Source organism: Pituophis catenifer, unplaced genomic scaffold, assembly GCF_029215685.1.
Source record: "Pituophis catenifer annectens isolate HBS135680 unplaced genomic scaffold, rPitCat1.0.hap2 SCAF_6, whole genome shotgun sequence".
Classification (NCBI taxonomy): domain Eukaryota; kingdom Metazoa; phylum Chordata; class Lepidosauria; order Squamata; family Colubridae; genus Pituophis; species Pituophis catenifer.
In genome coordinates, this window is record NW_027256886.1 from 94,943,420 (window position 1) to 95,014,411 (window position 70,992).

General features: G+C 45.5%; 2 protein-coding genes across 3 annotated transcripts; one reads left to right on the forward strand and one right to left on the reverse strand.

The window, feature by feature from the left end:
* The first annotated feature begins 8,399 nt into the window (after nt 1-8,399).
* CDK1 (cyclin dependent kinase 1) lies at nt 8,400-17,433 on the forward strand. Its single transcript, XM_070945285.1, has 8 exons — nt 8,400-8,476; nt 8,965-9,019; nt 9,731-9,887; nt 11,288-11,411; nt 12,693-12,863; nt 13,328-13,491; nt 14,975-15,116; nt 17,121-17,433. Exons 2-8 carry the CDS (start codon nt 8,983-8,985, stop codon nt 17,235-17,237), a joined length of 912 nt encoding a protein of 303 aa, XP_070801386.1. The 5' UTR covers nt 8,400-8,476; nt 8,965-8,982; the 3' UTR covers nt 17,238-17,433.
* Nucleotides 17,434-22,052: 4,619 nt separating this feature from the next.
* Nucleotides 22,053-51,447, reverse strand: RHOBTB1 (Rho related BTB domain containing 1). Of its 2 annotated transcripts, none has more exons than XM_070945514.1 (10): nt 51,324-51,447; nt 40,807-41,008; nt 39,453-39,556; nt 36,096-36,281; nt 34,743-35,686; nt 33,000-33,118; nt 27,285-27,435; nt 26,586-26,674; nt 25,539-25,644; nt 22,053-24,938 (listed from the first exon to the last, which is right to left on the reverse strand). In XM_070945514.1, exons 2-10 carry the CDS (start codon nt 40,996-40,998, stop codon nt 24,769-24,771), a joined length of 2,061 nt encoding a protein of 686 aa, XP_070801615.1. In that variant the 5' UTR covers nt 40,999-41,008; nt 51,324-51,447; the 3' UTR covers nt 22,053-24,768. The 2 variants fall into 2 exon arrangements, with proteins under 2 accessions (XP_070801615.1, XP_070801616.1); XM_070945515.1 differs by lacking the exon at nt 51,324-51,447 and adding an exon at nt 43,638-43,685.
* Nucleotides 51,448-70,992: the final 19,545 nt, after the last annotated feature.

A 70,992-nucleotide genomic window follows, 5' to 3' on the forward strand; every position in this document is an offset into this window, starting at 1 on the left:
AAGCCAAGCCACACACCCCAAGTCACACCCACAGAACCAGTAGTAAAAAAATTTGAATCCCACCACTGCCGCATACGTGCCTACGTGAAGCGAACCGATAGTAACATCATCTGAAATCCACCGCTGATCCAAGCCATGGACTTGTGACCAAAGGAAGAGCGGAGACAGCAAGTCTCTGACAGAACAATATGTTATAAGTGAAGCCTCTCAAGACACCAGCACCCCGAGGGCAATTGGGGGTCCAGGAGGAGGGAATCTGCACATTCTCTCCTCCATCTGTTGGGGGTTATGGCCTCCCACAACAGATGTCCATGCATATCCAGGTGAGAGCCCGCACCCTCAACTCCACATGCTGGATTTCACAGCCCTTCCAGTTTCCCCACCCAGCACAGGCCCTTCTTTTCTAAGAGAAAAGCCGGTTCTTTCGCTATGTGGGTGGGAGAAAAGATACCAGCAGATCTTTTAGCAAAACCTATCGCAAAGAAGTGCAAGGGTTGAATTTGGGGTGGCAGCCTGGCTCCTGCTCCTCCTTGCGCCCACATTCAGACAGAATGAATTCCCTGAATGGCGACAGGCAGCCTTGTCTCTCTCCCTCCTCCTTCACTAACATTTCCCCTCCATCCAACCCCTTCGCTTCCAACTTCTTCAGCCCCCATCAGCCCCAGCGAGGACAAGGAAAGCTTAGCCTGGAACTCCTCTGGGACATCCGCTGAGTCCATAACTTCCTTTCTCATCGCCCTCAAAGAGCTTTGAGAGCTGCCGGAAGCCTCTGTCTTCTGCTAAGCCAACATAGACACCAGGGAATAATGCCTTTGCTTTTGAACTGGTTTCTGTGTTACGGTTTTATTCTTGGGATGCCACCAAGAATGAGTTGGGCAGCTAAATAAACTTTCTAAATAAAAAATAAATAAAAATGCCTTCCCTTTTCTACAATTCCATTCCAGTATGGGTGTATTATTATGTTACAGGGTTAATCCAGTGGTGAAATCCAGCCGGATCTATCCAGCTCGCGCAAACTGGTAGCGCCAACGGCAGGAGGCTCCGCCCACCCGCCGGGACATCATTACGTCCCATTTTTTACCCTCTCGAAGGCTCTGCGCATGCACAGAAGAGGCACGCATGAGCGTAGCGAGCGAGCGCGCTCCCATTCCCGAACCGGTAGCAAAGGTAAGTGGATTTCACCACTGGGTAAATCCCTTGAGATCGTGATTTTCCATACAAAATGGATTCTCCGGCTGGTTATCCAGATATGGCAGTGAAAAGTAATGAGGAAATAGGTGGACAGGAGGGGTTTTATTTGCATAACCAATAGCAATAACAACAGACTTAAGACTTGTATAACTCTCCATAGTGTTTTGCAGCACTCTAGGTGATTCAGAGTTGGCACATTGCCCCCAACAATCTGGGTCCTCATTTTACCCACATCAGAAGGATGGAAGGCTGAATCAAACTTGAGCCTGTCGGTATCAAACTGCTAGTAGTGGGCAGAGTTAGCCTGCAATACTGAATTCCAACCACTGCTCCACCAGGGCTCTTAATCATAATCAATAATCAAGATACTGCTTCTTTTCTAAATGCAACCTATTGTGATTTTGATTATTGTTCATCTCCTTCAGGATTGGACCCTGCACAACATTTGCCACCCAACACTTTCCCCTTTCAGGGATTATGTTGCAAATGCCGCAATGCCAGTTAGGTCAATCTGTGAGCAACACAAATGGATTTTTTAAAAGTGGTTTCATTTAGTTACCTCACCAATCCTTTTATCTTTGTTCACTACCCTGTACAGGAAAACTTCCCAGATTTCTTGGCAAATCTATCCAAATGTAGCATGATACATTAAAAGATAGAGTTACACAACACCCACAACTGTTTACAATAACTCGGTTATGGGGACTGAGCCTCACAACTGTAAAGCAGAAGGACAGAAAGTCCGTGAATGTCTCAGTGAGGAATACCATATTTTTTTTGGACTATAAGACGTACTTTCCCCACCCACCCCTAAAAATGGGTGAAAATTACGGTGCGTCTTATAGACCGAATACGGGCGTTTTTGGCCTCCTGAACCCTCTGCACATCGCATTTTCACCTTCCCCGGCCCCCAGAAGCACTCTGCAGTGCTCCACATGTCCCTTTTTGCCAAAAACGAGCCTGTTTTTGGCCTCCTGAACCCTCCGTGCATCCCAATTTCTCCTGGCCCCCAGAAGCACTCTACAGGCGAATATCCAGTGCGTTTTTGGCAAAAATTGGACACACACAGCAGGGATGAAATGCTACCGGTTCGCACTGGTTTGGGCGAACCGGTAGTGATGGAGGCAGGTGGTTCGGAGAACCGGTAGCAGCGGCAGTACGAGGCTCCGCCCACCCACCCAGTCGTTGTTACTTCCTGGTTTTAACCAGGAAGTAACCTGCTTTTTACTCTCTGCGCATGCACAGAAGGGTTTGCGCATGCACAGAGTGTCAAAGTGCACACATGATGCTACCGAACTGGTAGGGAATGTAAGTAGATTTCACCCCTGACGCAGAGGGTTCGGTAGGCCAAAAACAGACCCGTTTTTGGCCTGCAAAGTGCTTCTGGGGGCTGTAGAGGGTGAAAAAGGGTTGCACGGAGACCAAAAACTATTTTTTTTCTTGTTTTTCTCCTCTAAATCTAGGTGCGTCTTATAGTCCGAAAAATATAGTATATTCTGTGATAATGTGGTACGTGGTGCTCACACTACACGGAATCAGTTTCAGCTCTGTAGTAATTTTGTAGCGGTAGTGAAATTCTGCTTATTTATTACAAAGATGCTCTGCCTTTCTGCCAGAATGAGCCAGCTACTAGTAATAAAGTAGAGATTACACTGAAGTTGTAAAAATCAAAACACATAACTAAAAAAGGAATATATAACACAACTTTTTTTGTACAGTATGTAGCTCATCAAGCCAATTAACTCAACCAGGGTATTTCCTTTGGGGGGGGGAAAGCCTGCACTGGCAGAGGCAGGGAGGGGCTGCGTTTCCCAGGGAGGGGGAATCCCTGGGCTTCCCTGCCAGAGGGACCTCTCCTACCTTCCCTCCAACATGACAGGATCCCAAGAAGCATCAGGCTCTGGTGTAGGTCTGTGCACGAGGTGAGGACTTTCCCAGAAACTAGATTCCAGTTGGGGCCTTGAAGCAGGCTGAAAATCAGCCTTCCACTCCAGTGAAATAACAAGGAAAGGCCCTGGTCACTGGCAACATCCCAGAATTTGGCTTTCAAAGAAGCCTCTTCCACTCTCCACCCCAGATTGTCCACTAAGGTGAAGACAGATGGAAATAAAGGGGAGGCAGTCCATGATATCCAGAAGCCTGGAGCCGCTCTAGACCTTTGCTGGCTGAGGAATTCTGGGAGCTGAAGTCCACAAGTCGCAAAGTTGCCAAGGTTGGAGACCCCCTGCTCTGGACCAGCAGTCACCAACTGGTGGTCCGTGGACCACTGGTGGTCTGTGAGTAAATTTTGTTGGTCCGCAAAAAAATCTTTGCATTTTTTATATTGCACTAAATCAGGGATCCTCAAACTATGGCCCCTGGGCCGGATACGGCCTGCCAAAGTAATTAATCCCACTTGCTGATGGGATGGGGTCCTTCAGGCATTTAGCTTGGCTGCCTGTTTAGTAGCTCCAGCCCCTCCCTTCCTCCTTGGGAGTCCAGGTGCTTCAGTCAGCGGTGCACGAAACTTCAGCCGGGCTCCTTGAGAGACAGAGTTTGCAGGGAGAGGCAATCTAGCACCCGGGCTGGCTACAAGACAAACGTTCATTCTTGGTCGTATTTGAGATTCCTAGCTGCAATGGACAGCAAAGCTAGGGTTGACCTCAGGCGCTTCTCTTTGCTAACAGGCGGCCACGCTAAATGCCTGAAGGCCCCCATCCCATCACTAATTCATATTAGTGGTCCACGGGATTTAAAGTTATGAATTTAGTGGTCCCTGAGATCTGAAAGGTTGGTGACCCCTGCTCTGGACAGTCATACAAGAATGGTGTTTTCGGAGATAGCCAAAAATTATCCTGTTCAGGATTTTTTTAAAAAAAACCAAAGTCCTCCCTACTGTCTTTCTAGTGAAGAGACTTCCCTGCTTCTTACCCATTTTCCTGACAATGGTCTTGAAAACAAAACCAATAATTCTCCCTCAGTTGAGCATCTCTTCGTAAATTGTCTCTGTGTTTTCTGTCACAGCTAAGTGCAATGGATCCATAATCTCTGTTTTTTTTTAAGCCAACCTGATTCAGATTCTTCAATAGGCCAGCTTTGCTTAGACATCAACATTGTGTAAAAAGCAGAATATACTTTCTGTTTCCTTTACAGAAGCATCATTACTGCAAGGGAACATAATATGTGCACTAGAGACAAAACTACATTGAATCCTGCAGCTGCTGTCAGTCAGAACAAAAGTCCCTTGTGATGGCGATCCTGGAGGATTCCTGGCCATCAGTAGAAGGACCATCCTATGATGGGCTGATGGCTGATAGGGGAACAAGGTCCACAGTGTTTAGGCCTCTGAAGAAGAGCCACCACATGGAACCAGAAGAATATACCACAAGCAGAAAGACCTGGGAAGGTTCGGCCTAGAAGACTCATCTATACTACAGATTTAAGTCTATGCTGCATACAAGACAATCTCTGCACAAAGTTTTTAAAAAATAACACAAAAGAGAAAAGGAAGCGGCTGAGAAGCAAGCAAGCAAGCAAACAAACCACTTCTCCAATGTTGCTGATCACATTAGTTATTTTGGAGAACAGTTGAGTTTGTTGTCCAGTAGAGGGCAGAGCATATATGTACTGCATATACTCTGCCCTCTACTGGACAAGCAGCTCAACTCTTCTGTTCTCCAAAATAACTAATCCAGTAATTAGGATGTTTCTAGAACTCCTTCTGTAACGTCAGCATTAAAATTAAAACTCGGACCACACGTTTTCTGAATAGTTTTTAACCCAGAGCAGTGGTGAAATCCAAATTTTTTTACTACCAGTTCTGTGGGCGTGTCTTAGTGGGCATGGTGTGGCTTGGTGGGCATGGCAGGGGGAAAATATTGCAAAATCCCCATTCCCACCCCACTCTGGGACCAACCAGAGGTGGTATTTGCCGATTCTCCGTACTGCTCAAAATTTCTGCTACCGTTTCTCCAGAACCTGCTGGATTTCACCCGTCACAGAGCTATAATTGCACCCAACAATGAACTAAAGGGCCACCATCAGTGAGCTGCTGGACAGCATTACTTGGTCTGTTGTGTGAATGTTTGGGTGGTTTAGGGGTGGAGAATTTATGGTGGGTCGGGGTATGTTTGGGGATTGTTATGTGTATTGGACCTGGTCTTTGGGTGTTAAGTGAATTTCGTTATATGGGTATACTGTGTATACACGTACAATGACAATAAAGTTGTTGTTATCGTTATTGTTATTATTATTATTTTTTAAATTTGGTTTATATGCCGCCCTTCTCCGGAGACTCAGGGCAGCTTACAATGCGTTAAGCAATAGCCTTCATACTTTTGTATATTTTTATACAAAGTCAGCTTATTGCCCCCACAATCTGGGTCCTCATTTTACCTACCTTTGAAAGGATGGAAAGCTGAGTCAGCCTTGAGCCTGGCGAGATTCGATCTTACTTTAATTGCAGACAGCTGGTGTTAAATTACAGAGCTCTGTCTGTTGAGCTATCCAGGCTCCTTGCCAATTATTGTTGTTGTTGTTATTATTGTTATTAAAATAAGAGTTACCTCCATTCAACTCCCCAATATTTAAACCTTGCCTCAACTGTATATAATACAGTGAACCAAGAGAGAAGGATAGTGGGTACATTTTTAAACTGATAAAAGTTAGTTGCCCTCCTTGTGAATGTATTTGATGGTCTCCAAAGCCATTTGCCTCTAAACAGAACAATCTTCCTCTATAGAAGCCTGTTCCTACCCATCTTGGGGATCAAAGGCATTTAAGCAAAAATAAATAAATAAATGAATGAATAAATAAATAAATAAATAAATAAATACACAACTTTTCACTCACTGTAAGCTATTTTGGTACTGAAAAATCTGCCCATGTGTGGTGTGATTGCCACTAAGGCAGGAGTAGAATTGGCTGCTCGTTCTCTTCTGCCCAACGCTCTGTGCAAAGAGGCTGATTTGGGGGTGGCCCTTGGCTCTGCCAGGCTTACCAGCTCCTAAGAGATGGGCCAGGGTTGGCAATGAACCACCAGAGGAGAGGCCTGGACTCTTAGAGAGGATTTGTCCCGATTCCTGTACATGCAGGGCCTTCTCTCTGCAGTGTTCACACTTCTCTAAATGAAGATTACCAGATTGGTTTCCAAAAATGTTTGGTGTGACAGATACGGGAGGCCATTGGAAGCAACTGCAAATCGTTCCCAAGATCTGATTTCACAAAGACAGAGGCTGCCATTTAGGCAAACCCAAACCAAATGTAGCTTCTAGAACAGAGGTCTTCAAACTTGGCAGCTTTAAGACGTGTGGACTTCAACTCCCAGAATTCTCCAGCCTGGCTAGGATCAAAGTCTAGTGCGAATTTCCTTGGCAAAAGTTCAGCCTCGCTTCTCCCTTTATTTATTATTTATTTATTTATTTATTTATTTATTTATTTATTTATTTATTTATTTATTTATTTATTATTTTTTATTTATTTATTTATTTATTTATTTATTTATTTATTTATTTATTTGTTCAACTTGTATGCCGCCTTTCTCCGAGGATTCAAGGCAGCTTACAATGCATTTAAAAACCACGTATGAAACATTAAAAGTTAAACCATTAAAAACAATTAAAACTCATTCACCCCGTTCATGGCCGGATCTTGCCAAATAGCAACAGCGAGATCAATGGCCCCAGGCCTGCCGGAAGAGCCAGGTCTTCACCGCTTTTCGGAAGGCCAATAGGGTGGGGATGGTCCGGATCTCAGGAGGTAACTGGTTCCAGAGAGCTGGGGCAGCCACAGAGAAGGCCCTCCCCCGCGGGCCCGTCAGCCAGCACTGCTTAGCTGACGGGACCCGGAAGAGACCAACTCTGGGATCTTACCGGTCGTTGGGAGCTATGTGGTAGAAGGTGGTCTCAAAGATAACCTGGCCCTGAGCCATGTAGGGCTTTAAAGTTAATAACCAACACCTTGAATTGTGACCGGAGACCAATAGGGAGCCAGTGCAGCTCACGGAGAATTGGTGTAATGTGGGTGTACCTACATGCACCCATGAAACCTTTGAAGGTTTCCCAGGAACAGCTGCCTGGGAAGCAGCTGAAAGCCCTGGGAGACCAAGACTGCCATCCTTCGGCAGGCCAGAGCGGAGGTTCCTATTAGAGCAGTGGTTCTCAACCTGTGGGTCGGGACCCCTTTGGGAGTCGAACAACCTTTTCACAAGGGTCACCTAAGACCATTGGAAAACACATATTTTCAATGGTTTTAGGAATAATTTTATGGTTGGGGGTCACCACAAGAGGAGGAACTGTATTAAAGGGTCGCGGCATTAGGAAGCTTGAGACCCTCTAATAATTAGAGAAAGGACCAATGTTCAGCTATTTCTTCGAAGCCTCTGGAGGCACCGGAACGACTGGCCACAACAACCACCGCGATGCACCTTTAACACAACTCTCAACTTTCTGGAGAAGTTGTTTAACTTTGCCAACTTCTGCTTGCCAGGCCGACTCCCGCTGAAGCTCTCGGGCTGGCTTCCAGGGCCCATCATCCCCAGCCTTGCTGCCTGGAGCGCAGCGAAGGGGCAGAGGCACGTGGGGCGGGCAGGGGGGGGGGAGAGAAGCGACCGCCGGAAGAGGCGGGAAGGAGCGCCCCAGCAGACGAGCCGCCTTAGGATCAGCGGCTGCGCGGCTCCTCTCTCGGCCCTTCAGGAAGCGCCCAGGTGAGCTCGGCCCGCCGGGCGGCTGAAGGCAGGCAGGTAGGGAGGGAGGGAGGCTGGGAGGGTCTCCAGCTGGGCGAGGCAGCCCCTCCATCCAGCCAAGACCCCGGGAGGGGAGAAAAAAGGTCTGGCTGCCCTCCCGGCGGACGGGGGGCTGCAGGGGCTGGCCGGAGTCGGGGGGGCGCGCGGGGAGGCAGCGGGGCACCTTGAGCCCATCGCCCGCGGGGCTCCTTCCAGGCGGCCCGGAGGAGAGGAGCGGCGGGGCAGGCAGCAGTGGGAGCGGGGCGGACAGCAGCGTCCGGGCTTTCCCGGACGGGGAGCTGCGCCGCCGCTTGCGCCCGCTCTGGGCGCCTCCGGGGGCGGAGAGCAGGAGCAGCGCCCGCTCGCCTTGGCCGGGCTCGCCCGCTCCGGGCCCCCGCTTTGGCGCCGCGCGCCCATTGGCCCGTTTGAAAGCGGCGGCGCGGCGTCATTGGCGGGCGGGCGGCTGCCGAGCGACGCGGTTAATTTGAATCCGCCGGCGTTGCTCGCAGAGCGGCGGCTGCGGCAGCGGCGGCGCTTTCGGTCCGGAAGGCTCTTGCGCCGCGGAGGCACCGGCCGAGAGGAGCGGTAAGGGGAGGCGCCCGCGGGCGCCCTGCTGCAAGGCCCGGGAGACAGGCGCCCCCCTCCCCCCAATATCCAGGCCAGCGGTGGAGCAGCGGCCGAGGCGACGGGCCCTCCGGCTGAGCGCTGGCCCCGGGGTGGGAGGCCCGGGGGCTTCCTCCCGCCCCACGTGCATGGCCAGTTTGTGCCCGGGACGCAGCTGCGAGAAGGCCCCGAGATTCGTTGAGGCGTCCCGGTGGAAGGGACTCGGGGCGGGCAGGCCTTTCCCAGGCGCTGCAGAACTGCGTCTATTGGAGGGCGCCAAATGGGGGGGGACGGGAAGGGGGCTTTGCTGGGCAGCTCTTGACTGAAAAAAGGAAAATCAGCTGAATTGGAATGGGCTGAGTTGGATTCAAGCGGGTGGAGGAGGGGCTGTGGCCTCCCTGGGTGGGGGAAGAGAAAGTATCCAAATGGGGGAAACTTGCTACAAATGTTACTCTCCTTGGTTCTTCCAGCTGAAATCCTTTGGAGTGATGGACGACTACACCAAGATAGAAAAGATTGGTGAAGGTAGGTGCCCCCTGATCTGCCCCTCGGATGCCTCCTCCTTGTCTCTCATGGAATTATGCTACAGAGAAGCATATGGGAAGAAACTTCTTTGAAATAAATGCATGGGACAGAACCGGAGGCTGTAGCAGCCAAAAGTTGCATCCCTTCCCCTTGGAGATGCCGTGGAGCTTTGCAGCTTTTGAGAAAGTAAAGATCCTCATCAGCCGTCAAACTAGCTCCCGGGATTCTCCCAGGAGCCCAACGTTTAATAACCAAACAACCAAAATTGTGGGAGATTAATACACCTCGCACGATTGTGCTGTACCCACCAAAAATCTTGCAAGAGAAAGCACAGGGTAGCTGCTTTGGGGGACAGAATGATGACCTTTGTGATTGATACCTTTAGTTCCTTAGAGACAATATTTTGGCCTTGGTCAATTTGTCTTGGGCTCTTGCTGCACGAACCAACTCACTGCAAAACTGTCCCTTAGCAATACATTTTAATTTGGTAAATAAGATGCCTTTTCTCTTCCTGTGAGCTTCTGAAAAGGATCAGGGGCCTTTGTGTGTTCTCCAAGCATCCAAGTTCATCCCGCTCGTTAGCCAAGTTGCTTTGTTTGATGTACTTTCTTGGCTTCCTTCTTCCAAGCCTTGGCAACCCCTTGTGACGCTTCATCCAGAATTACAAAGTCAGCCGACACACACACACGTTGCCTTTTCCCCTTGTGCTAGGAACGTATGGCGTCGTGTACAAAGGCAAGCACAAGGCCACGGGCCAAGTGGTGGCCATGAAGAAAATCCGCCTGGAAAGCGATGAAGAGGGTGTTCCCAGCACGGCCATCAGGGAGGTTTCCCTGCTGAAAGAGCTACACCATCCCAACATTGTGTGGTGAGTGCAACCCTGTGGCTCCATTGGGCAAAGAGGATGCTTTGTGTATGTGGAGAGCCGGGAAGGAAGTGACATCACTATTATTTTTCCACAGGGTTTACACAAACACACATCCCAAATAGGCCTATTTCACGAAATGCAGACAATATCAGTACATGCCTAGGTGTACAGCTAGCCTTCGACTTATGGCCACAATTGGGACCAGAATTTCTGGTGCTAAGAAAGGCAGTTTATTAAATGAGTGGTACCCAATTTTACTACTGTACCTTTTTTGCTATGGTTGTTAAGCAAATGACCACAGGACGTAAGTGAATCCAGCTTCCCCCATTGACTTCACTTGTCAGATGCTGGCTGGGAAGGTTGCAAATGGCGATCACAGGACCCTGGCACACCACATCAGGTGTGGCTGGATTCGGCCCACAGGGTGCTTTAATTGGGCCCGCCCTGGAAACAGCAAAGGACCGGGCCATGGTGCCTCTGCCAGCAAAAACAGAGCTTGGGAGGGTCACATGCGGGTCTCCCGGGCTCCGTTTTTACTGGCAGAGGGCTGCAGGAGGCCGTCACGGCTGAAAACGGAGCCTCGATGAGTGACATCGAGCTGGCCACGCCCACCCGACCCCCCCCCCCCCCCCCCAAGGTCCAACGCAACCCTGATGCGGCCCTCAATGAAATTGAGTTTGACACCACTGCACTACAGTCATCGTGAATACATGCTGATCCACCTGTTTCTGCCTTCAAGTGCACAAGATCTCCAAGTGCAGAAACAATGTGGTTTAACTCAGGACTTGAATTTCTAAGATTGCGAAGCTCTTCTTTGGAACTCCACTGCCGTGCACTTAAGCAAGGCCTCTTTCCAAGTGGAGGGGCTTGGGGTTATGCTGCAGGGGGTTGATTTTATGGATAAGGATGCATGATAATTGATCCCACCGTGTCTGTTTGCACCTGGTGGTTCTGCCTTATTGCTACAAATGTTTGTTTAGTGAAGAGGAACGTTAATTGGGGATACATCTAATGGGCTAGTAAAATTTCTTGCTTTTGAATGTTTATGTTAGCCTTTCCAGGGAAAATGCAGAGAATATTAAGTGGAACAGACGTTTGCATGATATGAAAAATAAATGAAAATGTCTACACTCTTGCTGTAACAGCTTTTAGACATCATGCTAAACCAGATTTGTCTTTAATCTCCTTCGGAGTCACCAATGCTTCTCCCTGGCCCTTTCCAGCAGTGGGAGCATCTGAACAAACTAGAGAAGAGTATTAACTAATGATGCAATTAGAGAATCATTAATTTGGCACTTTGTGGGGAAATGAGAGCTTGCGGAGTAGTTAGAGGGAACAGTTGTGCTAACTAGAATGAAGGAGTTTGAGTTCTCTTCATTTGTTCAAATAAATCTCTTTAGTCTTCAGGATGTGCTTATGCAAGACTCAAGGCTTTACCTTATCTTTGAATTTCTTTCCATGGATCTCAAGAAATACTTGGATTCTATCCCATCGGGCCAATATTTAGATCGCATGCTCGTTAAGGTAAGAAAGAGTAAAAAAAAACAAAAGAGGGTCTGGAAAAATGTTCTTTTCTAGCTCATTTCTGCCTCTTAAGGTTGAGATTGGTGGAAGCAGCATGAAAAGCATGTGAGTGCTTATAAAAAGTCATGGTCTGTTTTGGGGTTTTAGCCAGGAAATCCCTGCTTATGAACGGCAAAGTGCACCATCAGTTAAAGGCAGCTGTTGTGAAGTTCAACATGTGCCAAATAAGCTTAGATTTCCTTATTGCTTTTATTTATTTATTTATTTATTAATTATATTTCTATACCGCCTCTCTCCCGTAGGACTCAAGGCGGTGTACAGCCAAGAAAATATAGACACACAAACAACATAAAATTGCTAATTAAAATTATTACTTAGTTTGGCCAATTAAATAAAACCCAGAATTAGATAACATTTTAAAAATCATTCACATCTTCATATGTTTAGCCCCGCCTGTTGGAACATCAGGGTCTTGAGGGCACGGCGGAAAGCACGGAGATCAGGGATATTCCGTATCTCAGGGGGCAGTTCATTCCAAAGGGTTGGAGCCCTCACAGAGAAGGCCCTCCCTCTGGGAGTCGCCAGTCGGCATAATTTAACTGATGGTACCCTGAGTAGTCCCTCCCTGTGAGAACGAACTGGTCGGTGGGAGGCTATCGGTGGCAAAAGACGGTCTCGTAGGTACCCAGGTCCTAAGCCATGGAGCGCTGTAAAGGTGATGACTAACACCTTGAATTGCACCCAGAAGACCACCGGGAGCCAGTGCAGCTTGCGCAGGAGAGGTGTTACATGGGCACAATGAGCTGCACCCATAATCACCCGCGCGGCTACATTCTGGACCAGCTGGAGCCTCCGGGTGCTCTTCAAGGGGAGCCCCATGTAGAGAGCATTACAGTAGTCCATACGGGAGGTGACTAGGGCATGAGTGACTGTGTGCAAGGCGTCCCGATCCAGAAAGGGACGCAACTGGCGGATCAGGCGAACCTGATAAAAGGCCCCCCCTGGCCACGGCCGTCATCTTCTAAAGATAGCCGTGAATCCGTGAATACTTTTGCAAAGTATCTGTCATCCATAATGACTCCTTGCTGACAAAGTCCTCACACAATCCTAGGACTTACAGACCTGCATCAGAAATGCAAGTATGCAACCTTAGTGTTGCCTGATGCATGGCCGTGCCTCATTTAATGATGCTGATTGGCTATGGGTACTACAGATAGTTCTCCCGGGAGAAGATGTGAATGCTTTCTGAAGTGGAAGTCTTTGCTCTTGTGATTCTTTCAGAGTTACTTGTACCAAATCTTGCAAGGTATCGTGTTCTGCCATTCAAGAAGGGTCCTGCACAGAGACCTGAAACCCCAGAACTTGTTAATTGATGACAATGGTGTGATTAAACTAGCTGACTTTGGGCTGGCACGTGCTTTCGGCATCCCCGTGCGTGTCTATACACACGAGGTAAGGGGGCGTGTGTGGCTCTGACTTCAGGCAGGATCGGATCTCTGAAGAAGTTAAAGCACTTCCCGTGGGGAGGGTGGGAGGGGGCAAGGGCCCTGTGGGGAAGAGATAGGGATGACCTGCAGATGGGGCCACTGGGAGTGGATGGCCTTGTGTGAGCAGAGGTTTGGCAACAGCTAATCTCAGTTGTGTTCAACTTGAAACAGCTCAAAATCTAGCTTCCTTTTTTTCTTTTGGAGACAACGGTGCTAACATGAGCTCGTTGAAGGGAAAAAATGGGTCTTAATTCATCCTGAACAGTTCAGGTGGTAGCTGGCTCCAGTCTCTTAAATTTATGAGGTTCAAGCAAGAAGGATGCTAGCAATAATCCTTTTGTGAGTTGGATGATAATCCTACCTAGCACTTCCGAAGTGTGTGTGTTTAAATAGCAGGTAAAATCTTCCAATTGCTGGTTTCCTTTCTAGGTTGTAACCTTGTGGTACAGATCCCCCGAGGTCTTGCTTGGCTCTGCTCGCTACTCTACCCCTGTAGATATATGGAGCATCGGGACCATCTTTGCAGAAATGGCCACCAAGAAGCCGCTGTTCCACGGGGATTCAGAAATTGACCAGCTCTTCCGGATCTTCAGGTATCAAGGAAAACAATCAGCTGGGGCAAGAAGAATCTGGGGCTTGGGGGAGGGGTCACTTTTGCATGTTCCTCATAGACAACTGGTATTTCCTGATGAATTGGGATTGGTCTGCTCATGGTTCCTGGCCTTTCTTTCTTTCTTTCTTTCTTTCTTTCTTTCTTTCTTTTTTTTTTTGAAAATTTTTTTCAGTTTTATTTCTTATACACATAATATAAAATGTATATTTTCTTATACATAATTAATCATGCATATACATGTTTTCCTTAAAGAAAGAGTTAAAATAAGGCATTTTAATTACATTCGGAGTTGCTCTTCTACCCTTTCTTCCCTCATTTCGCAACAAACCTTCTTCTCCTTTCCTTTCCCTCCCTTCTCTCCTCTCCTACTTTCTCCTTCCTCCTCTCCTACCTCATCCTACTTCCCCTTCTTTTCCCCACTCCTCTCTTCTTTTCCCCCATCTCACCTTCTCTCCTACTCGTCCCCTTCCTTCCTCTCCTTTTCCCTTGCTTCCATTCCTCTCCATCCCTCTCCTCTTCCTACCCTCTACTCCTCTCTCCTTTCTATCTTCTTTGCTATGGAATATTCTCCTTGTTTGGTATCCAAGCAACTCCTGTAATCTAATCATGCATACTTTCTTTCAGTTTCTTTTCAGATTTATTCTATCAGTATTATCATCCTAATTGTGCATTTATTCTTATAATCATCTTTCTTTTCCCCCCTCCCAATCCCCCTTTTTCATTTACTCTGATGTCATCTGGGTTTCTATTTTTTGTCCTCTCCCTCATTTAACTTTCTATTATCTAAACCATTTATCTATCCTCTTATCTTCATATTTCTTTTCTAACCGTATATAAAATCTTCCCCATGTCTTGAAATATACTGATTCCTCTTTATCTCTTATTCTTAAAGTTAATCTATTCATTTCCGCACAGTCTAAAATCTTTTTTTATTACTTCACCTTCTGATGGAATTTTTTCTGTCTTCCAATTTTGGGTTCCTGGCTGTTCTCATGGCAGACGGCTCTACAGGTGGTTGCATCCTAGAACAGGTGTCTGCAAAGCTTTGGGAGTTGAAGTCCACCAGGCTTAAACTGGCCAAGGTTGCAGGCACCTGTCCTAGAACAGCTGTAACACCTGTTGTATTATTACATCGCTCGTGCTGGACCAATATAAGCAAAATTATATTTTGCAGCCTGCAGATGGTTGCCTGTTTCTTCCCACTTCTGGGGTGCCCAGATGATATGGAAAGACAGACCCACACAGGCACAGCCAAACAACCCCCTCCTTTTCTTTTCTTTTCTTTTTTTTGCTGATGTTGCCAAGGCCACAAAGTTTCTGTGTCCGTTTGTGCCTGGGTAGTGGGAGGGGAGTTTTAGCCAGCTGGTCTTCATCCTCCAAGGGTGGGGCTCCGAAAGCCTCCCTCCCTCCCGAGGTCTCTATGAGGGCAGATTCAACCCACCGTTTTCTCCTCTTCCTGGCAGAGCATTGGGGACCCCCAACAATGACGTCTGGCCGGAAGTAGAATCCTTGCAGGATTACAAGAATACCTTCCCCAAATGGAAACCGAGCAGCCTGGCATCCCACGTGAAGAATTTGGATGATGAAGGCCTCGATCTGCTCTCTGTAAGTGACAGCGTCACTCTTCTTCTGCGGGACCTGGAAGTTGAGTCGTGGCAAGTGGACTTCTTTTCCTTTTGGGTTTGAAGCCTTTCACTGCCTATCCAAGTACCTTCTTGAGTCTGACCTGCCGGGTCCTTCTAACCGGTATAAGCAGCAAAACGTTTCAAACTAAAAAGAAAAAGAAGTCCAGTGGTTATAACTCAACTTCCAGACAACTCTAGCTGGATGACTGAGAATCTTCATCAACATCTGCACACCCTTGAAAGGCCCCATCCTCAGAGTGGGCCTTTTGATTCTTCTGGAGGGGAAACAAGCTCTCTCTAGACTGGGTGGCCAAGGCATTGAGCAGAAAGCAGGTTGGTCAGGCTTGGCAAAATGGCTGCAGTCCGCAAATTGGTTTGGTGAATAGTTGCTTTGAGAAACCAGAATTTATAGTAGGTTATATTTACAAAAGGTAAATATAATATAAATGTAAAAGGGACGCGGTGGCCCAGTGGCTAAGATGCTGAGCCCCACCAAATACAACAGCTAACCACCACCTTTCCCATGGGGGCCACTGGCTTCCCTGCCCTACTTTATTTAGACCAGCGGTGTCAAACTCAAGGCCCGTGGGCCAGATCTGGTCCATGGGGCTGGCCTGGAAACAGCAAAGGGGTGGGGTGGGGCCAGCAGGGTGCTGCAGGAGGCATCCCATCTCCTCCCCCAGCCCTCAAAGAAATCCAATTTGACACTCCTGGTTTAGGCCCTTAGAATTACACACTGGCCTGCTGCAGGGCAACTGACATCGTACTTCCAAGAACCCTTTTGGACTCCAGAGGTAGATTTAAAAACTAGTTGCATCCAGTGCCTTGCTTGGGAGGGTCACACCCCCATGGACAGGGAGGGAAGAAGCCTCAGCAAACAGCTGGTGCCATCACTGGCTATTGGGAGCGAGACATTGGCCCCCACGGAGAGGGCGCGTAACTTGGGTGTCCTGGACGCACGGCTGTCTTTAGAAGAGCATATGACGGCCGTGGTCAGGGGGGCTTTCTATCAGGTTCGCCTGATACACCAGTTGCGCCCCTTTCTGGATTGGGACTCCTTATGCACGGTCACTCATGCCCTCGTCACTTCCCGCCTGGACTACTGCAATGCTCTCTACATGGGGCTCCCCTTGAGGAGCACCCGGAGGCTCCAACTGGTGCAGAATGCAGCCACGCGGGTACTTACGGGGGCGACATGGCGCTCCCACGTAACACCTCTCCTGCGCGAGCTGCATTGGCTTCCAGTGGTCTTCCGGGTGTGCTTCAAGGTACTGGTTCTCATCTTCAAAGCGCTCCATGGCTTAGGGCCTGGTTATTTATGAGACCACCTTCTGCCACCGATAACCTCCCACCGGCCAATATGCTCCCACAGAGAGGGTCTCCTCAGGGTGCTGTCGGTCAGGCAATGTCGACTGGTGACCCCCCGGGAAAGAGCCTTCTCTGTGGGGGCACCCGCCCTCTGGAATGAGCTACCCCCAGCGATACGACTAATCCCGGACCTCCGGACCTTTCGCCGGGCTCTGAAAACATTCCTATTTCAACAAGCCGGGCTGGCTTAAAATTTTTTATTGGTGAATTTTAGGGGTAAGGGGTTTTAAATTGGGGAAAGCCATTAGGGATTTAATTTTGTTTTAAATGTATTTTAATGTTTATATTGTATGTTTTTTAATCTTGGCTGTTCACTGCCCCGAGTCCTTCGGGAGAGGGGGCGGTATAAAAATTTAAAAAATAAAAATAAATAATAATAATCGGGGGAGATTTTCTTGTCATCTTCTTATGCTTTGTTTTACCTGGCCCTGCCCTATTTTGTAGCCATTTTATGCAACCTAAGAACCAAAAGTGGCTGCAGAGATTAGATATGTTCTGAAGTGGGACTGGAGAGTATGGGTCCAAAGTTTCCTGCTCTGACGTGGACGCCTATTGCTCCGCCCTTCTTGCCTGTGGATTGTGGGTGGGTGACGTTTCCCTTTGTTTTGACTTGCAGAAAATGTTGATCTACGATCCTGCAAAAAGGATTTCTGGCCGTGTGGCCCTGAATCACCCCTACTTTGATGACCTGGACAAATCAAAACTCCCAGCCAACCGGCTCAAGAAATGCTAACTGTTGGTTTGTGGAGAAGCTGCTGCGGATGTTTGCTGCGAGAGTATGCAGAAATTGTTGCTCTTGTTTTTTTATATATGTCTGTCTTGATCTGTTCTAAAATTATAGCCCTGTTTAGAGTCCCTGATGTAAAATCCTCCTCAAATGTAAATATTAAGTGACTCAGTCCTCAATAAATTTGTGCACTGTTAATTATTCCCACCGTTATATAAATAAATCCTTCAAAACTAGGGTGGAATGTTGGTTTCTTCCAGATGCTTGCAGATGCTTGGCTTGACTACCAGAAGGCTAAAGGCTTTTTAGCCTTTAGGGTCTTTGTAGAAAAAGCCCCCTCTCTCCAAGCTCCCAGTTGGACGAACCCAAAATCTCCCAACAGCTGCAAATCTGGCTTTGCCGAGGTCATCTTTGAGGACCTTCCCCCTTCTGTAGGTGTCCCAGAGAAGTCCACGCTGGGCTTGAGGCCAGTCCTTGCATGACTCCCTGCTCAAGGGAGCCTGCTCAGCTCAATTGTGTGTGGCTTTAGGGATGGTGACAGTCTCCCTTCCTCTCCTCTCTTCCTGGAGAACACCTGGGCAGCCCTCCGTGGCAGTGAGGTGAGGGTCAACCTCTAGAGCAGTGTTTCTCAACCTTGGTAGCTTGAAGATGGGTGGACTTCAACTCCCAGAATCCCCCAGCCAGCAGCGCTGGCTGGGGGATTCTGGGAGTTGAAGTCCACCCATCTTCAAGCTACCAAGGTTGAGAAACGCTGCTCTAGACCACCAGGAGACTGGGGAAGCAGTCATTACCTCATCTTGAAGGGCAGCAGTAGAAGTTGTAGCAGACCATTGTTGAACCTTCTGTTGAATATCTGTTTCTCCTGTGAAACTTGAGATTTCGGTTACCAGCTGCTTCCTGAGGCTCTCAAGCCACGGAAACTCAAGATTGTCACACCGTTGACAGGCAGACATTCAACCGAAGGAGCTCTGTTTATCGAGCCCGCTTTATCGTGTTCTGTAGCAGAGGAGGAAATGAGGTCATCGTAAATGTAACCCATTCAAGTGAGAAATGGTGGCTGCTGCATCCATGACTCAACAAACCGACTTGTCAGTGTGCCATTTCCTCTTGAGCCACAAGATGTCAGCACAATACACAATCTCTGCAATCATCTACATAATCAAGGCGTGGTAGGAGATCGGCTGCAGGATGGAGCTGAATCACCCTGGAATAGCTTGCAGCATGCACTTTTATGTGAGTTCAATGGAGCAGAATTACTACACTTAAAAATGATTGTTTAAAAGACGGCAAACTGTTTAAAACCCCTTTCCTGCCTTCTCTCATCCTGGGTTTTGCTTCCTGGGAGTAGCTGGTAGATTAGTAGATGATTGTCTTTGTGGAAGAAGGAGTGTTCATCAAAATTGCCAAATCTATCGATGTCATATTTATCTAATGTTTTGCACTGTTAGAGTGAAAAGTGCTGCATGTTTCAGGCAGCATCTTCTGCTTTCTTCTTCAACAACGCAAGCAGATTTCTGGGTTCACTTGACCTGTGAAGGAAACTGTGTTCCTTTTCTCAACTGCAGACCATCTTGAGCTCAAGAAACAAGAATAAGAAAAGGCTGTTTTTCCACTCCTGCTCACAGTTTCCCATCTTTGGCCAAGTGCGAAAACTGCGACACTTTTCAACATATGTGGATACAATTCATTTGCACTTAATGCAGGTGGGAAAATTCTGCAGGTGGTGCGTCTCTGCTTTTCCCCTTAATTAGAAGTGTGATACGGAAAATATTGTGCTTCCAGCTGGCCATCAATTACCACAAAATGTTCAGAATTTCTGAACAAAGTTAAATGGAGGAATTTTAATCCAATATAGGTAAGATATAGGTAAGCTTCTAGTGTCTGCTCAGAAGAAAATTCTATAGTTTTATTTGTCATCCACATCTTAACGTGTGGCAATAACCAACTGGTGACCTCTGGCTGTGACAATTAAAACTTGTCCAAAAGACAAGACCGCCTTCTAAATCTTTTACTTGCTACGTTAACCGCCTAGAGCTGGGATGGATTATCAGAGCTTCTTTGTCTCAAACCATCCTAAACATGTAGAGTCTCTCCTTTACATAGAACCGTCTTGTGATCTGTGGAGAAAAATATCTCTCACACATGAATGTATACAAACAAAACACTTTTTTAGGTTTGTTGTTCTTAGTTGCGAAGTCGTGTCCGACCCATCGCAACCTCATGGACAACATTCCTCCAGGCCTTCCTGCCTTCTACCATCCTCCGGAGTCCATTGAAGCTCACGCCAACTGCTTCCAGCCACCTCCAGCCAGCCACCTCGTTCTCTGCCGTCCCCTTCTTTTGCCCTCAATCGTTCCCAGCATTAGGCTCTTCTCCAGGGAGTCCTTCCTTCTCATTAGGTGGCCAAAAGCATTTGAGTTTCCTCTTCAGGATCTGGCCTTCTAAAGAGCCGTCAGGGTTGATCTCCCCTAGGACTGACCGGTTTGATCGCCTTGCAGTCCAAGGGACTCGCAGGAGTCTTCTCCAGCACCAGAGTTCAACGGCCTCCATTCTTTGATGCTCAGCCTTTCTTATGGTCCAACTTTCATAGCCATACATTGCAACTGGGAAAACCATAGCCTTGACTATATGCACTTTTGTTGGCAGGGTGATGTCTCTGCTTTTTAGTAGGCTGTCTAACTTTGCCATAGCTTTCCTCCCCAGGAGCAAGCGTCTTTTAATTTCTTGGCTTCAGTCCCCATCTGCAGTGATCTTGGAGCCCAGGAAAATAAAATCTGTCACTACCTCTATTTCTTCCCCATCTATTTGCCAGGAATTGAGAGGGCCGGATGCCATGGTCTTAGTTTTCTTAATTCCTTTTCTTTTTTGGGTTGGTCAATCAGAAAAAACGTCCACATGGCCACTTCAAACTCCTGCAAAATGTAGGGGTAAGAAACAGCAGCAGAACTTTTTAAACATCTCCCAGTTCAAATCTTCAAAGTTGATTCGTTCTTAAGGAGGACTTAAAGGATGCATTCCCCATCTAAGAGCACAACCACCAACATTGTGTTTTTAGATATTTTACACTGGGCCCCATCCTCAACCCCTTAGTAGACATTGCCTTCTTTTTGGACATGTTTTCCATGAACAAATTTAGGAAGACAAGTCGCAAGGGGATGTCATGGCCAGAGGAGGAAATGAAGGTGGATTCAGAGGGCTCCCTTATGGCCTGCACTGCGCTCCCAGAGCTGCATTGTAATTAGTGGAGGGGGAAGGAAGGGCTCTGAGCTGTCCAAAAGGGCACCAGGACCTCCTGCACCTGAAGTGCTCTGTGTGGCTTAGTGTTGTGGCAGCACATTCGGACAGTGAGGAGGTTGGGGAGGAACGTGGGCCAGTCCTGGAGTCTGGGGAAGGCTCCGACAATGGCTCTGAGTCGGAGGCAGAGAGGGGGCCAAGGCCATCTGGTAGTTCTTTGTTGCCTCCAGAGTGATCAGCGAGGCAGAAGAACAGCGGGAGCCTGTTCCCAATGTGCACATGCGCAGAGCTGCCAGGAGACAGGAACAATTAAGGAAACAGGGTCAACTTGGGAGTAAGGCTTGGAGATGATTGGCCCCTCCCATAAGACAAAAGAAGCGAACGAGATGTGAGCTTTTGCAGGAAGCAATTAGTTCATCTGGTCAGTAAAAGCTCTGGAAAAGCTCTGTTTGACTCTGTGCTAAGTTTGGCCTCGCCCTGCATTTGACAGTTCTCTGGCAGCATTCCAAGGAGATAAGGTGAGTGTTTGCAAACACTCCTCTGAAAGACTGTTTATCAAGCCTTGCGGACTGTAAATGAAAGTAATTTACAGCCATATGAATTAAAGAGGTTTGCTGGGACTAAGTTTGTGCTGTTTATTTTCTAAGGAAGGCTAGGTCAGAACACTTAGGACAGGGTCTAGGACTTTTAGGCTCCTACCTTTGGCCGTGCCTGCTTCTCCTCCAGGGTTCCGCCTCCGTGCATTATCCACCAGCTTTTCTCCTCAGCTGGCCCGCCCCCATTCTTTCACCCCGGCACATGGGCCACGGCCCCTCTGTCCCAGTCTCTTTGCTCATTCGTCGAAGTACAGTTCGTGTTGGGCATTTGGGCGCATGGGACAATTCGCCACCAGCCAATCAGCTGGCTGGCAATGCTGGCAATCAGAAGTCACAGCATGATCGATGCAGGAGCTGGGAGGCTTTGGAAGAGGTGATGCAGCTAAATGGTCTCAGGCACTTGTTAGGAGAAGGAAGGGGAGGGGTGGAAGCTCCTCTGTACCTGATCGTGCCTCCAAATGGGAAGAGAAGAGTGGGGGGTTGGGTAACCCTAACCTTAACCCAGTCCCTGCATTGATTGTGCTGCGACTTCTGGTTGCCAGCATTGGCAGCCAGCCAATTGGCTGGTGGTGAATTGTCCTGTGCTCCCAAACGCCCAAAACAAACTGTACTTCGACGAATGGGCCGCGGCAAAGGGACTGGGACAGAGGGGCCGTGGCCCATGTGCCAGGGAGAAAAACTGGTGGACAATGCGTGGAGGAAGAACCCTGGAAGTGAAGCAGACACGGCCAAAGGTAGGAGCCTAAAAGTCCCATTCCGCTTAGGATGGGTGCTTGTGCAACAAACACAAGGCAGCAAATGTGACCTTTCAGGTGTGCCTTACATCCCTGGGATGAAAACTATACTCCGGTTCCATGTCTTCGTAAGCCTTACAATCATACATGTCCATGTGACCCAGTTAGGTCGTGGGAAAACAGTTTGAGAAATATTCTGGAAAGAAGCATGAATTGCTTTTAACATTCATTCTTTAAAATGAGGAGAGGAAAGGTGGTATAGCTAAACCATTTTATTGAGATGCTTTTCCCAAAATAGAAACAAAAGTAAGTCTCCCACCAAGCTTAAAGGCCACAGGCAGAATTAAACCAAATGAACCAGCCATTTGGTTTCAGAAGCTCTTAAGTAGTTCAACCATCGGTTATTGCAAATAGCCCTGGTTCATTGACTCCTCTCCCTGTGTCAAGAGTACCGTTGATCTTGCCAAGCACAGCAGCGATGTTTATACAACACACAGGGTGCAAACATTTTGCTATAGGCTGCCTCAATTCAGGGGACAGGTAAGGAGCTGAGCCCACAGCTCCCCTATCCAGAGGTGGTTGCTAAACTCGACTCCAGAAGGATGCCGTAAGCAGCCTTAGGCTCTCCTCCACGTGCATAAATCTCCCTTTGCGTCCATCACTCTTGCTCTTGGGAGCCAAAGGGATGAAATCTGAGTCACAGATTTTCCCTTGGATTGCTCTGCTTTTCCTCTTGTGATCCTTGACCAAGCATCACAGGTACGTGCAAATACCCTTTGCCTTCCCAGCCCTTTGTAACAAACAGTACAGTGAGTTTTTGAAAATATGGATTATTTAATGTATACAGTGGAGATATTTCTAAGTCTCTCTTGGTGCCTGAAGCAGAGTCGGTTGTCTCCGCTTCTGGGCCCTGAAGGGAAGGTGGAGAAGGTTTCCTGATTCAGCAGCAGCTGAGAAGGAGTTTCCTTCCCAAGTTGGCTCAAAAGTTGAGAAATCTGCCTCCCTAATGGGGAATGACCTATGTGTTCACCTGCTTTACCTGTAAATATGGAGGTAAATGGAGCAGGCTTTGAAGAAGGAACTTTATTTATATCCCTCTAAGGAACTGAGAGAATACAGATAGGAGGGTCACACTGACTCCCCACAATCTCCTTGTCTGGTAGCGGGTGAGCAGCCCAGGTTCACCTCTGCCTGAAGGGGAGATAGGAAGCCTTTGATTTATGACCGTAATTGACCCTGATAATTACAGTCATAAATTGTGACAGTCATAAAGTGGATGACTATGTGACTGGACCAGCTTTTATTTCCTTTTTTGCAGTGATGGTTAAGTGAATGCCACGGTTGCAAAGTGAACATCGCAGTTGCTAAGCAAACACCATGGTCATTAAGCAAATTCATTGTTTACTCAGGATGCTTTTTGACGGAAACTGGAAGTAAACACTGCCTTCTGGCAAACATTGTAAATTGTGGCCATGTGGCAGCAGTTGTATGTGCGACTGTTTGCTGAGCATCCCAAAAGTCACCTGACTGAGGGGAGGGGGGGCATTGGAACTTTGGAACTGGCTCTAAGTGCCTTTTTTGGGGGGGGGTGTCCATCGTACTTTTGAATGGTCACTAAGCAACTGGTTGTAAGTCAAGGACTAGCCAAAACAACTTCAGGTCCTCCAATCTAGCCCCCACTGTTCTGTCCCAGGAGGTAGCACATTTGTTCCTAAAGTATTTTTAAAAACAGTGCTAATATAAGTTGCCTCAAAATTCTGGAAATCTGATGTCTACCTATATGGCTTTAGCAAAAGATACAGTATTTACCAAAATGTCAGGGATTTAGAGGAAAGATTTCCCAGCATTTTTAGAAGAAACAAGTTACTCAGACAGCTTAGTTAAGAAGCTGTCATTTCAAAAATGGGATTATTTGGGCCAGGGTGACGCTATTGAAACGCAGGTGGATGGTTGCTCTTTTGTAGAATAATAAAAATAGAAGAAGTCATTTCATTTAAGGAGCCCTTCACATGTGAATATGTATAGTGAACCAAAGAATATTATGCAGAACTTTCTCCAAAGAAAACACCCAGACAGTTCTGAAGAAACTCACCCAAATTAGCAAAGAGTTTCCTGCCATTGGATTTGAAAGAGAAAAAGATATTTTCCTTAATTTCACTCCTGAACTAGATAAAAAGGAGAGAATTACACGTGGCAGTTGCCTCCTGCCCTAGCAGGCCAAACATTCAACATACATATTTGATCAACTAGCTGAAAAAATTGTACACTTTGTGTTCTTTGGCTGATTGACAATTACAATCCTAATGACTTCTGTTGTTAATGGATCTCATTTTTTTCAGATAAACGAAACAAGGATTTAATTGTTACAAATGCAGTCCTTGGGGGAAGGAAAAACATCATTCACCTGGCAAAATTGGACGTGTTGCTAGGTTAGCAATTTCAGGGAGATTTTAAAGCCATGGCTTTGTTTTCAGCACTATGGTGACCGAAGGGTGGTGAAAAGAAACAGAGATGATTGGGTAATTTTGCAATCTTGGAGAGAGAAAATGTCACAGACATATTATTTAAAGACCTTCCCCTTCGGACCCCACACAGAAACACTCAGTATAAAAATAGGCTCACTTCAGAGATCAAAACACTGATGCTGAATTTCTTGTTATTGAGTATAAAAGGGTGCATGTGCCAGTTTTAGCTTATTAAAATGGCAGAGTGAGGGTCTAAGAAAGAGATTCACACTCCTGAGGTGAACTTGTGCTTCCTAACCTTTGGTGATCCCTGAATTCAGATGGAATACAAGGGGTGCCTTTGGGTCTCTTCGGCCCAGTCTGCTAAGCCCTTGGTCTGGGGAGAGACCCATGGAAATGAAGGGGAGAAAAGTCTTTGCGTGTCCCACTGAGTCCACCTGTGCTCAGAAGCAATGCTAGAAACTAACTTTTTTCCAGCTGAGCCAAGATGGGTTGGGCTTCTCTCGGCTCAGGCAACCACCGTTGAGGAACTCCAGAAGCACCACTTCCTCTTTGAATGATGTTTATTGAGGGCCAGTTCTTCCTTCTCTCGCTCCTTCTTAACCCGCTGGAAATGGTCTTCCTCTTTCAGGTACCAAATGGGAGGCCAACGGTGCTTTTCAAAATATTCCTGATTATCTGGTGAACAAACGATACCCCGTAAGTTTAACAATATCTTGAACCAGCAAAGTCTTAGAAACTTGTCTATTTTCTTGAAAAACTAGGGAATGTGTTATCCACCATGCAAAATCATGGAATGCAGAATCTGAAATCTTCTGCTGATTCCGGGGGGAGGGGGGGTCTCTTTTCAAAACTCCACCAAGTTTCAAGTTGTTATAGGATGGGGATGAGAACATCTGGGATTTCTTATTCGTGGTGGAGGACGTAGCTCTCTGTGTCTACTTTAGGATATTCTCAAATGGAAAACTCATCAGAGTCAGTTCATTTAGGAAAGACACAAAATGCTAGACAGCCATAACTCAAAATGGACCATCCTAATCTACAGAAAAGATCATCAAAATGTTTGCTATTGAAGCATCCCAAAGGCAGAATAGGAACTGGGGGGGAGGGGGTCATTTCTGCAGCTGAATATTATGTATTCTTAAATTTCAGTGATTCTGCAGCTATTAAAAAAAGGTCTTATAAGTTATGTTAAAATAAGCAGCAGACCATATAAATATCTACAGGTGGACTTCAAATGCAGATATAAATATTGTGAAAAGGCGATGAATCTCTTACCAGGAGATTTCATTTTAATTTCCTTTCGGAACTTCGAACAAACACTGTTATAGTTAGTGCAGATGTAATGCAAGCACCAAGCTGCCAGCTGCTTAGCATTGTGGAACTGGAAAAGAAACAGAGGGGAGTCAAGGCAAGAGAACATCTCCAGGGGCTGAGCCATCTGGGGGGCCTCTTGGGAAGCAGTCAGTCAGGCTGGACATGTCACTGGAGCAGGGACTGGTCCTCAAACCATCCTGATAGCCCAGTGGGTGGTCCTAAGGGACACTTTCTGGGAAGACAGAGGTTACTCTCAGGGGAAGCAGGGAGATATTGGCAGTAGAAAACTGATAGGCCAAAAGGGGGGGGGTTCACCGTGCATGTCTCTAGGACAGAGGTCTTCAAATTTGGCGGCTTTAAGACTTGTGGGAGAATTCTGGGAGTTGAAGTCCCCAAGTCTTAAAGCTGCCAAGTTTGGGGACCCCTGCTCTAGGAAAACATCCCCCAGCCACTTGTTATTTGGTCCTGAAACCTCCATTGCTCATAGTCATCCCAACCAGGCTGATCTCGAAGGCTGTTTCTTGTAGACCAGGCTCCCTTCTTTTTTCCCATCTCCCACTGTGGGAAAGCTGGAATCTGCTCTCATTCTGCCTGCTGATCTTCCTCTCCCTCAAAGACACATGTCATCTCCTTAAGGGCAGATTTAAAAAGGGGGGTTTTCAGGTGGTGAGAAGTTGTATTCTCAGCTTTTCAAGAGGAACAGCAGGATGAGAAGCACAAAAACTACTGGGGCCATCTCTTATACATCCCCAGCCCATTTGCGATTGTTATCCCAAACGTAATGTTGAAGAAAAAGGAATCTCCTTTTTCATCCATGGGGAAGAATACAGTAACTCTCCATCCACAAATGCTTCACCAAAAGAAAGTCCAGATAGTCCTCGACTTACCACTCATAAATCACTTTTTTGAATCTTGTTGTAAACGAATGGTTTTAAGTCGAGGACTACCTGTACACATTTTTTACAATGTTGCAAGCATGAAAAGCATTTTCAATAGAGTGACACCAACCTGGGCTATTTCCAAAACACACAACACTTCTCCATCTATGCATACACCGCTCATGGCTGTTCTGGTGAGTGCCTGTACCGTGTGTTGCTCTGTTGAGGAAGAGAAGCTGACATGAGCTGCACTTGTGAAATCACTCCTGTATAGGTCACAGGTGGCCCTCCTTCCCCTGCCTTTCCCCACCCAGCCTTTGCCGTGTCTGCTGCTGCGGCCGCTCTCTCTCACTCAGCCCTTTCTCTTTGAGGCTAGGGGAGTGGAGGGGTAGCTATTAGGATAGTTAATTCCAAGAACACTAACACAATAATTAACAAAGTCAGGCTGGAGTAATAAATGGGTCTTGGGCTCCTTCTTTCTGCAAGATTTGCTTAAACTCAATTGCTTAAGATGTTATTAGGCTCTCAAAGTAGAGATTTACAATGGAAACTTTAATATTCACACTCTTTCAATTAAGAATAATCAGGCTGCCTAAAGGGCATTATGAACTGCAGCCTGTTATTTGCTTTTTGGTCTCTTAAGCAGGCACACACGTTTCTGGGGGGTGGGGGCTCAATTAATTCAGCACAGAGAGATCGGATGGAGGGAACATGACGTTTCCCTCATTGGAAATGTAGATTGCATTTCAGAAAACAAAGCGGCCAAAAGCTGATCCCTCCCGGATGTCTGGCAGGGAGGAGGGAGGGTGAAAAGGCTGGAGAGGCTCACCTGCCAGTGCGGCCAAGTGGGGCAGGCAGAATCGGTTGGCCAGGGCAATTAATTCAAGGGGGTCCAAATCCTGGCTGCAGGACAGTTGCTTGGTGTACAGGTAATCCAGAACAGCTTGCATGGAAGTCTTAGTGATGTTGGGGAGAACAACCTGAAACGTTGGGGAAGGCATTTTTAAATGTTCAGAGCGAGAAATAATCCAGTCCAGGAGAAAGAAGGTTCTGCTATTTTTCACCTAGGTTGAAAGATGCCTAGAAAAAGAGGGGAGGGGGGAAGGGAAGGAGTGGCAGAACCTGGGGACGGAGTTAAAAGAGGGATCAGCCTCCAAACTCTTGGTAGCCACAAGCGGACTTGCTCAAGGACTAAGACTTAGTTTGTTTGTGGCTACGTAGAGATTCTAGGCTAATCCTTCTTTTAATGCTGCCCCCAAATTCTGCCACTCCTTCCCCTACAGGAGGCTCCTTATTGCAAGGGAAGGGTCAGCCTACTCCCAAACTAAGAAAAGGGGAGGACAGAAGAGGACAAAACCTGTGGCTTTCCAGCCTCTGAAAACTGGGCTCAATCTTCATTCTGGGAGGGAAGGTGCAGATCGAGGCTCCCCATAAACTTGGAAATATACCGTGTCCACCTTCAGAGCTAATTAAATCAGTATGTATGAACAGCGAGAGCATTTGCACCAAGACAAATTCCTTGTGTGTCCAATCATACTTGGCCAATAAAAAATTATATTCTATTCTATTATTCTTAAAAATATCTCATCTCAGACATGCAGCACATTGACTTAGGTCTATGGGAAACTACACAGGATTAAAATCTCCATTAAGATTGGACACCACCAAAATACAAGCACCCCTGACCGAATGCTATGATGCTCCCTCGTGAGTAACAGCTCTTCTTATGGAATTTGTACACACACACTCACACATACAAACATGTTCTGAAGCTTAAGGTTGGAGCTGTAGAAACAGTTCCCATTGTAAATTTGTGCTACAGCACACTTGCTATTTAGATGATTTACTAAGCCATTGCTCAAAGTCCTGATTCTCATTAATGAATCTCACTTTTGATGGAATGCATCATCACCAAAGGCAGCTTGTTCTACTACCAAATCTACAATTATTAGAATGAAAAATCTACCATCCCATCAGGAGGAGCCTTATATTAAATTAATACAGCCTTTTCGCTATCTTTCTTCTACATACAATTCTGCTTTCATGTGGTTGGAGTAAAATTGGTTCTTTGTCCTTGCAAAGTATCTTGGCAGCAATTCAGCCATATATTGCTTCATTGAGTCATCTTCGTCTTCTTCAAAAAATTTGCTTTATCAAGGCAATGCATTAATCAGGATTTCATCTTACAAGATGAAATCCAAGACATTAGCCTACATCTTACCCTCTCTGTGTTCTCTATGGTGAAATCATTTTCTAGAGACCATAGGAAAACCTACAGTTCTAAACTGGACATCCCAGATGTTGTACCATTTACAAATGTAAAATTTGTAAATTTTAATTTGTAAATGGTAAATTTGCAAATGGAAAATGGAAAGCCATTTCCAAAACCAACTGTATATGTACAGGCTAGGTGAAACTTGGCTTAATGCCAGTAATTGTGAGAGGGATCATGGAGTCCTGGTGGACAATAATTTAAATATGAGCCAACAGTGTGCAGCAGCTGCCAAAAAAACTAGTGCAGTCCTAGGCTGCATTAACAGAAGGATAGAATCAGGTTCACATGAAGTTCTAGTACCACTTTACAAAGCCTTAGTAAGACCACACTTGGAATACTGCATCCAGTTCTGGTCACCACAATATAAAAAAGATGTTGAGAGACTCTGGAAAGAATGAAGAGAAGAGCAACAAAGATGACTTGGGGTTGGAGGTTAAAAGATATGAAAAACAGTTGCAGGAATTAGGTATATCTAGTCTAATGAAAAGAAGGACTAGGGGTGACATAATAGCAGTGTTGCAATATTTGAGGGGCTCCTAAAAAGATGAAGGGAATCAATCTATTTTCCAAAACACCAGAAGGCAAGGCAAGAAACAATGGATGGAAATTAACCAAGGAGGGAAGCAATCTAGAACTAAGGAGAAATTTCCTAATGATGAGGGTAATCAACCAATGAAACAGCTTGCCTTCAGACGTTTTAGGTGCTCCATCACTGGAGGCTTTCAAAAAGAGACTAGACAATCATTTCTCTGAAATGGTATAAGGTCTCCTGCTCGAGCAGGGGGTTGGACTAGAAGACCTCCATGGTCCCTTCCAACTCTGTTATTCTATGTTTTATATCAGGGCTGTCAAACTCGCAGCCGCGGGCCGGATGTGTCATATGCTGGCGATGGCCACACCCAGTTTAGCGAAGGAGAAAAAAGTTCCAATATGTCACATGATGCCACCATGACGACACAAATTTGATACCCCTGTTCTATATGATTGCTAAGAAAACGACACGGTTATGTCCATGCAGTAGACAGAGTTGACCTGAACTTCAAGGAGGCTGAGCTTCTATAGACAGAATAGATGAAGGTTGTCTATGAAAAGCTCTACACTAAAGCACCCAGTCTGGGGGGAGCTGATAGATACATTTCAAAATCTGAGACGCTCTCATGATGCCAAAACAAAATGGCTGTGCTAGAGGCAAACCTTGGCTGAAACAGTTCTCAGAGGAGAAGGAGAGAAGGAACTCTGGATACCTGGTCATTCTATGCCAAATGCTCCCAGCTTTGCCTAAAGCACAGATAAGTCGTCTCATCAAAACACATCAGCTGAGCAACCTCTTTGGAAAATGGTGGCCTTCCTGCAGCTCTTCAACAGCAAAGGAAGCAATGCTTGAAAGCAAGTGATGGAACTTGAGGTTTCACGGAAGAAGAAAATCCACCACAGGAGGCAGCTGAGCGACAAAACTCTCTTAGGAATTCGGTTTTGCTAAATGCTAAACTGCTATCCTTGATGGTTTGCATTCCTATGCCTTCTTCTCATTTTTGTGAGATTTGGCTGGCTCAGAGCTCAATTTGTGACTCAGTTCTAATTTATCTTCCTAATTCTCCCAACTTGATAGCTAAACTATGAGCAGCAAAACTCTGGCTTCCATCACTCACAATACATTTTATTAGAAAGCTGCAGCTTCAGGCAGGACAACAAAATCATTGTAAAGATGGGCAAGTCACCCATGAGTTCCCTTCAGCATGGAAGCCCCCTGCCAATATGTCATTTGTGTCTTGGAAAAGTGGAACCCTGGACCCTTAGCTCCCTAAGTTCTCATCCACTGACCCTACAGCAATTTAAATAAAACACTGGAGCTCTTGAGAAGTGCCCATAGAGGTGTCCAAGTGGCATAACTGAGCCCCCCCCCCCGCTGATTTCTGCAAACAGAAGCATAAGCTGATTGTGAACCAGAAGCATAAGCATGGCCGATTGTGGAAAAACAGAGCAGGGTCAGATCTTGGATGAGAGGTAATCACAAAGTCCCCAAAATGAACAATGAAAAGAGCCTTCCTTTGTTTGTCATGTGTGCACAGACGCACATACCATATATCTACACATTAGGGATCTGTGCCAAATGTCCCTGCAAGAAAAGGGACTAAGCTGGATAATGATGAAGAATATGTAGGCACAATGTGCACACAAGGTCAAGGACTCTTCATTTTGGGGCTCTGCGTTAGCAATTTTCTGCCCTTAATATAAACACCATGGAGCTAAAAATAATTCAGAGATGCTTTCTGGGATGCTGATTATTTTTCAGCCCTTCTCAGTATTACCTTTCCTAGGACAACTGCTTTCAATAATTCTCCAATGTTCTTTTCACTTTCAAAGTCATGTTCTCCAAAGAATCAGTGCTTATGCTGAGGAATAGAGGAGAACAGAATGAAGCAAGAGCGGAAGCTCCCTCAAAACACATCAATGCATCAGGTTTTCAAGATTACCCATCCTTACTGCCCATCTTCCCTCCTAAGTTAAACCGAGAAGGACAGGTTAAAGTCCAACAAGAGAAAGTATTGACAAAGGTCAATTCAGATAATCAAGACTGGACTTGTTCTTCAATGTCCCGTAGCTCATTGCTTCTGTTCTGTTGAGACAACTAGATCTTCTCCTACAAAAGAACTATATGTCCTCATCACAATGCTCCATGGCTGATTGTGGAAAAACAGAGCAGGCTCAGATCTTGGATGAGATCACAAAGCAATCACAAAGTCCCTGAGTTACGTGTGCTTTGAGGCCAAACTCTTCTTCTCCAGGGTTTCTCCTCTGGTGGAGATGACCTCCGCACAAAGTTCTTGCATTACCCATGCAACTTCTCAAAGAACATTCTACTAGAACCAAGTATCCATGACAACCGCTTTATAAGACACACAAAGCCAGGGAGAACCTGTAAAGTTGCCACTAGAGGAGGGTAAAGACCCACCATCTCAACAATGATTCAGGAGAGATTTCCTGCCTCCCCTCCCCTTTTTTTTTCTTTCTTTTTTGCTGCCTGTTACAGAGACTGAGCACAAATGCCAGAGTTATTGCTGCAGAATTTCAGAACAATAAATAAATTAGAAGGAGCTCATTATATTTATGTGGAACTGCCTCAGTCTTTACATGCTACTCACATCTTGAACTAGACTCTGCTCCTTCCATTCCCATCATTCTCCCCGAACAAGGCAGTGAAAGACAATGGGCACCAAGAGCTTCATGTGGTATGAAAAAATAAGGCTTTGCAATTAATATTTAAGATTACCAAGAAGAATGCACGTTATTAGTGGTTATAATTAGGAACCAGACTGTGTGTATGTATATATAAATCTATCTATCTATATATAATTTCTTGTTGTAGAGCACAGCTTACTGAATCAAAGTATGTATTTTTAATGAACCACCTGCTGGGGGTGCCTCCAGAGAGGGAATTATGCTTACTGCTGTTTCAAAAGTAATGAGAATATATTTTTTTTAGTAGAACACAGCTTCCAGAATATTAAGTGTATAATGTGGGCCTGCCTCCCCCCTCTCTCTCTCCTCCTCCTCCTCCTCCTCTCTCCCTCCCTCCCTCCCCCCCTCTCTCCCCATGTGTTTGAGAGCTAGCATTGCTGGTCCGCATTATTTTCTCTTGATGGGCAGGAGAGTCCCCTTAACAATTAAGTGGAAAGTGAAGAAGGCAGTTAAAATATGAGGAATAATGAGAAGATCATTTCAGACGGCACTAAAAAATCATCAAAGCTGCTATCACTGTTCTTTGAGGTCATCAATACTGTATCGCCAGAAATGAGCATGGTGGCTTCTTTCCTTCTGCTCCTCGTCTTTCAGTGCTCCACCCCCCCAAAATTTCATGTCAAGGTAGGAATTGCAAATTGTTCTCTTGGATGGCCTGGTGACCCACTGACCCTTCTAGCATTTCACATTCGCTGTTCCCATTTTACATGGCGTTTTGAAGCCCTACAAATTAGGCAGAATTGAATGAAGATGAGGTTCACCATGGTGTTTGGCTTTTTCACTCATGGGACTGAGATCTGATGGGGGATGGAGACCAGCTTTTCCACCTCCAACCTCCCCATCCCACCAACTCCCGACAGTCAGGAGACAGGTACCTTCTGAGAACCAGTGCAGAAGACAGGCGGGAGAAGAGGAGTCCCCAAAGAGACATGGCCAAGGGATTCCCACGCCCTTCGAGTCCTTGCAACCCAAGGCAAGTGCCTTCTCCAGAGCAAAACTTTGAGGGTACAGGCCAAAGGGGACAAATACCTCACTGTTTGAGCTTTCCACAAAGGATCCTCCAAACATTGCAGACATCCATTCACAGCTACAGATTAGAAGTGGTTTATGAGCATTTATCTTTCCATCTTCCAACACAAATGTCACATCTGTTAAGGAATCAAAGAAACACAATAACAACCTGTGACTGCTGGTGCTTACAGCCAAATGTGAGAATCAGAAAGAACATGGAAGACAGCACACATGACCTACTATTTCCCACAATTTCTGCAAAGAAGGTCCTTCATTGAGGACACCCGGAAGGGCAAACATTAATGTTTAAATGAGCAACAGAGCAATTAAACTCTGAGCCTCCGTCACAGGAACCACACCAGGGGTTCCTGCTTGCTGAGGTTATCAGGAGTTTCATTGGCAAAAATTAAAATAGGTCAAATTTATCAGTTTCATATGACATGTAAATGCCACAACATATTAGTAGTAGTATTGCTAATAATAATATTTATATTCTGGTCTTGAGGTGGCTTAGATGGGGATCCCCCTTTGTTCCTGCAACCACAACCCTGTGAAATAGGTTGAGTGGAGGGTGGCTGGTCCAAAATCACCCAGGGGACCTTCATGGACTTGAACCTTGTCTCCCCAGTCACAGTCCAAATTCCCCAACTGCGGGTTCTAATATTATTAGAGCTTCTTAACCTTAGTTGCAAAATTCCATATAGCCACTAGATGGCAGATGTACCTTGTATTTTCCATATGCTTTGGCTGCCACCTAGTGGAACTTTAATAATCCAGCTCTTCTGTAGCCCAAAATACCTGTCATTTAATTATCTTCCAATCTACACTCATATACTGTACTCCACTCAAACAGCTCCAAGTCACAGAATTAGTTGAAGAGAAAGACAGTTGAGCAGCTGTGTCACAGTAGAGAGACTCAGACCTAGCCCAGAACAGCTGGGAAGTTCTCCTGTCTGAAGAACTACTGCCCGAGACCCTCTTGAGTCAGATGAACCATAATTGTACTTAATAAAATGTCATTTCCCATGTACTGAAAGCTAAGGACTAGAGAGTTACACTGGTGTACAAACAGCCCATGTAAATGGTTGGAGGAGAACGCTTGCAACCCCCCCACCCCCAAAAAAAGCTTGAATTGTAATTCTGGTGGTGGAAGAATAAAAGAGAGAGGAGAAGCAAAACTGGATGAAGATGATGCAAGAGAAGAAGGAACTGGACAGAAAAGAAAGAGGGAACCCCATCCAGTTATCACCAAAGGAGCTAAAATTCACCAGGACCCCAAGTACTGTCCCCCCCCCAAGATGCCTTGGGGAGTTGACTGTCAAAGGCACCCACACCTCCTGGGCCAACAGGACCAGCAAGGAAGGAAAGCAGGAAGAGGCCTCCTATTTCTGCCCATCTCCCTGGGAAGTCTGACTTTTTCCCAGTGCTTGAACTGGGTCAGGCTGTCTTCCAAGCAGACAGGAAGACCCACACTTGGATCTCTCTTTCAACAGCATCTGCATCTTTCCCCCAATTCTGGCTTCAAAGATGATTGGGCGGAGGGGCAGATTTGCCCTTTTGTGTAAAGATGTATTATGTTAGCATCAAGGAATACAGAATTACCTGTCGTAGGGCACATTTTTTGGCTGTGGGCACAAAGCTTCCCTTCCTGGACCCTTCAGAATGTCCCAATTGGATCTTGGTTTGCACACAACCATCCCAGGTGTTCTTATTAGCATTGGAACAAATGCAAGGTAGAGGGATATTTCCGTGCAGACTCACCAGAAAATGTCTCCTTACAGAGGCATTCTTTTATTCTGTTAGCCTTCCGGACATGGAAAGCCTTTGTAATTTCCTGGTTCATGAAGGCTTCCTTGTTGGTAATGTTTTCTACCATCATCCGCAAGTCAAACACTTCCAGGATCTCAGCAATCTGAGCTACCCGTGTGAGGTCCCTTTCATTTTCATCCAGCTGCCCGGTGTATAAAAACTGCAGGACGGTTTTAAAAGGTCCCGGTTGGATGGAGGCCTCCATCTTGACAACTGTCACTCCACAGACCCTCTTTGAAACAGGATTAATCTGCATCTCTTGATGTAGGCTAATGAAACCTTTGCCCCAGAGCGTTGGACCCTGTTTTGGGCAGGTGGCTTCTCCTGCTTCAGGCTCTACCTGGAGGTCCTCAGTCGAAGCAGAAGACGGTGCAGCTGCCCCTTCCGCTCCCTGGCCAACTGCTTCAAGGCTACAGGTTCTGGTCAGGAGAATACTACCTTCACTACAAAAGCTTTCAGTCGAGTCTGGTGTTTCTTCACATTCCATTGAGAAAAGGTCATAAAACTTGGATGAAGAGGTAGCTAAGTAGATCTTGTGAGCAAAAATCTGAGTCTGTTCCTGAAGTATAAAGAGCACGTCTGCACACAAGGGATTGTCCAGTAAGTATCCCACATCATTAATCTTGAGGATGGGACACTCTGGGATCTTTATAAGAGGGGGAGGAGCCTTTGGAGGTAGAAATGGAGCTTGGAGCAAAGGCTTCTGGACTTTCTTCAAATGGGATTTCCAGAATTGCAAATGTCTCCTGGAAATCAGGGCTGCTCGGATTGCATTATCAAACACATCCTTGATGCCAAACTGATCAAAGACGCTGGTTTCATAATAGGGTATTCCAAGCTCTTTAGCAACTTCCCTGCCTCTTTCTGGTGGCAGGATGTCTCCCCTCTTGATAGGCCTGCAAACAAAATGAAAAAAAAAGATCAGACTCTGGTCAGACTCACTGAAAAGCACTAGTGGACTCCACCTATCAAGAGATACATTCCTGGGATCCTTTGGCCTTCATGCTTTCCCCTTCTGGATGCCCCATGAAGACCACATGTGTTGTTGATGCCCAAAGTCCTCAAACATCTGAGAAGACTTCTTGCTTCTCTGAGAGACCCCTTCTCCAGCTATGGAATTGTTAATTCACTTGGTATTCGTTTTTTTTTTAATCTTTATGTATTGTATTATAAGTTGGAACAAAGAAATTGGACACATAAGGCCATTTCAAATGCTTCCTTAGGAGCCAAGATGTTGCCCTTTTTGCAAAGGTCCAGCATTGCCTTGCCATGGGAGAACAAAGTTTGATCTGCATTCAACTCTACCTTGCCAACGGCCTCCTGGCTCGATTGACAGCTTCCAGATCAGCATAGCGAAGATCCAGTTGGCAGCCCACCAAAATCACAGGGGTGCGAGGACAAAAGTGCTTGATCTCTTGACACCACATTGTCTTCACATGATTCAGAGAGTTAGGATTAGCAATGGAGAAGCACAACACCACAACGTCAGATCTGCAAAACAAAACAGTATTTGTTTTAAATAAACTTTATATCTCAATCGCTTTGTTCAAAAATGGGTGGAAGGAAGGTATAATCAAGACTTGGTTTATTTAGAAGTACACCAGGATCGTGATGCTGAAGTGCATAAACATTGTCACAATTCTATGTTCCTCCACAACAACCAAGTCTTGGTTGTTGTGGAGAGGGGGCGGTATAAAAATCTAATAAATAAATAAAATAAATAAATAAAGACCTCTCTTAACCAACTCCCAAGTGGCATATCAGGGTAAAATGGGGCAGAATAAGAGCTCAAGGCTGCAGCAAGTAGTTCAGCTCCCCCTTCACCTGAGGTGGGTCAAAGACTAATTTGCAAGGAGAAGTTGGGCCAACCACTTAATACCTGCAAGGATCAAACAGGTCCTGAGATAAACCAAGGGGAATCTGTGAATAATGATTCTAGACAATTTCCAGCACACCAAGGATCCCTTTAAGGTTGAGGGTCACAGGGGGGGGGAAATAATAAATCTTACTCCCCCTTCCAACCCAAATTGTGACTCGGGCAATTAAGTTGTATTCCCCCAGCTGGAAGCTGCAACCAATCGTGTCTCTCCCTTCAGGTGTCTTTATGGAGACAAGTATTTACAAAGCAGCATTTTCCTTCTTTGGAAAGGAAGTCCCTCCCTTCCTAAACTGAGAAAATGGAATTGGGAAAAAGAATGTGATTTGGTCCTCCTCTCAATGCACAAATTGACAACCAATGGCTTGGCTTTGTTTTGAAATGTTTGCTGGTGGTCCTCAAAATCCACCACACATGAATGTCCTCATTGTCCCCTGAAATCTGAGCCCAGGAGCATCATATCTGACTTTGGATGGGTCATTCAGCCACTCCCTAGTAGGATGACATTCTTGCTAGTCACCAACTACCTCTGGCTTGAACCACGCAGGATCCAAAAACGGCAGCTGTGGGAAGTCCACGTCCAACCAGAAAGAGGTATGTTTGAGGTACTTGTCCACCTACAGAAAAAGTGGGATGCTGTGTTTTCTGCATGGTTCCAAGCTGAAATGGCTGGATGGATCTTTTTGGCAATGGCATTTGTGGCTTTTGGCTAGCACTGCCCTTCCAGAGGAGGCACAGAGGGGTATGAGAGGGAGAGGGAGATTGGCAGGAGCTAAAGAGAGGACAGGACGAAGCTTTCTTGGAAGAAAAGTAGTGAGTTGACCAGTGGACGATGGTGCCCTGAGCTTAATGGTGGTGCCTGCAGGGAGACAAGGTGCTGGAAAGATAAAGGAGGGGGATGCTTTTTATAAGTGCACCTCTCCCAAGATTGACAGGTGCTTTGCTGATTTGTAACATGAAGTCGCTTTGAGTCAATTCTTCTGACACTAAAATAATCCAGATTTCAATAAGCTGAGAGTTGAAGAGTTCAGCAGTTCTACTCAAGTAATTATCCCCAAAGATCTCGTGCAGAGACGTCACAGGGAGACAGAAATAAGTCCTCTCCCAACCGCTTTGTTTCAGCAAATGCTGGGATGCTCCTGACTCTGTCCTCATATCTCAGCCCAACTGCTTAGTGACAACGTGTTTCGTCGTGTATCAGAAGGCGCCTCCAGGAGGAGAAGCAAGGATTCAAATAACCCTGCCAAACCAATAAGCGCTGAATGTTAAGCATGCAGATATTTGGCAAAGGGGCAATGCCCCTGCCATTTATTCTGCAACCTTTAGAAAAGGCATTTAAATGTTGTTTAAATATTTAACTGTATTTGTTAACCAAGGCTGGGAAGGCTGTTAAACCCGACTGTTAAATGGCTTATTCCCCAGAAGGTACTATGAAGTCAGCAAGAGAAAGCCAGTGGTCAACATTCCTGAGCCCGTCTGTTCCACCAAAATCCTTCGTGTCTTTTATGACCTCTGCTACTCTTCCTGCTCCCCAAGAGACACGAAGTGATCAGCTGGAAGCAGCTGGAGGCCACATCTCCTTGCATCAAGAAGCCCCCTCCCTTTGTATTCTGCCGTGCTTGTTGGGTTCTCAAGGACTGTGGCATCACTCCAGATAATTCCTTGCAGAGGCATCTCATTTTGGGGCTTCTCCCAAAACAACTCTTGGAAATAGGAAGCCAGAAATGTGTTACTGATGAGGGAGGTGATGCACACTCTGAACTCAATGGATTTCAGTTGCTTCTGAAAGGAAACCCACAAATGTTCCCAATTTCCCCTCCTACTTGATTCTCAACCTGTTGCTGTACAGATGTGTCAGACTTCAACTCCCAACTGGCACAGCAATCAGCCCTATTGCTTGGGAATTATGGGAGCTGAAGTCCAACGGCACTGTGTTGTGGAAGCCTGTTTAACCTTGTGTAGATTATAGCACCATCTAGAACAATGTAATCAATATTAAACCAAAAGTATTAATGTCAGTGAAGTTTCAGCAGCCGGAACATCTACTTTGGCACAAAGGCCTACGAGGCCGATCTGATCAGCCTTTGTGCTTCATCCTCTTCTGTGGCATATAACAAATCACTTTTGAGACCTGTGTAAAAAGAATTTCTGGATCTCAATTTCTGTTGCCAGGATTGATGTTAATGTATTAACATGCATGCAATTATGACATAAATGTGTTTCAAACTCATACACAAAGTCTGTTCTTTTTAGCAACTTTTAAATTAAAAAGGAACCAAAACAGAGAGAAAGTCTGAAGGAATTTCAATGAGTCTCAAATGGTTTGCAGGAATTTTAAGTTAGCGTTGACTTCCGGTCCTAAAAAGACTGCATCATCTAATGCATTTAGGATGATCAAATATTTTCCACTTGTACCAACATGGAATTTAGTTAATAACCCAGCTGGATCTTCCTCATTAGTCTGATCCCACTTTTCTAAAAGTTTCACCCTCTGCAGTCTTGAAAAATTTTGAAGATTGCAGTCTTCAAAACTCTCCCAATTCAGTAGTAACTCTTCTCTATGATCAGCAAATAAAAATAGTAAATGTAGTCATTAATATAATTATGTAATAGTTAATTTAATTATCCATTTAATAGGCTGTTTCTTCTTCACATTGTTTGTGGATGATCTATGAAATATAGAGTATTTTGTTCAGATTCATTACTCCAAATGTTAACCCATTAAAGATGTAATTATTCTCCTATTAGCTTGCTTGCTACAAAAGGGGCATCTAACTTAGACTGACCTTCCATAAGCAAAGCGTCGGTCTTTGTGGTGGTCTCCAAACGTGTCCCAGAGCCTGAGAGAAACACTCACTTCATCAACTACATCACGGGACCGTTCAAGAACCTGGAACAGAAAGAGACGTCTGTAAGATAAAGGTTTGTGGTGACAGAACTCCGGGGAGTGGGGGGTGGGAATGGGAGGTGATTCCCAAAAATTTGAGGCCAGCAAAGTTATAGTCAGGGATGGTAGAAGATGCCAACTTCTGGTTGGAGACCATCAGATATTCAATTCAGATAACCCACCAAATTTTGATTGGACAGGAGCCCAAAGCAAGAAATCATTGTGATCAGCTGCCAAAAACCCAGCAAGTATGATTTGAAGTAACTATTGTGCTAATTATAGTCTGGTATAACACCTGAATGCTTGCCCAGGTCCAGGTTAGCGAAGGGGGAAAAAGTCCTGATACGTCATGTGATGCTGCCGTGATGACACCCCTGCTCTAGAGGTTACTGTGCTATGCAGAAGAATTTATAAAGCTTAGAGGAAGCAGCCATGCAGAATTAAATCTTGGCTTTTGGATGCAATCTAAATTTTGGTGAGCAGCAGTCATGGTTTAATCTGGGGCTAAACTGACAGATTTCATGTATTTGTATATAACACAATTTCTTAACAAAAGATTTAAGCCTAGACAATCTAACTAAGCCTCCGATGAAATCAGTGCAACAAATGGTTAGTGAAGTGAACAATAATTATGCAACATTTTAATATATCCAGGTGGGACACAAAAGAAAAATGCATCATTAAAGCCTGGCATGAAGGTAATATATGGTTGCAAAGTGTAGGATGGACGGCAGGCAGATTTAAGACTTAGAATGGAGTTTATGAAGACCAATAGTTATGAAAATCAGCTGGGGTAGAATAGTTATGAAAATCAGCTGTGGTAGAATTGCTGCACTATAACAGCTGCACAGAAAATGCAACCCTATACATTTTTAGATCACACAAGTCTTTACAAAACTTTTTTTGCAACAATTTGGGGGGAATTTCTTTGGACAGTTAACTGCAAAGGTGGGCAGCTAAAAAGATGGAAAAGGGAGGATATGTTGGCCAGAAGATCTGAATCTTCAATAGTGCAGGTATGCAAGGATACGATGCACCTTCCACCAGGTAGCAATGACATAAGCATGCAAAGGTAGAAGGTAAGTACTTGAAGTATTTCCACATATATTCTCTAAGTACAGAAGAGCCTTCCTCTGGGCTGCTCTAATCTACTGTACTCCCTTCTCTGGAATTCCTTCCATTCAGCCCACTTTCTTCATCATCCCTTTTAGACGGGGGCTCAAAATTAAACACGTTTCTAAAGCCATACCTACCTCTTGGCAGACCCGATACTGATCAATTGCCCAGACTGTTGGGACGTGGGTTGACAGCAGCTGGTATTGGTTCAGGGTGGTGTTGCAGGCTCTTGCACAGATCAGGCGAGTTTTGCCTACCGCGTTATCCCCGACAACCACGCATTTGATGGTTTCAACATTTGGTCTTTCGTAGTCCATGTCAATATCCATCTATTGAGGGCTGCAAGAAGACCAGAACTCTGGTTACCACCTCAGACAAGCTTCTCACTTGGCTAGCTGCCTCTTTGACTTTTTGAAAACCAGGATGGTGACTTATAAACCTCACCCAGTTCATAAACCAGGCAGGCCCATCCCTTCATTCAGTTTTCTATAAACACAAGCTTGCTCAGAGAAGAGAAAACAGGCTCGAGTACAGGTTACTGGCCGGACAGCAGAAGTCTCAGCCTGCAAACTGCTTGACGCTTGAAGTTTCAATCATGTTTATACCAGTCCTCAGGAATATGCCTCCAAGGCAAAATCAAAAGGCGAAGTTAAAAAGTTACAAAACAAAACAGCTGCATATTACCAGAGAAAACAAATCAAGAGTCTTCATTAGCACAAGATTCTGAATAAGCCCCAAACTGGTGATTCAAAAAATAATCCAACATGCCTCTGAGTGATATAGAGCCCCCTTCCCACCAAGAGCTTTTCCTGGCCCAAGTCAAGCATTTTAGCTACAAGGCTGCAATGCTCTGAACTTGGGTCAATGAAAATTACGGTAATAAGCAAATATAAAATCAGGAAGGTTCACCTCTAGTCTTTTGAAAGAGCAGAAAGAAACCAACGAAGATTCACCTCTATTTAAGATCAGGGGAAAATCCAATCGATTGTATTATGCAATACACTAATGTTAAAATTTTCTTAGACAGAAATACTTTTGGAAATATTTGATGGGTGTCTGAACAAATAACTGTTACAATTTATTTTCCTACACAGACAATCAATTTCAAAATTAAGTAACAGGTATAATTGCAGAGTTGATAAATTTCTGTTTTATTGGTGGTGTATAATCATATTTTTTCACTTATCAGAGATATGGAAAAAGCATTCCTCAAGTAGCTTTAAGCACTATTTTGCTCTTAGTATTTGCTGTGTCTCATCAAATATATTTTCTAAGGTACATATGAATGTTCTAAAAATCAACGGACTGTAATTTAAATTACATCTTACCTTTATTTGCCATGACTTTTGAGATACTGAACAGTTAAACATTACTGAACCAGTCAAGAAGAATGAAATGAAATTAAGGGTTTTGATCTATAATTAATTTTAGTCTCCACAGAAAAGTTGATGGGGAAACGCTGCTGAACATGATTTCCAGTGACTCTTTTGTGGAAGACTTAATCTTCTGCAATGTTCTCCAAACTGATGGGGTGCTAGACTATAGGTCTAAAATTCCTATTTCTGAAAGTTGTATCCCAAACATTTGGGAAACATCAAGTCATAGAAGGCTAATTTTTTACAAAACTCACACAAATATCAGGGAACGTTTAAGAGCCAAAGTACACTCCACAGCAGAAGAAAATAACCCTACAAGTCACATGGGCAGGACTGGGACTAACGTTATCTAGTAAGCTTATATTTGGGACATGCCATTTCAATCTGCAGATAGAGTTGTTGGGCTGCACTCCACCACACTTGAGAAATAATTAAGGCAGGTGAAAGGGTGGCTTATGACTCTTCATATGACAATGTTGTTATCAGTGAAGAAGGAGTTTGAACAAGGCAGTTGCAAAGCAAATTCACAACAGAGAACAATGATAACCAGATGGGAGTGGTGATTCAACCACACCAAATGCAAGATAGCCCAGACTTTGCGGAGCACGAGAACAGCTGTTGACTGAGTTGACCGTCTGCCAAGAGAGCCTGGATGAGATCCAAGGTCAAGCATGTCAGAAAAAGATACAGTGTGTTGAATCTCTCTTTCCTTGAGAATGCATACAGACTCGCTGGCAGCTGCCAAGGAGAAATGTTTTCAAGAGACGTTTCAACAGGAGTATGGTGATTTTATTGACACAACTGTTAGAGTTTACATAAAGCTTAAACACCTTGTCATGTGGTAGGGGGTTTTTTGGTTGTTGTTTTTTAAGATCCAGACATAATCACATTTTGCAATTATACAGGAAAGCAACAACCCAGGACATTGCTGGAGAAAATTAATGGTATTTCCTGACTGACTTGCCACCAAGAGTTTTAAGAAAGCACAAAGAATTTATTCAAGTCCTATGTCATGGCCAACCAACACAGGATAAATGTCAGGGAATTGTGCAGCCGGTGACCAAAAGAAGTCAGAAATGCTGACACACACTTGTTGTTTTATGTTTATATTTAGAGTAAATAAACAGCATCAACAGGTAAATCAACACTGCAGGAACATCATGAGGTAAATCACAGAGCAGACAGAGGTAAAAAAAGGCGGGAAACATGGAAACTCCCCCTTTATACCCACAGCAACCAATCACAGCTTAGATTGCCTCATGCAGGAGTTAGCTCTCAACAACCAATCAGCTATAACTGTATGTTCTGACTCATTACACACTTCACTATTTCAGCTATTCAGTTAAATATCTTAACTATAAATATTTCCTTTCTCTGGCAGGTCACATATCTAACAATAGGTCGTCCCTCAGTTGGGTGATTTCTGAGGCTCATCGACAATTCTCCTAGCAGACAATTGCTTCATATTAAAAGTTCGACCATGAAAATCTGACGAAGTTAGCTTCTACTTGCTTCAGTGGAAGAGTAATTCCACAGCACTTCTGAGCCTTAAGTTTCAGTCTAGCTCCATGCTAATATAGGCACAATCTTACCTGCATGAGAACACAACCCAGAGGAGAAATTCTGTGAAATTGTCCGACTTAGCCTTGTAAAGGCGTGCATGGGTATTCTACGCGCATTTTGCTGGGAGTTGACTTGAAAAGCTCCTGGCAAGCTCTGCCCCAGAGATCACAATGGGAAACACCCACTTTGGAGGACTTTGCCCAAACAGTTTCAGAAGGTTTAACCCACAGAGCTTCTGGCTTGAGCTCTTAAAAGGGGGAACTCCCTACACAGTTATGTGTCTGGCTAGGGATCCACCTGCAACTCTTTGTTATCAGAGATTTGTTCACAAACACACCTTCCTTCCAGCATTGTTTCCTCGGGGAGCTAAGAGGCTGATGAAACTGGCCCTTATGATAACCTCCGTCCTTCGATGGTTTGGCTTCCCCTGGAAACTGGCATAAAGAAATTGCATGATCCAGACATATCTGTCAACTCTCATAAACAAGGGACTATACGTGTCACAATGGCAACACCACAAAACTAAGCTTATTTTATATTGTACACCTATTGTTGAAGGGGACTGGTATTATCACACCTTCTTGGCTTTCATTTTCTCTTATTTTCACAGCTCAGGAACAAGGGGTGGGCATGCATGTTGGTTTTTTTTTTTCAAGAGAGTGAAACTTGCATACATTCAGTATTACTGAGAGTCAGCGAGACCAGGAGGGGATGTGAAGAGAGTTACAAGTGCTCCTGTCCTGCCCCATACCCTAGATATCCTCACAAAGGAAAAAAAAACCCATCTCTTTTGACAGAGGGTAGTTATCTTTTGAGCTCCTAGTAGTTGGGAAATGATAACACTTTTGCAGTTACGTTTCCTTCTCCTGCAATATTTGGTCGCCTTAATTTCAAATGCACAGTAAATTGCCTTTAAAATTACATAAACTTTCTGGCTGATGTCAGCCAATGAAAAACACAAAATATGACTTGAAAATAAGAAGACACTGAGGTTGTCGATCAGAAAGGTCAGCAGTTCGGTGGTTCGAATCCCTAGTACAGGTCTCCTGTGTGAGCAGGGGGTTGGACTAGATGACCTCCAAGGTCCCTTCCAACTCTGTTACTGATAACAAAAAAAAAGCACCTCTGTTTGGATGGCTCTTATTATTAACTGGAGCATATTATGAAAGTATAACACTTTTAACTCCTCACCTTTCCTTAGAAAACTGATATAGCATTCAGTGATGTAGAGGAAAAGGAGCTCATGATTAATAGCCATATGCCCAAGCAGAATCTGCATTCACACCCACAGAATGTATATTTATCTCTGGATTTTCTATTTTTAATTCTCAAAGGAGCTGACTTTCTGATTAAAACTCTAACAAGGAGCCAGACATCCAATGCAGAAACAGGCAACATACTCTCTGGTGTGCCTGGTTAATATCATCTCCCTCCCTCCCTCTCTCTCTTTTCTTGGACATTACTTCCTTTTATTGCATTCTTTATACCTGCACAGTTCATGCAGGGTTTCACCGGAGAGAGAAAAAGCAATGATAAAGCAGCCTGGTCTTCTGAAAGAAAGTCACCACAAAGAGGAGGAATAAGGCTGAACCGATGGATGAGTTAATTCAATCAACAGCCTAATCCTCCTTTCTTCTTTGTCACAAAGCCACATAATCTGACCAGGGAATGGAAAGCAGGGCCACCCAGGTGGAGCAGGGAGGGAATATTTAAGAGGAGGGTCTTCTTCCCATAAGACTTTAACTCCCATCCTTAAGAGACACCTGGATACCAGGCAGCATTTAGAGGCCTCCAACTACAGATGGTCCTTGACTTACAACCATTTGTTTAATGACTGAAATTACAATGTCACTGAAAAAGTGACTAACAACTGGTCCTTGCACTTATGACGGTCGCAATACCCTACAGTCAAATAATCAAAATTTGGGTGCTTGGCAGCCAGCCTGTATTCACAATGGCTGCAGCATCCTGGGGTCACATGATCACCATTTGGGACTTTCCCATCCCATCCAGCTTCTGACAATCAAAGTTGATTTTTCATGGCTTGAAACAAGTAACCTTATCAGTTCTTGCAAAGATACACAATCTTTTGGTCTGGTGAATTTTTTGAAACCTCAGCCTTAATTACCATGTGATTCACTTAAAAATTGCAGTGTGTCTCTTTAACAACATGGCAAAAAAAGGTTGTAATATTTGGTGTGATTCATTTAACAACTGCCTTACTTAGCAACAGAAATTGTGGTCATAACTCTTGCTGTACAGAATGACAACTGGCAAAGGGAGGCAATGGGGTTAATCATTATGCATTTGCGCTGTACAATCACAGCATCAGTTGTGAAAACAGGCAGTCTGGATGCAGCCCAAATGCATAAAATATTTCAGGATTCCCCTCCTGCAGAAAGCATTCCAGAAAGTAAATAAATAAATGACATTGGGAAGAATAACTACATTCAAAGGCTGAGCTTTTAAAAAATTCACCAGGCCGAAAGATTGTGTGTCTTTGCCAGAACTGATAAGGTTACTCGTTTCAAGCAATTAAAAAAAAAAAAAAACTTCAGAAAAGTAGCAGGTTGGATGGCAGATTGAAGGAGAATGATGGGAAATCATATGGATGCCTATTTGGGTCCCTTACAGTTGCGTCTCTGTGTTTCTGAACAAGCAATGCATAGATAAATAAATAAATAAAACTCCCACAGTGATCTCAAAGTAATAGACGTGATACAACAAGGTGCTGAACCTACCTCACCCAAGACTGATATTAGTAAGGGAAGGAGACATTGCTATTAAAGATGTTGCTAGTAAAGTAAAGCCACAGTCTTCCCTGGGATCCAGAGAGCATCATATCCAGACCTTCACTCCTTTCTAAGGGAGGTGAGCATTCCTTCCCACATTCAAGCTTCACCTAATGGGTACACAGAGAGGAGGGTCCCCTGATGGTATGGTCAGTTTCAACTGGTCCATCCTTTGCTGCTTTCCCAACCTGGGAGAGCCTCCTTCCAGTCTTTCACACATGGGACTCTGGCCTGCCAATTACTCTAAAGAGGGCAGCTGCCAAGTTGCTAAGAGCCCAGCGAAGCAAAACTATCAAGTAACAAGAACCTCAAAAGACCTGCTCCGATTGCCTGCCAGCCACAATGGTCTTAATTCAAAGGCAGAAAGGTCTAAACCCAAACATCTGAAAGAATCTCTTCTCCATTATCATCTGTGGTGGAGACCAGTGGGAAGAGTCCTGCATAGGCCCCCATCTATCAGGGAAAGTTGCCCGGAAATAGAACTTCAGGGCCATGGCTACAGTCAACTTCTTGGAAGTATGGTCACAGGGCAAAGTTTGAGCCAAGAGAAAAGCATGACTTGGAGGGTGGAATGTGCTTTCTTTGAACTGTTCACATTTTAAGGAATCAGTTCCAGGATTGCTATCTTGTCAAGCACAGCTTCTTTCAGTTGTTGGATGTTCACCATCTTTGATGGTATCAAGCCAGCATGTTCTTTGCTTGCCCCTTCTTGTTCCACTAATCTTTCTTGCATCACTGACTTCTCCAATGAACTTGCATGCATGCCGTGGCCAGAGTAAATCAGAGGTAGTCTTGTGATTTTGGCTTCTAGTGATGTTTCTGGTTATATACATTTACTATATAAATGTATTTCTTAACCTGCTCTATTCTGTATAAATAAATCTCATATTTCATTATACTTGCCTCTACTAAGTCTATAAGTAATCCACTTATAAGTGGCAAGTTTAATCAGGTCCTCAATCCATTTATCTTTGAAGTACTGCAGTATTAGACTTTTACATTGCCTATTCGTCAGATTCCAAGTACTTGGTATGTATTATTTTCCTCTGAAAATGTTTTGTCGCACAATTATATTTATATAACCCATACCTTCTATAGCAAGAGCATCAATGGATCTCAAATCACCACTTAGACACAAAAAATAATATTTATAATTTATTGAAGTCTGTTAATGTTTATATAGAAAAAGTTGTCAAAACCAGCGTTGGATTAAGGATAATGCTTCTTTACAATACATTTTTTTACAATGTCCTACACTTACCAAGTTTTGGGAGAAAGTGTTTGATTTTATAAATGATGATTTTAACTTCAGTGAAAATAGTAAGTAATGAATATCAAAAAAGTAAACATTGGATTCCTGAACAATATCAGTGGTGTTCATAATGGGAATTTTGTGCTCACTTCCTTCTGGAGAACAAGAGATATTCTTGCAGCTCTCACACATTTTCCTTTTGGTATCTGTTAATCCTGCACAATGGCAGCTTTTTCCTTACTTCGCTTTGAGAAAAACTGCTCAGAACAGCCGATGTTGCCAAACAGAGAGAGGTCCTTGCCTTGCACATCCTTGGCCTGGAAATCTCGCTCCATTTGTAAAATTCACAAAACCCCACCAGGCTCATTTCAAGGGAGGCTTTCACTGGAGCCCTTAGAGACCATCTAAGTCATCACTGCAAGGGTCAGTTCTACATGAAAGCCTTCTAAGAAAGTCTGCAGAAAATTTTCACACTCCTCGGTTGAGTCCAGCCGAGGGGGTCTGAAATGTGGGGAAACATTTCAAGTACCCCTTCTGCAGTTTCTTTTCAGTTCTTGAAAAGTGCTGCCAAAAAGCCTTCCGAAAAAGTCTTGCAACAGTTGGTGCCTGGTATATTGAGGTTGTTTGGAGCTACAGTAACTGTTCTTACAAAGACATGTTCCTTCTCATCTGCTGGTCAGGCAAGGTCTTTTCAGTGATGGCACCTTAACCTACGCGTACATAGTCCCTGTTCAGTAAAGATTGTTACCAATACTTAAAAGTGCATGAAATTATCAGGCCAGGGAGAGTAACACAACATTAGTGAAAAACTAATATCTCTAAAATCCTAAGCAACATCCACAGACCGAACACAATTGCATAAAACAGTATTTTTAAAGGGTTAGAACTCACAAGATTATGAGAGTTTACAAAATTACAAGATTATCAAGTGGGATATTCAAAGATAGGATGTTTTGTTCATTTAGCTTTTTAGCATTTTTGTGGGTGTTCAACATACTACCAACCCAGTTCTTTGGTTGAATATTGAAACCGTGAAACTAGTAACTATTGTCACTATGCTTTTGTCCTTTTTCCTCAATTTTAATCAGATGGAATTTGAATCTCTATTTTGAGATCATCTGAGGAAAAGCAGCCAAAAGAACTTATAAATAAATAAATGCTGCCCCCATTCCAATATTTGGGTGAACCATATTTCCTTGGGGTGACATAAATCTGGGTTAGAAACATACTCCCATCCACGTCCCATGATTTGGGATCTGATGAGGCCACTGTATTGCGTAGGGCAAAAATATTTGAACCCTTTATGGGTTAAGATAACAGCGCATTACTTTTTAAAGTGTGTTTTGCTTATTTTGAAAAAAACCTGGCTCAGTTTTGAAAAGCTAAGTGGTCAAAAACTCCAACCCCCAAATCAGAAAGCAGAGGGGAAATTGTTGGCTTTGTCCCCTCTGGGATATTTGGGGTGGCCACAAGACATAGATGCAGGGACAGCAATGCTTATGGCTAGTGAGAGAGTGAGAGGGTGACCTTCACACCCTCAAAGCAACTTTGTTTACTCCCCCCCCCCGTGCAACCTGCCCATGGACTATAGCAAAGTTTGAAAAATTGGCCCCAAAGATGCCATGAAGAAGGAAATGCCCTAGAAAAACTGTGTTTTAGGATCTCTTTATCAGCCCCACAAACAGCCTCTCTTCCTCATTGTCTGAGTGTGTATTTGATCCCTGCTGTAAATAGTTCCTCTCCCATATGAACGGGCTCCACAGTCCAATGTAAACATTCTTAAAACAGCTCAATCTGCCATGGAGGTCAATGGCCACTGGCTTAGACAAATACTCTGGCATCCAGGGATATGCTACAGATATGAAAGCACACACAACTCCTAAGAGGTCTTGCCTTAAATTGTAAGATCTCCTCAGAGCTGAGATCCACTCCTTGGGATGTCACAGATAGTGTACAACTGTACGTGATTCTCTTGGCAACAGACTGGAAGAGATGTGCCGTGTCTTTCTTCCTGCCCTCAGCCTGAGACCTTTAGCCAAGAATTCACCAGGTCCAGCTTTGCTTAGTTTTCCAAGATCAGCCAAAGTTGGCAAAGGGCCAGCACAAGCTGAGCATCCAGGCATCACCATGGTTCTGGCTAAATTAATCTCCTGGCTGCCTAATTTTAACTGTCCCCAATAATCAGAAAAAGTGCAATAACCATGCCTTTCAGCACCGTAACAAGTTTAACTGACGCTAGGAGAAGAACAAATGTCTGGTGAGAATACCAAAAAAGGGCCAATTTAACCACTCAGGATTAATTTTAACCCAGGACAGATTTCTTCACAAAACACACTAAATTAATTCTATTGGTTATATATTGCAGGAAGACCTGCAATCAGCCGCCTGACCCTTTTCGATATATAAGTGCCCATGACTGAAGAAAACCCTCTCTGTTACTGATTGGAACATGTCCCAGACACTGATTGGCCAGCGAGGCAGAAGTGGGTGGGGCTTGTCCATCCCGCTGCCAATGGGAAAGGGCTAGTAATGCCCTGAAGCCTTTCCTGGGCATCATGACAGTTGGCATTTCCTAGAGCCCAGACTTCCACAGTTGATGCTTTTGACCCAGTTAATTTGCTGTCAAAGCCTCCTGGTAAAGAGACCTGGCAGAGTTAAGCGCTGTGCAGGAACCGGGTCTTCTAATTCAAGAACCCCCAATAACTGCTAAAACATCAGAGTTTTCAGGGGTCCTCCCTCATAGCTACTAGTAATTGCAAAACCGTTACCTGATTCTGCAATTGCAGATTGAAACAACGTAGAAGAGGCAATAAGATTTAAAATAAGTTCATCTTCCTGCTTGGAGTTCACATGTAGAAGAGTTTTGCTCAGTTAGACCGACAAAGAAAGAAAAGTTAAAGCAAGGAATGTCAGGCTAAGCAAACCATCAGTCCTTGGGATTCAAAGGAGCCAAGCCAGGTATGTCACAAGGGTGCCCTGCAACGATGAATTATGCAAAGCCCCAGAACGGCTGCGGGCTGGGATCCAAACCTACCCGACCGTGCAAATGACCCAGATCCGCAGCTTCCCCTGCTTTCGGCTTTTTCCGAGCGGCCCCAGCCCGCCCACCCGGCCTCCAGCGCTACATGTCTGGCTGCCGTTCAACAGAACATCCAGGAACAGAAAACAGACCGCGGGAGCGCCTGTCAGTCACGGACGCCGTCCTGGCACCGCCGCCGGGCAGGGCGCAGCGGAACGGGGACCAGATGCGCCCCCGCTGCAAAGGCTCTGCCCGCCTGGCCGGACCGTCTCGCGCCGAAAGCCCCCGAATCCGCCGGAAAGTTTCCTTGCTTCGGGAAAAGCTCCGCGGCGGGGAAAGCGCGCAGCGCCCCCGACTTTGCTCAGAGCATCTCTCGGAAAGGAGCGGAGCATCCAACCAGCCGGGCAGCTCCGTCTCTCCCAAAGCGGCGCCCAGGAGCGCCAGCTCCGCACTTGGCTACTGGGGCCGGGCCGGGCCACGAGGCTTTCGGTACCCACGCCACCCGCCGCGCATTTGCAAGCGAGGGGCCGGGGACACCCGGACAATGGGCGCGCTTGCCGAAGGTCCCGGGGACGAGCGCCCGCCCCGCGCCCCAACTTTCTGCCCCGCGAATCGGGGGGCGACACGTGGCGGGCCCCTCCCGGGCACTCACCGGCACCGAGCGACCCTGGCAACCAGCGCGGCGGCCGTGCGTCTCGCAGCCGTCAGCTCTGCCGCCGGCCAGGCTGCATGGCGAGGAGCCCAGCCGCCCTTCCAGCCGCTCCTTCCGCAGCTGCTGCAGCAGCCAGGCGCTCCCTCGCTCGCCAGCCAACCGGCCGGCCAGCTCCTCCTCCTCCTCCTCCTCCTCCTTCCCGCGGGCAGCTCAGCTCCGGAGCAGCTCCTCTCGAGGTGACGTCGCCGCCGCCGCCTCCTCGCGCTATTTATACCCCGGCCTGGCGGTTCATTGAGGCAAAAGAGGCAGTCCGGCTGTCCGGCCAGCCAGCGAGCGAGGCCCGGGCGTGGCGCTCCCTCCGCAGACCTTCAGCCGGCTGGAGGCCGCTCCTCCCGGGAGGCTCTGGCTGAAGGGCCGGGCGCACATCTGGAAGGCGGGAGCCAGGTTGGGCAACGCCGAGCCAGGAGGGACTTCTCCGAGCTCCTGCCTGACCCCCCTCTGTGTGACATCATCGCTGAGGTCGATTACGCGAAATTCACGGGGAGCCCCCTCCCTCCCCCCGTGAATGAATGAATGAACGAACGAACGAATGAATGAATGAATGAATGGCCCTTAACCCAAGAGGACCAGTCGGCGCCTTTTCTTCAAGAGCAGGAAGCCTGCAGGTGCCACGGCAGATGCTATCCCAGCTCTAGCAATACATCAGAGGTGGCACCTAGTTTCATCTAGACGTGCCCCACTGGTTTAGCACATACATGTGGGGGAAAAATCCAGCAAGTGAATCTGAATCCCATTCCTATTCCTATTTTATTGTATACCCACCCAGAGTCCCTCTGTGAGGGAGATGGGCAGTTTTTAAACATGATGATAGATAGGTAGGTGATAGATAGATAGATAGATAGATAGATAGATAGACAGACAGACAGACAGACAGACAGACAGACAGACAGACAGACAGACAGACAGACAGACAGACAGACAGATATTTTCCTGCAACTCTTTGTTGGAAAAGGTCTGTATCCCACTATTAGAAGAGGAAAAAAAGGGCATTGATCCCTGACCTATTTTCTCCCAAGGCAGTTAGCATGAGAGTTTTTTCTAGAATATTTTTGTATTTTTCTGCTAATATGACTCTCAAAGCAGCTTGTGCAAATATCTGAAGAAGCAAAAATATCATATGTCTGTAAATTATCATACTGTAGACCAAAAACCGGGTGGCTATTAGTGCCTCCCTTTCTCTTCTCTTCTTCTCCACCCTTTCTAGACGGCCATCCTCAACACTGCCTGAAGAAGTATAATGTTTTCCAAGAAGTGACTTGGAATCACCAAAACACCTCAAAACATCAGGAAAGGAGCCTCCAGGTTGAGGGATCACAATTTTTAAAGTTTCAAGGGTAAACCTGGCAAGAAGCACCAAAGAAATAACTTTGGTGCCTTCCTTGTTAATTTTGATGCCGTTGTAGCTAACAGAGGTTCCTTTCTTAAAATATTTCAGATTTCTTTCTAATCTGAGATGAACCTTCTTTTTCCAAAATGATTTTCACTTTTGTAGGCAGCTATAATTATTCTAGAGATGTGTTTCCTTTGCACAGGTGTTCATATTTGAGGGAGAACATAGGAGCTGTTGCAAATTCACAGAGAACATTAGTATGTACAAAAATCTTGGTGCCACATTTAAAACAATGTCTGTCTAGACAGTGGCTGTTTTTCACTCACCAATCCTACTATTTTCCTGTAATCACAGATGCCTCTCAAAAGATAAGCATCCTACAACATGCAATTTACATGCAGTTACTCAGCATCTTGAAAATAAGGCATATTTTGTGTTCTGAGAACTACCTAGCTCTGGTTTTGTTCTGCCAGAGCTTGCCCATCTTCCTCACAGAGGGATATTTAAAATCAATGCTTCTCTCTGAAATGGAAGCTGAAAACTTAAGTGATGATCCTAGGAGATGCATCTCAAAATGAAGTAACTGCTGTGCACATGGCTAATATTGATCACAAGCGAGTTTAGTAAAAAGATTTTGGAGCCTGGAGACTATCCTTGTGACAATTCACTTGAAACAATAGTGGACTACAAAACTGCGTCTTATCAGGTGAAACTGATGTGTTTTGCATGTTAGGCCAACCCTGTAGATTGCTCTGCTCTTGCAACCAGCTAGGATCTTTCCAAACACCAGCAAAGACTTTCACCTTTTGTGAATTTATTTGGAATGGAGGGTGTGTGTGGCTTGGAAAATGGCATCTGTTCCACAGGCATCCCACCTAGAGAAGCCTGCCACAAAAGTCAGGATGTAGCTTAAGGGAATCTTCTTCAAAATCCTTGTGATAGTTGTGGTACATCAAGCTGGTTTCCTCCAGATAATTAGACAACACCTTCTATTATTATGGTGAGGGATGTATGGAGGGTGGAGGGCAAGTAGAGGATCAAGATATTTCAAAAAGCAGCCCAGGCATGTGCAGTGGTGTTCGATTAGGGAGAAAAAGAACCAGTACCATGCTGGAGATCTCTGGTCTCTCCCTTATTCACTGCTTCGCTTAAGTCACAGACTAAGCTTTAATGGGCAGCAGTCTCAAGTATTTTACTGCAGAAGACTGGGTGGGTCTAAGCATGATAATTTCACGGTTCCTGTGTGAAAATGCCAGTTTTCATTGGTTTAAGTGAACCATGGATGTTATGAAAACAAGAGCCCTTGTAAATCCGAGCAGCAGCCAATGGGACGTGGTATGTTTGGTGGGAGGCTCTTCCTGGTTCCACATATTTTGGTAGATGATTACAAGGAAAGTACATTTTGGTAGAAACTGTAACAACTGAAGGTCTGAAAGTCTAATAGCAGGCATGCATTCTACAATGTCTCCAATGTTATATACTGTACATTATTGAATGAAGCTTTCTCTAGCACAGAATATCTGGAGAGTGGACTGCTCTCCTTATGGACTCAGGAAGCATCTAAAATTATTCAATGACTTTAGGGCGGGGCATTGGCTTCCAGCCCCCCAAAGGTCAGGCCAAGATCCAATGTGGCCCAGAGAAGAGGAAAGAGATGCCTTTTATTTTGTCATCTTCAAAGGACTAAAATGGGCTGGATTAAGTGGTAAAATCAAGGACATCTTAATCTAACCCCCATTAATCTTTGCAGGATGGCCTTGTCAAAAACAGTTTACTCTGCAAACAGACATAACAAAGATAACACAGCAGTAAAAGACAATCAGCTGGGTTTTTTGGAGGCCCACCCAAAGATCCTTTAAGTTGTATGGAGCTCCTTCCCTTTGCTGATTTCCCAGAGTTTTGGATGCAGTATTTTAATGTCCTGCGTGCTTATTTATCACTCAAAAGGTTTTCACGTGCAAAAAGAAACAAACAGAGGAAAAGCCTGATGTACTAATAAAATTGTGTGAATGGCAGTGGCCTTACTTAGGTTTGCAGGGTTCAAAAGTGCATTTTGGCTTCCAAAACATATCAGTATGAAACTTGTTTTCAGTCAAACTGACCTTGGAAACATTCTGAAGAATTGGAGTTTTTCCCCTACACATTCTTGAACTTAGGAAAAAAAACCTTGTGTGTATTACGTGTTGCCCTGATGCCCTGGCTTATCTCTCCGGATATTTGTTTTGCTCTTCTGGCCCCCTGAAGATGTCCATCCAGGGGTGGGCTGCTGGGGGTTCGCAGGGGTTCAGGAAAACCTCTAGCTAAGATTCTGTGAAGGTCAGAGAACCCCAAATCCCACTCCTGGCTGGCCCCGCCCACCCCACTCCAGCCCTCCCAGGAGTACCCATGCGGTCCGTTTTGGTTGCAGGTAAGTACAGGGCATGCACGGAGGCTCAGGGAGAGCGAAAAATGGGCCTACTGGAAGTTCAAAGCCATTTCTGGCCTCCAGAGGGCCTCCGGAGCCTGGGGAGGCTGTTTTTTGCCCTCCCGGAGGCTCGAGGAGAGCCTCCGGAGCCTGGGGAGGGCAAAAATGCCCCCCCCGGCCATGGTGCAGGAAGACAACTAGGCCACACTCACCATGACCATGCCCACCCAGCAACCAGGCAGAGAACCCCTTGCTAAAATTTTTGAAGCCCACCCCTGTGTCCATCCCACCTCCTGAAGGCCAAGGAAGAAGCAGATCATTTTAATCCCACCTCATCATCTCAGTTAGGCAGGGAGTTCCTTTCTGTTGATTACAACACCAGGATCCATTTATCCATCCATCCATTCACCCATCCAATTTATAATCCTGCCCCCCCCATTTTATTTTTATCTTAATGTTTATTGGAATGTCCAGAGTTGGGCCCAAAGATAGGATGTAAATCTAATGAACAATGCAAATAAATAAAGATGAAAAACAAAGCTGAAATCAAGATGACATTTATACAGCCATGCAATTTGTTTAAAAAGTGGTTGACCAGTTTTCGTAATATTGCAATGTGAATCAGTGTTCTTGTTCTGAAGCTCCTCAGAGGTCAAAGCCACGTGAGAGAAAATGCTCTTTCAAGGCGCCCAGAATTTTCTCCTTGCAGATGAGATCCCTATGGACTCCATATGGGAATCTTAGTCTACTAACCACCTGCTGGGGAAAGGAAAGTCTTATCTTCTTTTTTTTTCAAAAGTTCAAAGGATCCACAGATGGCCCTGTCACATGTATTTGTATGTACATACATTCTGTTCAGATAAGCAATCTACCGCAGGGGTCTCCAACCTTGGCCACTTTAAGACTTGTGGACTTCAACTCCCACAGTTCCTCAGCCAGCTTTGCTGGCTGAGGAACTATGGGAGTTGAAGTCCACAAGTCTTAAAGCTTTGCTGGCTGAGGAACTATGGGAGTTGAAGTCCACAAGTCTTAAAGCTTTGCTGGCTGAGGAACTATGGGAGTTGAAGTCCACAAGTCTTAAAGTGGCCAAGGTTGGAGACCCCTGACCTATGGAGTTGATGGACGTGCCCCCTAAACTCTACCTGTTCATTATTTTAATCCTCCGCGGAGTGGTCACCCTCTCAGCTGCTTTCTGTTTGTCTCCAAGGGATTGAGGGGGGTGGTCACATGTTTTGCAGGAAGCAGAAGCACAGCCTGATCCCTGCTCCTGCTTGGCTGGTTCTTTCCAGTCGTCAGTCATTAACTAAATGATTTGCTCTCTTGCCTTCATTTAGAGCCCCTCCGGTTACCAGGAAGCCTCCCTGGCAATCAGGAAAACCCAACGTGGGCAGAGGAGGCCTCTGGGAGAGGGGAGCTGTGGACTGTCAGCAGTGGCACCTGATGGTCAAGACCTCTCATTTGGGCACATAAGGAGGGAAGCTTTAAAAGCAGATTTTCTTCCTTTGTGTTTCTTTTTAAACGAAGAGCCAAATTCCAGAGAGGAACAGAATGAACCGATTGGGGGAAGGGGGGAGAGAGGAAGTACAAGGCCCAGGAAATGAGAAAAGAGCAGTTGCTTGGAGGGAACCCAAAGGAAAAGCCTTGATGATAAGCTAACGAGGGAACTGGTGTTAGTCACTGCCATTTGATGTTGTCCCTTTTATTAGTCAGGCTGGGACTTTCCACCTCAAGACAGGCTTCCCGCTCTTTCTTTCTTTTTTTTTTTTATTTGATTTTTATGCCGCCCTTCTCCGGAGACTCAGGGCGGCTTACAATGTGTTAAGCAATAGCCTTCATACTTGTGTATATTTATACAAAGTCAGCTTATTGCCCCCACAAACTGGGTCCTCAATTTACCTACCTTAGAAAGGATGGAAGGCTGAGTCAACCTTGAGCCTGGTGAGATTCAAACTTACAGTAATTGCAGACAGCTGGTGTTAAATTACAGTGCTTAGTCTGTTGAGCTATCCAGGCACCTCCTTCTTGAGGGCAAGAAGGGCAAATGTTGTCCTCAAGCTGCTCCCAGACTGTGAGGAAGGCCAATCTCCCCCAGGAGTTTTTCTCTCTCTGCACCAGACATTCATTCCACTCTGCAAAAGGGCCTCCATTCTCAGTGGCCGCGGCTACTCTGAGGACAGGGACACCCTACCTGCCCTCTGCCTGGGACACCTGTGAAAAGGCGCCATGCCACAAAAGGTTGGGGATTTCCTTCCTTCCTTCCTTCCTTCCTTCCTTCCTTCCTTCCTTCCTTCCTTCCATCCATCCATCCATCCATCTCCCCAGGTTCAGTAGCAGAGCCACAAAATACTGGGTGCCAGTTTTTCCCCCTCCCTTTTAACAGGGTAAAATTGACCAGAGTTCTGAGGAGATTCCCCTTCTAGGTTCCCAAGTTATTGCTGTCTTCTCATCCCATTTCCCAAACGGGAAAGCAGTTGGCATGGCTTTGGATGGGGGGGGGGGTGGGGGAGAGAAGAAGCAAAATCACCAATCAGGGGTTACTTTAATCACATCTGGCCACTGTGGAAGCAGGTGTTGTTTGAACTGGTTTCATTTCCAGCAAGTTATGCAAGAGAAAAAGGTTCTCTGCCTTGGAAATATAAGAACATATAGAACTAGCAAGTTCCTGATCGGTCTAATAGATTCTGGACAGGGCTTAAATTTTGCAGATTGCTCTAGTCTAGGCAGAGGCTGGAAGCATCTCCCAGATGGGACATCTGGAACCGACATCTGATTCCGGACCAGCAAATGGGAGTGCATAGATCTGGGCTGTGGTTGTGTCAGTGGTGAAATCTAAAATTTGTTACTACCGATTCTGTGGGCGTGGCTTGGTGGTGGGGGTAATGTGACTGGGTGGGTGTGGCCAATTTTTTTTTTACTTTTAAAACCATTTTTTACATGTAAAACCATGTTTAAAAAATGCTTTCAAAAGGCTCTGACAATCAGGCAACTCAGCTGGGATCGTCAGAGCTTGGCTCCTCAGAGGCATTTAAAAGAAAAAAAGCCTCTGATGATCACGTGGCTCAGCTGGGCATGGGGGGCGGGGGCAGGGATTTTTGCTACCGGTTCTCCGAACTGCCCGCCACCATCGCTACCTACTCGCCCAAGCCGGTCCGAACCGGGAGCATTTCACCCCTGGGGAGGGTCCAGGAAACACTTTATTTCAGATAGATGGTGGGGCAAAAGCTTCTGAGGTTTTTTCCTATCCACTGAGAAATGGATCCAAGGCAGCATCCTTCTATCTCAGCTATGAAACCTTTGGCAGATGGTGGCGCCAGGCAAATACTATGGCAATGCCATTGACTTGAAAATATGTATTTTCTCTAAAGCGGAAATATTTGTGAATAAATTCCAGTTGGAAGAGATTGAAGGCCAGATGTGTTCTAGTATCATCAATGCTGATGTATGGGACCCATTTTAATGCCTCTGTAGCTTTTCCTTAACGGTGTGCCTGCTTCTCTTTGTTCATGGTCCAAATTAACCTGCCTCTTTTCAGTCATCTTCATTTTTTGAGATCCCACGAAATCGTTCCCCCATGAAGAGGCTTATCTTTACCCATCACTGGCTTCCTTTCCTGGCATTCCCAGAACTCCTCCTTCCTATCTTGGACATTCTTACCTTGCTTTCTTGGCCTTTTCCAGCACATACCCTATTTAAATATAATAGGCATAATTTCTTATGCATATTATTTGTATATATTGTGTTGCTGATTTGGTCTGATATTCTTCTACAATGCTATATCTTTACAATGGTGCAATGGGGTTTTTTTTTCTTGAAAAAGTTTGAGACAAATATTCTTAGGATCAGACATTTAGCTTGTACAGTCATCTGATATGGCTACAGTTAGAATAGAAATTTTCTGTAAATGTTTACCTGCTATTTAACCTAGGAAGAATGGTCCCTAATTCAATTTACTTTTTCCATTATTCGTTTACTTGCACAGTTACTTCTTTCAGTGTGCTTATTAATATTTAATTCCCTGCCCCAAATTTTAAAGCAATTAGACTGCAGTCTCCTTGTCCAGCTGGACATAAGCTCCTCTGAACTCAATAGGACTGACTTCTGAATAGGCAGGTATAAGATTGCACGGCATTATCTTTAGACTCCTCAGCTCATTCACAGCAGAATCCTGTAAAGGCACTCAGGAATGACGTCCACTAACTTCAAGAGGAAATGCAATTTGATCAGTCTGGAGAGAGAATTCACTTTCAAAAACCCAGCTCCTATCCATTTTAACATAGCTGAGTCCTATTCCAGGCACTACATATCTTAAGAACAAAATGTCAGAGAAACGGCATAGAAAACATAGTAGTATACTTTATGCTTTATCTTCTCCTAGCAATTTTTTCATTCATTTCAGAGATTTTTGGATACCATCAAACTAAGTCTGTGGAAGAGAAGGTCACATCAAAAACCCAAATGAGACTAAGTTTCTTTTTGGTTAGCACTTGTGTGCCTGCTCACCTCTGGGTTGCTTCTTTCTCTTAGAGGAGGAAGGCCGAAGAAGTGAGGAATTTACAGGAAAGTGAGATTTAAGAAGGAAAATGAGATGAGGCCGCACAGATGAGGCCTTGCATCCTGCACTCCTTTGTGAGAAAATGAACCTCATAGAACTTAATGGGGCTCAGTTCAGAGTGTCTTATATTCAGGGCTGCAATTTTTTCTGCAGTTTTTAAAATCTGAAAAACTCATAATGGATTTCCCCCTCCCCATCTCTCAGGAATTGGTGGCACCTGCTGGATGAAAGTATTATTGCTGTGATTTATCTCCAATAAATTCATGAATTACTGAACCTATCGTATGGACGGGCTGCGAACTTCCATGCATGCCAGCTGCCTGCAATTACTGCAAGTTCGAATCTCACCAGGCTCAAGGTTAACTCAGCCTTCCATCCTTTCGAGGTAGGTATAATGAGGACCCGGATTGTAGAGGCAATAAGCTGACTTTGTATAAAAAAGAACACCACTTACGGGGGGCCAAAAGCCCTACCAAGCAGGTATATACAAAAGTATGAAGGCTATTGCTTAACGCATTGTCAGCCGCCCTAAATTTCTGGAGATTTATAAATAAATAAATAAATAAATAAATAAATAAATAAATAAATAAATAAATAAATAAATAAAATGTGATCATAAACATCCCAGAATCTTAGAGTTTTCTGCCTCTCTTTGCTGCCTGCTTGATCTGAGCAACCCAGATAAGATAATCCATCCTCCACAGACCTCCTGGACCTGTGACCTCGCACAATGCTCACGAGGAAGGTCATTCTGCCTGCGTAAAAGCATCTGAGAGATAAGCTCAAGGTAAACTTCCAGAGGAGACAACATGCAGGAAGGATCTCTGTTCATAGTTTCCATCAGGAGGGGAATTGCTTCGGGACAATAAATGTTTGGAGTAGCAAGATTGTCATGAAATCACAAGGCTGTGATAATAAATTTGGAGGATACAGAAGGATAAAATGAGTCTTAACTGTTTCCTAATGGAACTGTTCTCTCAACTGTTGCCCATGGTCTTTCTGGCCCTTAACATTTTATTTAGTTGTAGCCTCACAATCAGTGCATAAGGGGTTGTAGATTAATACAAAATTTCAGGGCCATAAACTTTCATAATCAGAGCATCAACAGTCAATTGTTTTGAGCAAGAGTTCCAACTATATAATTGTTGTTGTTCTTTGTCCATCATCAGCGATGCAGACACGTCAAAACTTAGTGGTGGTGTGTCTGAAGATGATTGGTCAGGCCAATTCAGGAACAGAGTGTCCTGGTACGTGTTAGGCAAATGTGTAGACACCGCAATCGTCGCACTGATGCCTCCAGGTTTCTGCAGCCCCTGCTTATGTTGTGCTACCACTGTGTACTCTACTTGTGGATCAGGTGACGCCAGGTAGAGCAATTTTTTGCCAGCATTTTCCAGGTGGTCGTGCCTTTGTTAAATAATTTCAAATTTTTCTTCTGCCCTCCCTGGAAGCCCTCCTTTTCCCGCACAGAGTTCCCCAGAAAGAAGATGCTGGCCAGACAATACAGATGGCTTTTGGCCAGTGGTGAAATCTAATTTTTTTTTCCTACCGGTTCTGTGAGTATGGCTTGGTGGGCGTAGCTTGGTGGGGTCATGTGACTGGGGGATCAAAAGACAGAAACTCACTAACAATGTCCTGCTGGAGCAGGGTTGGACTAGATGACCTCCAGGTCCCTTCCAGCTCTGGATTATCCTCTGAAGCTGCATCTAGTGCCAGGTTTGTCCTTCCTTCCTCTCCTTTATCCCTCCCTCCCTCCCTCCTCCTTCCTTCCTTCCTTCCTTCCTTCCTTCCTTCCTTCCTTCCTTCCTTCCTTCCTTCCTTCCTTTCTTCTTTCCTTCCTTTCCTTTCCTTTCCTTTCCTTTCCTTTCCTTTCCTTTCCTTTCCTTTCCTTCCTTCCTTCCTTCCTTCCCCCCCCTCTCTCTTTCTTTCAAAAACGGACCTCATCCCCCCCCCCATTTTTGGCCTACACTCCCCGTTTTTGGCCTAGCAGGCTTCAGGGAAGCCTGCTGGGAGCAAAAATGGACACCCCCCCACCCCCCCCACCCCCCAGTTCTAGCCTACACCAGGGTTGAAATCTACTTACCTTCCCTGCCACTTCGGCATGCACAGAGGGTTAAAAATGACATCACGGTGGGTGGGCAGAGCCTCCCTGCTGCCAGTGCTGCCAGTTCGGCGAACCATGCGCCATGGGAGCTACTTACTCGCGTAAACCAGACAGAACTGGGGGGATTTCACCACTGCTTTTGACCTGCCTGATGGGTCTGTGTTCTCGTCAGCAGGGGCAGATGTGCCCTAGAGCAGGGATCTCCAACCTTTGCGACTTTAAGCCTGGCGGACTTCAGCTCCCAGAATTCCCCAGCATAGGAATTGGCTGGGGAATTCTGGGAGTTGAAGTCCTCCAGGCTTAAAATTGCCAACGTTGGAGACCTCTGCCCTAGAAAGAACTTCAGTGTGTCTGGAACTTCATCTGGGATGCCTAATATTCTGCGAAGACAAGTCACATGGAAATGGTTGAGATGCTCTACATGCTTTAGATACACAATTCACATTTCACAGGCATACAGAAAGCGTAATGTGCAGTTCAATTTTGTTGCTGGAGCTTTGTCATGGTAAGCTGAAGAAATCATGCTGCATCATATTGTGATGGGAGAAAAAAACAACAACTCCCCACCATGTTATTAGGAATGATGAATTTAGCCTCATTTGGCCACATTGGTAGACAAAGCAGTATGTTCCAAATCCCACCAACTTTGCTTAAATAACAAAACTGATCTAATCAGGACTTCATGAGCTGTGACGATAAAGTGGACCAACTCGGCATCTGCCTGCTGCCCTGTGCACCTTTGTCATGAGAAATTAGGCAAGTCCAAGGAGGCAGCTGATGCTGCAGGTTATCTTTGGGTCAACCCCAGAGGGCAAGGAGACAACCTTGCTTCAGTCTGGGCTGCTTTGCAGGAAAACCAACAACAAGCTAATGAGATTGTTCTGTGGACTTTAAACAACAGGCCTGCATTAATGTTTAATTATTCTTATCTACTTATGCTTTGGGATGCACGGGATCAGGGTGATTAAAAACAGTCTCCTGATGGCCTTTTCTTAAGAGCAATGACAGGTAGAGAGACAACACAAAAATCTTGCAAGGGAGTCTTTGGCTTTTGAGTTGCTTTTTGATGATAAAAAGTATGTGGTTGTTTGATTGATTGATTGATTGATTGATTGATTGGTTGATTGATTAATTAGTTGGTTGGTTGGTTTGTTCCTCCTGCCCTCAGCACCAAATGAAATAAATGCACATTTAACTTGGATCATCTCTTGGGTGCACATATTTCCATCCACCAGTGTGGAGAGACATTCAAGAAACCTGCATTGTCACAAATTCATAGGGATGTAATGCAGTTTTAATTTTGATCCCTTTGTTAATGGTCCTAACCTGAACTTTTGTCGCAATTTATAGTCTCTTTCTTGGTAACTCATTACAAGTTACTACCAGTGGATATGTGAAATTAGGTTCCACAGCAATATTCATCAGAATGCAACGATTGACACTGAACTGAATATCTGGCTCCCTTGCCTCTTTTCTATTCGCAGAGATTCTTTGCAATGCCTTTGTGGGTCTGAATAATTTAATAACATATGATGGCCCTCTAAAACGTAGTCTCCAACGTTGGCAATTTTAAGCCTGGTGGACTTCAACTCCCAGAATTCCCCAGCAAAGCTGCCTGGGGAATTCTGGGAGTTGAAGTCCTCCAGGCTTAAAGTTGCCAAGGCTGGAGACCCCTGCTCTAAAATGTCTTTCCTGCAGGAAGGCTGATAATTATAATCTCACAAAAGAGAAGAACTACAATCATTTGGAAGCAGGATGTTGTTTTTTTCTAGGAACAGCCATAGTTCTTCATTCCAAACTGAAGGTGGCTTTATTTTACGGAGAGCAGATCTGGGATGAAGTGAGGAGCATTTTCCAAAAGGCAAAAGCTGGTCAGCAGAGAAGCGGGGGAGGAGGGACTCCCTGTCACTGAACATGTTCAAGCAGAGGATGGTCAGCCATTACCTGGGCCATTATCCATCCTGAGTGATGGATGGACCAAATGATTTTAATGGTGCTTCCTATCTATCCTAAAATTCTATGGAGAAGTGCACAGACCATCCTTGCCAGCAGTTATTGCAGGATCAAGAGTAATGGTTTGATTGTAACAGATTTTCAGATCTCCCTGACTTAGTTATGGAAATCACCATGCTTAAATTAAACAGCACAAACTTAGACCCGGCAAGCCTCTTTAATTCATACGGCTGTAAATTACTGTCATTTACAGTCCGCAAGACTTGATAAACAGTCTTTCAGAGGAAAGTTATCTCATGTGGAACGCTGCCAGAGAGCTAATTTCCAGACGCAGGGCAAGGCAAAACTTGGCACAGAGTCACAAACAGAAGTTTCAAATCTTGAATTGGCCAGATGAACTAATTGCTTCCTGCAAAAGCTCATGTCCCATTTGCTTCTCTTTTATATCTTATGGGAAGGGTCAATCATCTCCAAGCCTTACTCCCAAGTCGACCCTGTTTCCTTAATTGTTCCTGTCTCCTGGCAGCCCTGGGCATGCACACACTGGGGACAGGCTCCCGCTGTTCTTCTGCCTCACTGATGTCAGACTCCGGAGACTCCGGAGGCAGCAAAGAACTGCCAGATGGCCTTGGCCCTCTCTCTGCCTCCGACTTAGAGCCATCGTCCAAGCCTTCCCCAGACTCCAGGACTGGCCCACGTTCCTGCCCAACCTCCTCATTGTCCGAATGTGCTGCCAGCTCTGCTGGCTGCTGGCGGGCCACAACACATGCCTGCCACGTTATGCTGGGGTAACGGCCTTGAGATACCTGGTTGGACTGTGGCTCTATGCCGTTCCCAATCCTTTGAGGAAAGAGCTCAGCCGCAGAGTTGGCTGGGCCCCCCTTTTTCAGGGGCTGCTGGGCAAGGCTAGCTCTTGACTTCTGGCTGGCTGGCTCCTCCCACCCCCAAAAACCCAAATCCATGAGCATCACATGATGATTTTCACTCTAGGTTTCCACCTTCAAAGCCAGCCCTGACAACTTATCCGATTGGGAAGAAAATCCCTGACCTCAGCAGCAGCAGAGTTCATCGCAACATACAATTGTCTTTGGAGGCACCCGAGCTGATTGCTTTGCTGCTTTGCCAGAAGGCTGGCCCTGTAAATTAGCAACAGGTTGCATTTCAAGAGATGCATTTGGGGCCTCTTTTATCTTAGTAGGCAACCAAGTTTGCTGGCTGCCATGAAAGATGATTTATTCCCTTCCAGGGCAGAAAGACAGAAATTCTCCCCTGTGATTTGATTCCTGGTTCTATATCAGTTCTGGCTATCTATACATCTCATTCCTCAGAGGGCTGGAGGGACATTTTGTCTCCGTGTCCAGTCACTCTTCTTTTTAAAGGCCAATCTGTAGCACCTCAGAGTGAACTCAATGCTCTGCCCACAGTGGAGGTCATCAGGTGTTTTAGGCAACTTCCATGTTCTCGGGAGCTGTTTTCTGCAAGGATTCTGCTGTGTGTTGTTAATTGTGAGTGGTTGATAATCCCGGAGAGCATTTATTTATTTATTGGTTCGATTTATATGCCGCCCTTTTCCGGAGACTCAGGGCGGCTTACAATGCGTTAAGCAATTTGGGGCTGTAAGCTCCAACTTTGCCTCATTATACATCCAGACTGTATACATCCGGAACCACATGAGAGGCTGCTAGTGGGTGCAACTCCTTTTCCTGGTCTCTGTGGTGCCACAGATCCCCCACCCCTCAAAGGACAGAATGCAAATTCTGGAGCTCCAAATGAGACGTGTATAGAATAGAATAGAATTCTTTATTGGCCAAGTGTGATTGGACACACAAGGAATTTATCTTGGTGCACTGCATACGCTCTCGGAGCACATAAAGGAAAAGATACATTCGTCAAGAATCATAAGGTACAACACTTAATGATAGTCATAGGGAAACAGTCAATATAAATCTTAAGGATACCAGTAACAAGGTTACAGTCATACGGTCATAAGTGGGAGGAGATGGGTGGTGGGAAGGATGAGAAGATTAATAGTAATGCATTCTTAGTAACTAGTTTGACAGTGTTGAGGGAATTATTTGTTTAGCAGAGTGATGGCGTTTGGGAAAAAACTGTCCTTGTGTCTAGTTGTTCTGGTGTGCAGTGCTCTATAGCGTCGTTTTGAGGGTAGGAGTTGAAACAGTTTATGTCCAGGATGTGAGGGGGTCTGTAAATATTTTCACAGCCCTCTTTTTGACTCGTGCAGTATACAGGTCCTCAATGGAAGGCAGGTTGGTAGCCATTGTTTTTTCTGCAGTTTTTCTGTAGTATTGCGAGGAAATTCCGAAGCTGCAGAAAATGCAAGGCCTGAAAAGAGCCCTGACTTTCTGTTGAATGAGGTGGGTTCTTGGGCAGGCGCCACTGATCGTGCTGTGCCCTGCATGTTCTTATTTTGAACCTTATTTCAGCTGCATGGTATGGTATACTTCTCATACTGAACCCATTCCTGACTTAAAACAAAGACTAGAGGATATTGAAGGGACTGTCATCTTTCACCTTTCAAGCTGAGCTCTCCAAGCCAAAGCCTCTTGGCCAGGGTGAGCCAATCCGTGGAATTACGGTTCCTCTCCTCCTCCCTCCCTCCCTCCCACCCCCAGCTTTCTAAGCCTTTGGCCCCTGCCTCCCTTCAGTACCTCTTTCCCAGGCCCTGCAAGCCTGCAAAGATGCCGCCCCAGATTTGATAATCGCTAAGTCTGCTGAAAGGAAGCTGCCTATATATAGCTTCCTGGATGCTTTGTAATCTTTTTACGGGTGGCTTTTCATTTGTTCCTTCTCTTTAACTTTGTTTGCAGCTAAATTAGAATTTTAAAAATTAGTATTTATTCTTTTCGTGGAAAAAGGAAGGAATAAGAGAGGTCACATCCAAAGTATCTTATTTCATGCAATATATAATATAAGATGCAGCCTAACTTTAGAATAAATTGAATCTCAACCAGGGGTGAAATCTAGCCGGTTCTATCTGGTTCGGGCGAAACGGTAGCAGCGGCTGTGGGAGGCTCCGCCCACCCACACAGACTTCATGACGTTGCCTTTTTCCAACATTTTAAGCCTCTGCGCATGTGCAGAAACCTCTGTGCATGCTCAGACAATGTGCGTCATGTTGGCCAACTGGTAGGGAAGGTAAGTAAATTTCACCCCTGATCTCAACCACATTCCTCCATCTTCACACAGCCTTGGCAGAAAGCCAGGTCATCCGTGGAAAGTGAGCATGTGAGTGTGAGGCAAGACTGGAGGTTGATCTCAACGGTGTAGAACTGTGATGGCGAACCTATGGCACACGTGCCAGAGGTGGCACGCAGAGCCCTCTCTGCGGGCATGCGTGCTATCACCAGCTGCTCTTCTGGTATCCGGTGCGCTGGCCAGCTAGTCTTCGCGGACGCCGGAGCACCAGAAAACAGCCTGAAGATGGTCCAAAACACGGCCCAAAACAACAAAAAAACCCAGGCCATTTTTTGGTCTTCGGGTTTCCGGTGCTCCGGCGCACACACATGCACGCTGTTAAGGTTCCAAGTAACCCAGTCAGTCAGGTCCACACAAGGAAACACGCACATGCATGCACACTCCGGTTTGGGCACTCGATGCCGAAAAGGTTCTCCATCACTGGTGTAGAATATGTATATTGCTTAGCTATGGGTGCAAATGCAGACCTTGTTACCTGCAATGCCTGTGAATTTATATGATTGTGGCCTGAGCAGCGTACCTGAGCAGTGGCTACTTCAGTTGCTGAAGTCAGAATGTTGCCAGCACTCTTGCAAGCTCCAGCAGACGGCAGCATCCCAGCTGAGCTCCTGAAGGAGGCCAGTGGATTGCTGGTGCTAATCCTGGCTTCAGGATTTACCTTCACTGCCAAACAGCCTCTCTTCTCAGCAATTGAGGATTAACCGGGATCATCCCCATCCTTAAAAGGCAGCAGGGCTAATCTAGGGGCATTGGCAGCTACCCGTGCAGGGGCACTGAGTGGAAGGTCTCAGGACTGGCTGGAGCAGGGAGACATCCTAGCTAAGGAACTGGCAGGATTTAAAGACGCCCCTCAATCTGTGAAATGACTGCAGGGGAGAGGAAGGGCCCAGCAAGCTCCAGGCAGGGTTATAAGCAGCACAACAGGATTTCCATCTAGTGCAGGGGGGTCAAACTTGATTTCATTGAGGGCCGCATCAGGGTTGTGTTTGAACTCAGGGGGGGCAGTGGGGGTGTGGCCAGGAGGCATGGCCAGCTTGACGTCACTCATGTCAGGGGTGCCTGTGGTGGCCTGAGCACTCTGCCAGTGAAAACAGGCTCCTGAGTTCCGTTTTCGGCTGTCACGGCCTCCTGCAACCCTCTGCCAGTGAAAACTGAGCTCGGGAGAGCCTTGCGCCGCAATCGCTACCAGTTCTCCAAACCACCCGCCACGATCACTACCGGATCGGGTGATCCGGTCTGAACTGGGAGCAATTCACCCCTGCTAAAATGTCAATATTTTTCTTGCCCTTACGTAACATCAGTGCCAGCTGATGACCTTTAATCTTCCTTGTTTCAGGAGTTGTCTTTGTTTTAAATCCAGTTGCTTTTCTGATGAATTTAGTTAATCCAACCACGGCTCCTCTGTTGCTTTTGAAGCTCTGTTGTTCTAATATTTTTCTCATTTCCTTCTCATTTTTGATTCTTTGAAACTCACCTTGTTCTAGCGGAGGGAGAAGAAGGGATCTTCTGAGCCAATGAAGCCGGTGCACCAAGAGACTCGCTGAGGGCAGGGAGCTGGAGACCCCCGGCATGGCCACAGCCACGAGCGCCGTGGCCCCAGGCTCACTGCTTGCGGTTCAGGCAATCTGCGTCTTTCCTCCCTTGTAGGTAGCTAGTAACATAAAGCAGCATAATGTCCACGTGCAATAAATTATGCACGAAGATCGTACAAGGTAACTCTGCTGTGATACAGTTTACATTAAATTGTTAATCATGATTACAATCCTCCTCAGTGGGGAACTGAACTCCGAGGCAAAGAAACTGCCGCCTTTCAATGAAACCTCCTGCAAATCTTCCTGGCACTCAGAAGAAGAAAAAGCACCCCATTAAAACCAAGGCTTTAGAGAAGAAAGCCTCTGCAAATTGCAGCCCAAATTAGCCTGGGCTCAAAACGGATGTCCTCTTCAGATGATGATGATGGTGATGATGATGATTCTTCCCGGGGTGTTCTCCAATATCAGCCACGTGGTGGTGGAAGATCTGGCAAAGCAGCCAATACCAGTGTTGTGGTTGTGTTGGGTGTCAATCCTGGAGCCATCTTGGAACGTCTTCAGGGTTGCCACAGTGAGGCTGGATAGAGCTGTGGGAAAGGGAGGGAGGAGTAGAGATAGCTGGGGAAATATGTAGCCAAAATAACATTCTTTCTTCTGGGAGCCAAGGACACTCTCACCAGCACCTGGCGTGGTGTGGCGTGGATGGGAGTCACCTGGGTTTGTGACTGTGACCTGATTGGGGCATATGATGGTTGTGTTTAGTGGGGGGAAGAACTCAGGGAGCTTCAGAGTCGGGTTTTCACCAGCTCTGCCAAATTGACATGCCTAATAAATCTATACTTTGAGGAAGCCTCAGGCCTTGGAGTTTTGATTTCATTCAGGCTGTTACTTGGAACCCTGACATTGGGATGCCTTCTCTCACTCTGTAAAGGGCTGATGTGCAAGAGAAGGTAGCACTCAACAGCGGAGGGATTCTGATATCAGATGCCTGGTGAACATTCAGCAGACACCAGTGTCTCCTTTCAAAGTAGGACTTCTTATTCAGGGAGTGAATTTCCTTCTTTCTGGCCTGGGGATGGGCCCCCCCTCCTCTCCTGCCTGAGGCTGGGTGGGTCAGGGTGGAGAGGCCTGCATGTTACGGCCCCTTCTGGTGGTTGCCCAGTTGGGAAATGCTGCCCAACACCAATCAAAGCCTCTCTTTGTTACACAACAGTCAGCTGAATTGCAGCAGAATTGTTTGGGAAATTGCTTCAAGGGTCAGGAACTGTTCTTTTGTGGCCATTCCTGCATTCTGACCCATGTTTAGGGATTGCTGGCTTAATTAAACCGGTAATTGAAGAACACTCAAGGAAGGTGGAGGAGTGTTCCTTAAATTATAACCAGCTCTCTTGTAATTGACTGACTTCATGGCTGAACAAATCCTGTGGGAGTCTGCCAAGGGAAAGCATTAATCTCGGAGCCCTGGAGGCAAATCTCTTGCATGCAAGATGGCCTCCACTCCCCCCTTGGAACAGCTGCTGAGCCAGGCAGCCCAGCACTCTGGGCTCTGGCCATGCGGGCTATGGGTTCCTCCCTTGGAGGAGCTGAGCATCACATTCTACCCACCACCTGAAACTGACTTTCCCTGTGACAGTAATGTTCATTTTGTCCCTCCTTTTCTAGCCTGGCCAGGAATTCTGTTCTTTTCCTTTGGCCTTTCTGGGATGTTAGCAAAAAGTCGTATCCATCCAGCTGTTCTTTCGTTTGATATCAAGGCTTGCAAAGGAAAAGAGTGTTGGGGATGGAGCTTCCTTGCAAAGGCCATTCTGCCCGAATATCCTCTTTGTTAATCATTGAAATCAGGGGTCTCCAATCGTGGCAACTTTAAGACTTGTGGATTTTAACTCTCAGAATTCCTCAGTCAGCTTTGCTTTGCTGGCTGAGGAATTCTAGGAGTTGAAGTCCACAAGTCTGAAAGTTGCCACGATTGGAGACCCCTGATTTAAAGGGAACCATTGTGTTTTATGGGGTTAAAGGAGCATTAACAGGATAAACCCCAGTGACATTTGAGATGTAAAGGAAGTTTAATAAAATAAAAGGGCCTGGTGGCTCAGCAGACTAAAAAAGCATTGTGATTAACACCAGCTGTCTGTATTTACTGTAAGTTTGAATCTCACCAGGCTCAAGGTTCACTCAACCTTTCATCCTTTCTAAGGTAGGTAAAATGAGGACCCAGTTTGTGGGGGCAATAAGCTGACTTTGTATAAATATACAAAAGTATGAAGGCTATTGCTTAACACATTGTAAGCCGCCCTGAGTCTCTGGAGAAGGGCGGCATATAAATCATTTTTTTTAAAAAAAAATTCAAAAATGCCATAAATATAGAGAATGCTTGTTTCATTCGTTGTTTTGGATCTGGGCATGGCTAGTCTAATGAAGAGAAGGACCAGGGGAGACATGATAGCAGTGTTCCAATTTTTTTTTTTTTTAATTTGATTTATATGCCGTCCTTCTCCGAAGACTCAGGGCGGCTTACAAT

What these genes read in the sequence shown, in the direction of transcription:
- CDK1 (XM_070945285.1), top strand. Translation starts at nt 8,983, where the DNA reads ATGGACGACTACACCAAGATAGAAAAGATTGGTGAAG. An exon ending in GATAGAAAAGATTGGTGAAG is followed by an intron (nt 9,020 to 9,730) that starts GTAGGTGCCCCC and finishes CCCTTGTGCTAG; the next exon opens with GAACGTATGGCGTCGTGTAC. An exon ending in TGCGTGTCTATACACACGAG is followed by an intron (nt 12,864 to 13,327) that starts GTAAGGGGGCGT and finishes TTTCCTTTCTAG; the next exon opens with GTTGTAACCTTGTGGTACAG.
- RHOBTB1 (XM_070945514.1), bottom strand. Translation starts at nt 40,998, where the DNA reads ATGGATATTGACATGGACTACGAAAGACCAAATGTTGAAACCATCAAA. An exon ending in CCACTTGGCCGCACTGGCAG is followed by an intron (nt 26,675 to 27,284) that starts GTGAGCCTCTCC and finishes CTTCCTCAACAG; the next exon opens with AGCAACACACGGTACAGGCA. An exon ending in AATTAAAATGAAATCTCCTG is followed by an intron (nt 24,939 to 25,538) that starts GTAAGAGATTCA and finishes TTTGTTCACCAG; the next exon opens with ATAATCAGGAATATTTTGAA.